Source organism: Neofelis nebulosa, chromosome 6, assembly GCF_028018385.1.
Source record: "Neofelis nebulosa isolate mNeoNeb1 chromosome 6, mNeoNeb1.pri, whole genome shotgun sequence".
NCBI classification, from domain to species: domain Eukaryota; kingdom Metazoa; phylum Chordata; class Mammalia; order Carnivora; family Felidae; genus Neofelis; species Neofelis nebulosa.
The window spans coordinates 153,556,372-153,617,413 of record NC_080787.1 but is presented as its reverse complement, the minus strand read 5'-3'; the positions used below and the strand labels follow the sequence as shown (position 1 = coordinate 153,617,413).

Sequence of the window (61,042 nt, the reverse complement as noted above, 5' to 3'; positions counted from 1 at the left end):
CCGCCTCCTCTCCGGACTGAGGTTAAAAGACAGCCCTGCCCGTGCGGCCCTAGACTCCGTGGCGTTATTACAAACCTCGACTGATCTGATCCAACAACCATAAATTGCTTGGCCTGACTCCCAGGGCTCAGCAACAAATACCTAATTTTACTGCTCGCTCAGAGTAACTGAAGGGGGTGAGGTTCAATAACTATAGAACGTATGAATGTATATATGTCACAATGTATGATTAAAAACCTTCCTGAAACCAGAGATAAATCTAAAATAAAATGGCAAAGGTAGAAATAGGAAAGTTAAAAGCACCTAATAAAGAGAAAGTAAATGTCTTAAAAAATCTAGGCTTGCAGCCAGTAGGGAGTTCCTGCAATTTACAAAAATGAGCCCAAGCGTCCTGGCAGCCAAGGCAATTAAAAAAAAAAAAAAAAAAAGACATTATATAATCATCACTACTTGATAAAAGGGGCCTTGTCAGTGTTTTCACAGAGAATCATTTTCCAGGTCCTAAAATGTAAAGGGGTGGGTGTTCATGCGGGTCCCCCAGTGGAGACCGGGGGCAGGCACGGCAGTCGCCGTCTGACGGACCTCCGCGTGTGTTTTATGGCGGTTTGATCACCGCGACCCTTGACAGAGCAGAGGGCCTGCAGTCCGAATGGGGTCTTGTGCACAGGTGGCTCGGGGAGCCAGCACGCCCAGGGCGCGGGCTTCGGGGACGGCTGGGTCATTTTCTGCTGCGGGAGCCTAGAGACTTCTCTTCCAGAGCCAGGGCCCAGGGCCTTCGGAGATCCTACCCTACCCCCGAAGGGGGCTGGATCAGGGTCCACTCCAATCTGGGTTATTCAGGGAGTCACAGCACACAAGCCATTTCACTGGTCAGCAAGTGACCGAGTCAGAGAGGAAGTACCAACAGACTTCACCACTTCCGGCCTCACGTCTAAATCAAACCCAGAGAGTCTCCTTCCTCCGGGGCCTCTTTCCAGGCCCACTTCTGGCCACTGGCCCCAACTGGAGTCCTCCCAGAAGCCCCTGCGCCCCCTTCCCGACCACGTGACCGTTTGTCCCCCCCGCCCCCCGCCCCTGGCCCACAGTGTGCTAATGTCCCCAAGCCTTGCGTCCCTGGGCGCTCACCGCTGCCTTGCTGAATCACTTCCTCTCCAGCTCACAGACCCACGAGGCCTGGCCTTCTCTTTCCAACGTCGGCATAAAATATATGCGATGTGGGCCTCATCATGGAGTGTGTCCCAATCGCCTCACCCCAGCTAAACCAGGAGTCTCCGTGCACGCATGCTCTGGTGAGATGACCAGGCAGGCGCCTCACTCTCCCGAGTCTGCTGGCCTCCAGACCCCCACCAGGCACCCCCGGAACCCAGAGCAGTGGGAGAGCACCATGCAGCACGGGTGTCCCGTGAGTGGCAGGGCAGGCCCCCAGCCTCAGGATCAGCACTACCGAGCGCTTGACCCCCCGCAAGCCTTCCACGTGCGTGACCTCATTTCGCGACCTCCTGACTTGTGGGCTTCCGGCTTGGTCTTTCCTGACCTCTGACCCAAAGGCACTAAGTCCTTCTCAGGTGCCCAGGGCCCAGCGCAGGGGCCTGACTTCAGGCAGTCCGGGGTGGAGCCCGGGTACGAGCAGTTTTAAAGGTTCCCCCTGTAACGGGGCGCTTGGGGGGCTCGGTAGGCTAAGCCACTGACCTCGGCTCAGGTCACGATCTCGCAGTACCTGGGTTCGAGCCCCGCGTCCGTCTCTGTGCTGACAGCTCAGAGCCCGGAGCCTGCTTCCGATTCTGTGTCTCCCCCTCTCTCTGCCCCTCCCCTGCTCGTGCTCTGTCTCTCTCTCTCTGTCTCCCAAAAATAAACAAACAGACAAAATTAAATAAATAAAATCTCCCCTGTGGTTTGACTCTGTGGTTGATATATGAGTCTAACTGAGCATTGCTTTCATTTTTGTTTATTTATTTATTTAATATTATTTTAGAGAGAGAGAGAGTGTGCGGGGAAGGGGCAGCAAGAGAGAGAGAGAATCCCACAGGCTCCACACCCAGTGCAGAGCCCGACGGGGGGTTCCATCCCAGGACCCCAAGATCATGACCTGAGCTGAAATCAAAAGCCAGACGCTCAACCGGCCGAGCCCCCAGGCGCCCCGTAACCAAGCATTGCTTCTAAAGCAGATTATTTCTGGGTCCTTGACGCTTCGTTCTCACTTAATTAGTTCATGGCATGTGAAGTGCGTTTTTTAAAGTTGGAGACAACTTCTAAAGAATTTCTGGGACTAAATATTCACTCATTATTTATTCGTTCATTGCAAATATTCATTAGATACTGTTATTACCGTGGTTCGCGTCATCTGACGTCATCTGACGTCGCAGGATTCCATTGCCCCTGGGATGCCGTAAAACAACACAAAGATAATAATAGTTCCACCCACATTTAGCCAACCATCCTAGGGAAACTCCACACCGTGGCGCACTGAGGCCCCAGGAGCACACACACCTTGGCCATTGGTACCTCCAGCCTGGGCCACTCCCTCACTATGAACGGCACCCCTTGCTCTTCCCCCCGCCAGCCTCCAGTGGCCCTGAACCCCCGCCCAGGTGGCCTGGAGCCCCTCGGAGGCTCCCCCTCCTCCTCGGCCACCCGCAGGCAGGCGGGCATCCCGAGGTCCGGCCCCTGCCAGGGACCACCCTGGTGCTCTGGTCCCCCTCCCACGCAGAGTCACCGGCCGCAGGCTCCTCCCCGACACTGCCGTCACCCCACCTGTCACCCCCCATCAGTCACCAGCCCTGTCCATTTTGCTTTCTGGAATTCTTCCAAACCCCTTCTCTCCCCGTGGTCTCTGTTGGCGGATGACCCCATCAACAGTCCCTCGAAGTATAAGGCTGACACAGTACTGTCCCTGTCCCTTCACCAGTAATGGCCGTTCTCTTCAGGATAAAACCCCAATGCCCCCACCTGGGGTGCGGGGCTCCCCATGACTTGTCCAACCTCACCTGACCGCCCCCCCGCCCCGCCCCAAGTATCAACATCCCTGTCTCTTACATCTCTGTGACTTTGCGGTCATTGCTGGCTTTATGAAAATTCCCGTCCCCCTCCTCTGCCTGGCTGACTATCTCAGCGCTCAAAGTTCAGCTTAGATGTCACTTCTTCCTTGTAAAACCGGCCTGCTCCCCGCAGGCAGCGACCTGCCTGCGTCAGGTGCCCTTTCAATGCATCCGGGAGCCTTCTGTCCTCTCCTTCACGCCGGCTGGCACCTGCAACGATCTGTCCCCTCCCATGTGGGGGTGAGAATGTGGGCAGATCACACAGCTGGAAGGTAATCTGGCGGTCGGGCCATTTCCCATCCGTCCCTCCTTCCCTCCCACGGGGCTTATCAGCCTGCAGGGCGCGGATGAGGACAGACTGCCCGGTGAGCGAGAAAGCCAAGTGGGTGGGTACCCTGCGGGCTCCCCGCTTTGCCGCTGCTGGAGCCCCAGCAGGAGCCCAGGCCACAACGCTTACACAGCGCCCCCTGGCGGGCAGGGTGGCCACCGTCGCCCTCACACGCTGGCAGAGGGGCATCCTGTCCCTGGAAGGTGCTGACACGTGCTCACCAGGCCACCCTGCGGCTCCCCCCGGCCCTCTGTGTAAGTGTGGCCAGGCACCTTCCCGACGGCCCGCGCCTCGTTCGGTGTAGAACAAAACCCTGCCTCCCAGCGAGGTGCTCCTTTGCCCTTTCCCCCAACTTCCTCACAGAAACAGAACAAAACAACGGAAGGCCTCCCTACCAGCCGCTTTGGAAGGGCCAGCCTTTATCGGGGAGTTCAAAGGCAAAGCGTGGAACAGACCTGCATCTGTGTTTCCCCTCGGGATGGTCTCCTATAGTACGAACCATTCCTCATTACAGAGCCAGTCTCTGTCCAGCTATCCCCCCGCAGGTGCTCAGAGACCCAAGTGGACAATTGAAGCTATGACCGTGAGGCCCATGGGGGATCTCTGGACAGCCAAGCACACATGCTGGGATCTGCTCACCCACTCGGCGAGCCCTGGGGGCCATCCACAAAATCCTGGGCGGTGATGCCCTTGAAGAAAAGCAGATTTGGGAACATTTCCAACACGCTAGGGGCCACGGATCTGATTCAACGCTCCAAATATGTGAGGAGCCCCAGGTGCCAGCATTTGAAGGTCTTTCCTGCCACCTGTCCCTCGCCGACCTCCCTCCATGACCTCTGTCCCACGGCGGTTTTAGAGAAGACAACCTCGATTTCTGCTGTCCCAGCAAGTATTTCCTGCCCCTGAACCGGATCCGTGAGGCTTCCATCGGTGACCCCAACAGGTCCCAAGCAGGAAAATGGCCCTGAACAATTCTTGTCACACCAGGAAATTCCCAGGTCAGCAAATTAGACCGTGTCTATGCACTCACTCGAGGACGGGGTCAGGACCGATGCTGGTGTAACTGAGGGGCAAAGTCGCTCTTTCTCGGGTGGAAGTGCCCGCTTCCGGGGGAGGTGATGTGATGAGGGACATCGGGAGGCGCTCAGCAGAGTGGAGCCCGGTTAGGTAAAGGGGAGCCAGCCTCCCACTGCAGCCTGGGGCTGGGACAGGTGCACAGGGAGGGAAGGCCGGACGTGCACGAGGCCAGAAAGCAGAGCAGATCACGTAGGGCCCCCAGACCAGGTTCGACTGGATTCTATTGTGAGCCACATGGGAACATGAAGAGTTTCCTGTGGCTTCTGTAATGAAGTCCATAAAAATACATTTGAGTGGCGAACACAGTGGGAATTCATCCTGTCACGGTCTGCAGGCTGGAAGCCTAAAATCAAGGTGTGGGCAGGGCCACGTTCCTCTGAAGGCCGTAGTGGAACATCCGTCCTGCCTCTTCCAGCTCCTGGTGTTCCTGTCGTCTCAGGTTATTCCCGGGCTCGTAGATGCATCACACAGCTCTCTGCCTCCGACCTCACGTGGCCAACTTCCGTGAGTCTGTCCTCTCGTGACATTCTCCTCCCTGTGACTGTCTTTGTGTCTTTCCTCCTCTTCTGATAAGGACACCGGGGCCCACCCTACCCCAGCATGACCTCATCCTAACTAATCACGGCTCAATGACCCTGGTTCCAGAGAAGCTCATGAACGTGGGGGGACACTCTTCCCCCCCGTACAGAACCCACAAGATAGAAGCGACGCCATATGACTTAACTGTAAAAGGCTCACTCTGGCTGCTGGTAGGAAGGCACAGTAAGTGCAGAGGTGAGACAAAGAGTCACAGGCCATTGCCTGGGCAAGAGGGACCCAGGCGGTCACGGTGGCAGGGAATGGAAAGAGGGTGAACTGGTGGGACCGGGGACGTGCTTTAAGGGCAGAGGCCACAAGATGTATTGAGGCAGAGAAAGAGCCAAGGAAAACTCGGGAGTCTGGCTTATCCAGTAAGTGGGAGAAGCAAATGGCCGCTTACTCAGACTGGGGAGCCTCGCAGAGGAGAAAATCAAGAGCCTGGTGTTGAGCACGTGACACGTGAAGCTCTCAGACATCCACGTGGCTCTGGTGGGCAACGGTGAGACGTCTGGGGCTGGAATGTGGGGGTGTCCTAGGGACAGAGAGACTGGGACATCAGCCTAGAGAGAGGATGTTAAAGCCATGGTGCAGAAGGAGACCAGCTGAGGGAGCGGTCCCGGAGCAGAGCAAAGCCCTACGGTCTCACTCCCTGCACCTTCCGTCTTCAGAGGCCAGGGTGAGGAGGAGGGACCAGAAGGGAAGTGACCGTGGGGACAAATGAGTGCCTCCAAGAGACTGACATGGCAGAGCCCAGTTAGTGGCAGGTCCCAAAGACGCTCAGCTCTCTTGTCAACTGCTGGGGTGTGTTGGGCAGATACAGTAGAGGACAGATCATTGATTTGGCAACATGACATTGCCTGTGCGAAGGCAGAGCCACTCAGTGGGAGTCTTGGGGATGAAGACTTGAACCAAGTGGCTTAGAAAGAGTAGAGAAGCGGAGACAGGAAGGATTCCCAGCCCTTCCCAGGAGGTTTCTTGGGAAATGAGGCAGTGGCTAGAGCCCAATATGGGAGGGGGTGAAGGATCATTGCAGGACTGTAATACTGGGGGGTTGGGAAGGACAGGGCATTAAGATTATTCTAGTTCACATCCCTCGTGTGGTAATGATGAAAAAAAACAAGAATAATCAGCAAGGTTAATGCCTCTAATGACTTGTCCTGGGTCAAAGAGTTGGTTAATTGAAGAAATGGGATAGAACTTGATTTCTTAACTCTTGGCTGTTTTTCCACTAAAAGGGTAAGTGAGGAGGGTAACTCCAAATGCTACTCGTCAACAGAGATATATGCCCTTAATTTTTTTTGGTACGTTTTACTGACTTGTAAAACAAAGACAATGTAAAATACAGGAAATGTACAATCACACAAGTACAGCTTGATAAAATTCTACGACCTGAAAACATCCATACGGCCAACACCCAGACCAGGAAACAGACACCTGCAACATTCTATCACTTCCTTCAAGGGCAATAATTGTCACACCATGGATTCTTTTCTCGTACTTAATTACATGTATTTCTCTCTTGATTAAGTTTTTGTTGCAGAAGTTTCATGTTTGTAAACGTCCTTCAAGAAGTACTGAGGAGATCATGGTAACCAGAAAAAGCCCATTCTCCATCCTTCAAATGAACCGGGTGCTGTGCTAGGTAGAGTTTTCAGTGAATGTTAACTGGCAAATGTCAAGGGCTTGGGTGTTGGTTGGGAAGATGTTTCGAAGGCAGGAAAGATTTCTAGGCTCCCAGAGACCATGCGGTTTCTCACACGTCTCTCCCTTGGGCCTGGAAAGGTGGTAGAGAAGAGTCTCTTTCCATCAACCACCTGGGGTGTGAGTTTGATGCTCACTTGGGGGAGGTGGGATTGAGGTATAAAAAAAAAAGTGAAAATTCTACTTATCGGTTCCCTGTTTCCTTGGACTCCACCAAAGTTCTAGATTTAAGCATCATAATGAACCTAACTTCCTCTGGATCCTGTCAGAGCAGGTAAGTGTGTCCCAGTGTGAGGACCGCTCACCCTTGAAGGTGAGGCGAGACTGTCATGAACAGCACACACCGGGGAGGCCCCGGAGCTGTGATCAGCGAGCCCCAGGGGTGTTGGCTCCCGCATGGGGAAGCCCCAGAGCTGTGACCAGGGAGGCCCCGGGGCTGTGACCAGCGGGCCCCCGAGGGCATTGGCGTCAGCCTGGGGCAGCGGTGTTAGTGGTCCCTGAGCAACGCAGCGGTGGCCCGTTTGCCTCCCGGCCAGTTCTCTAGCCACAAGATCCAAAGTCTGTGTGGTCAGCTCCTGGGAGGCCCCCAGGCTTCCTTAAGCCTTTCCGTGTCTGAGGAGGACAGGATCCCATGGGCACAAGTCAAGGGAGAACTGAGCCCACCGAGAAATCTGGAGAAGAACCTGCGAAGAAGCAGTTCGGGGAAATGCGCTCGCTCTCGGCGCTCACTTTGGACGAAGCCAACACGTTTCACCTGGTAAGTGTGCACCCCACCTTCTTCTGCTCATGTGCCCTTAGAGTCTCTTTTGTGAGAGGTGACTGTATGCCACCTTCCCCAGAGAGCAGACAGCTGGGAAACTCACCCAAATGTCTCTAATCGAAGGGGAAAATTGTACACTATTCAACAAATTCAGGATGCGTAGACGATTTCGGCCCAGATATCCTTCCTTGTGTCTGGATGGCCAGCCCTGTCTCTGCCCCTGACTCAAAATCATCACCAAACCCACCTTAATCTGGTGCTCGGGAAGACGGTCGGGGGAAAGACTCAATGACTCTTGGTTTCTACACCACTTCCCAGCACGTACGGCTGCAGGGTAACGATAAATAATTAACAACGAATAAACACATCAAACCCAGAAAGAAAAATGCCTTCTGGGCCACATACGATGAATTGCTTTTGTTCTTGGTTTGCTAATTAGGAAATCCGCAGTGTTTCCCTTCCCCTGGGACAGCTTAGCCAGGGCTCTGTTGTGCTGTGCAGTTTTATATATCATGTGAAGCAATTTATTGGTCCTGAAAGGGTATAACAGTGTCTGTAATTAAATAGTTGGCATCGAAACATTAAACATTCACCAACAGAGTAATAAGACGCTGAAGCCTGAGTGAGCTGAGTTCAAAGATCCTATGGGGAGGCACCTCATATACAAATGCAGGGCGGATTCTGCCCAGGGTGTGTCCCAAAGTCCACAGGTGTGGTGCTCGGGGCCTGGGGGACAGAACGAGGGTGTGGAGGCAGCACACAGCCAGGGAAGGACGGGGCCAACTGAGGTCTCAGGTGTAAACTTGACTTACAGAAACGATAAAGATTCAGGGGCGCCTGGGGGGCTCAGTCCGTTGGGCGTCGACTTCAGCTCAGGTCATGATCTCACGGTTCGTGAGTTCAAGCCCCGCGTCGGGTTCTGGGCTGACAGCTCGGAGCCCGGAGCCTGCTTCCAATTCTGTGTTTCCCTCTCTCTCTCCCCTTCCCCTGCTCATGCTCTGTCTCTGTTTCTCTCTCACAATGAATAAACCTCCATATATATATATATATATATAACGATTCATTTTGGAAACTCAACTGTTCTTATGTGGAAATGGTCTATTTTGAGGTCCCACCTGGGTGAAGTACAAGAAGGTCCCAGGACGGCCCCCAGAGGAGCCTGCCTGCCTCTTCTCGTCCGTCTGTCAGCTGCCCTGAGCCTCTCTGTGTCCTCAGGTGTGTGGCTGATGGGGCCACTGGGCTCTGAGCTGAGTGTGGTCTCCACAGAAAGAAGACAGTCCTCCGGAGGAGGGGGGGGACGTGCAGAGGAGCCCCAGGTCCATACCTGGATGGGGCTTGGTCCCTCAGGCCCTGCAGTGATGTGTGCCCCCCTTTGTGAGGAGAGCAGGCTCGCATCACGGAGGGACCAGCGAGGAAGCTTCCAGTTCTGCCCCGTCGACTGGGCTCTGCGGCTGCCGAAGGCTGACCGCACACCCACTTGGAAGCAGGGCCGGGCTCGGGGACGAGCGTACGGAAGTCACCCCGGGAGCCGGAGGGGGCCCCAGCGTGTGCCTCTGTCCCGGGACGCACCCCTCCCCGACGGCTCAGGGGGCCGTGTGCGCTCTGACCAGCGGGGCCACCGCACTCAGACCTGGTGGACTTAGGAGGACGAGCATCCCGCCCACCTGGGTTGTATCGCTTGACGACACGCTTTTGTGCGCGAGGCCGGAGCACATCCTGTGACACGTGGGCACAGGGAGAGCTCAACGGCACCCCATAGTGAGTGGGGGCGCTCCCCCGGAACACACCGAGCAGCCCGTGCTCTCCGAGACCCGATGGACGGATGCCAAGGCCTCGGGGCAGAGCACGGATCTCCTGGCACACAGACGGCTGGATGCAGAGGGAGCAGTTTTCCCCAAGGTAGGTGTGGAGGGTGTGGGCCCCAGAGGAGGAGAGCAAGGGAGGGCAGGCGAGGAGAGAAGGCGGGGCTCAGGGCCACCAAGTCGGGATGCCCTGAGGCCACAGCTAGGGCTTGGGTCGGACACCCGGCTCCTGACCCTACCAGGCGGGGTTGGGAAGTCTGGGCAGGGAGCGGCGTCGGGCTGAACAGCGGCTGAAGACTCATACGAAGGCCTTGAATGCCATGCTAAGAAGTGTGGCCTTCAGACGTAGATCTTATATCTCAAAGGCTTCCCAGTGGGGGAGAAAAAAAAACCTACTGCCTTTCCATACGCAGTTTGCAAAGTGGCAAATGTAGCTCCCCGGTCCCGGGACACTGGACATTTTCACGTCAAGTCAGTTCCGGTCCACTGGATGCAAGCCTCGGGCGGAATCGGGTGTGGCCTCACCCCCGGGGAACTGAAGGCTTTAATGATAAAACAAAACCTATCACCAGTATAAAAAGTTGTGCCCGGGCACTGATTTAGAATATTTAAAAACTGTTCTGATTTTAAGTTAATAACAACTTATCTAAAAAAAAAAGGGGGGGTGGTTGAGGGGGACGGTCAGCCACCAAGTGGCTTCGCCCACGTAGAATGACACAAGAGTCTACAGTCGCCGTTCGCTCCTAGTTGATAAAAACGGAGTGCCTTGCATGTCTGAACAACTCGCTTCTAAATCTGAAAATCGCTGCGCGAAGCAGTGTGAAGTTTCTGTCGTGTGCGTGACTCTTTGATCCACGACAGGGCGGTGTGTTTTTACTGTTCCGAGTATGGCCGGAGGCAAGGCCGTGGGGATAGTAAAAAAAGTTGATGACACCCTGTTTTCACCCAGGACACATGAGCACACAGGCTGCGTGTGGTAAATCTCCAGTAATTCCAAACGAAGGTGGGGCAGAGGCTTTCGAAATTAATCGTTGAGGTTCCGAAAGCCGAGACCGAAGGACGTAGACAGAAACCGGTTCTCTGCCTCGGTGGGGTCTGTGTTTGCTTTTGCAGCGTCTGATTTCAGGGTCACCCAAGAAGGGTCCCTCTCCTCGACCCCCAAATATTTCCTCTCTCAGTTCAAAGACGACAGAAATTCATGGCATTCAATCACATGGTTTCGTACTACAGCCGGGTCCGGTTCAAACGGAAGGGAGCTGGGGGTGGTTTGTCCCTCACACGGTGAATGAGCTCCAAACACAGTGTGCATAGACACAATGGGCTCCCTCCTGATTCTTCTTCAAGGTCCCGTTTTGGAAGGACCAACGTGGGCCGTCCCCTCCCACAAATTCCGGCTCCGGAATGAGTCTTCTGGGAGAAGCAGGGATCCCAGGGGCCATTCTGAGGGTTCATTGTTCCCACAGTGGGGGCAACAGTTGTGTTTGGCCCGCTTCCCTCCCAGCGGGCCCCGTGTGCCCAGGAATGTCATCAAGGTGTGGGAAAAGAAGCCCTTTCCCTCCACAAGCCAGGAGAGAGCGTGGCCAGGGCTGAACCAGGCTCCAAGAGATGATAAAACCCGGTAATTATAACAATGACCTAGTCACACGCTTGAAGTCGGCTTCTGAAGTTCAGGTTGCTGCTGCTTCTCAGACGCGGCCTCTGCCCTGATTACATCGGCCGGGTTTCTGCCGAGGAGGACGCGAGACCTGGGCCCGCTCTGCGATGTGTGTCCCTGGTTGCACGTGACCAGGTCGGCCCCGCCTTCGCTCGTTCCCGCTCCACACGCGGTGGTTCAACGGTGATGACGTTTTGATGCGTGTTGGTGTTTTCCGTGCACACGCGGGCTCGCTCTGCCCCTACGAGCGTTCCAGCCACGTTCACGGTAACGGACTCGCGCTCTCCTAGCAGAGATACAAGCACGTGGCCTTCACCTTCTGGGCGGGTGCCCCTCTCCCTTCGGACAGCGGCTTGGGGAGTAGCTCTGCGTGCTCCAGTTTCCTTCTGGAAGTTTTTATGTGGAGGCCGACCTTCCTCTTGGAGGGCCAGAGAGGGCTCTATCCACCAAGCCTCACTCGCCTGCAGGGTCTGTAGGTCTGTGGCCGTCCCCCTGTCAGGGACGTGCCCGCCTCACAGAGCCCCTCCCACGGGCCGCACCTGAAAAGCGTAGCCTCCCACGCGACAGGGCACGCGGAAATGCAAGCGGGAGATGGCGACTCTGTCAATATACACATATACGTCATAATTTCCGTGCAGTGACCTTGTGGAGTTCGCACGTTATTAGTAACTACTGCTACCTTGATACGTTCCTGGGCCAATCAGTGTGACTGCCCAGGGACGCTGAGAACCATGGTTCCCAATAAAGTGTTTTCAAGTTCAGCGAGAATGTTTACCGCCTTCTTTTCAGAATAAAGCCCGTGGGCCCTGAGAGCTCTTCGCCCAGGCTATTGCTCAGTTCAGAACTGCCAGGGTTAAGTTGACCGGTGTCTCGGCTCCTGCCCTGGCTGAATGGCAAATGCCCTTAAATAATTAGCAATTTCATGTCATAGTTTCACGTTATAATGTATATGTGTATTTGCGTATGATGTTTTTATCACATTACACGATACTTTGCTTGCCTCTTAAGTCTTAGTACAGTGAGCCCATCTTAATATCGCAATTATGTATTATGAGCATCAGTGAATATAAAGTGATGCCTTCGGGAAATAGCCAGGGCTCGCTGCCTGTGCGGGCTGCTCTGATCATAGAAGTTATTCGTGTCTTTCATTAATTTCATTATAATTGCGATCATTTCAGTTCCCACGAGGACCCCTTACGTGTCACCGTTCCGAGTGCAAACGTCCAAATAAACATATAGTTTATTACATGTTTTATATGATTTAAACCAATCAGTCGCTGATTTAAGCACTCGTAGTAAAGGTAGAAAGGCCTAGTGTGTATCTGGTAAAAGGTCAGGTATGGTGATGTCTATTTTAATTGTGAATAGAATTTGCCACTAAAGTTTGGGCTCAAGACTGAGAAGCTGAAGTTAGCCATAAATCTCTTGGATCCTGACCCAGATAAATGGGAGTTTATAAAAAGAGAGAGGAAATTTGGGGCGGAAATGAGCAACGGAGTAGGAATCATGGCTGACATGGATAGAAAATGTATGAAATGTGTATTCCCCTCATTACAGGAAAAACTATACCCCCCCCTGCTCTCCCCTGTCCCAACCCCACACTGGGCTGCTGGTTCATTCATTTGTTCCACAAACATACAGGGCACTCAATGCAGGAACAGGGATTAAAAAGAGAGCCCTGACCTCAAAAACTCCTATTTCGCTGGGTGAGGCGGGCGAATGGCCATTTCCACAGTCGTGCTGGCCCGCAGCACCCGGGAAGTGCAGGCAGCAGGGACCCCGGGGGCGGAGACAGGGACAGCCACCGCGGCAGACGCGGAGCGCAGACACGCAGTGGAGCGGATGGACAGGTCGCCTGCAGCCCCAGCAGATCCGCTCCCGGTGCAGAACGCAGGTGGGGGACCCCGCGCACAGTGGGCGTCGTCCCGGCTCGGCTCGCGGTGTGAGCCCGCCCTGTGTTCACAGCCAGGACAGCAGCGGGAGCGCGCGGACTGTGGTCAAATAACCCGCATCGTCTCCTTACCACACGGACGCAGGCGAGGCTGCCTCGGCGGTAAACAGTCTGACCCCCGCGTGACCCGCAGCCCCCCTCCAGGGGCCCTCGCTCCCCCTCTCCTCTGCAGGGCCTCTCCACCTCCATCCAGAACCTCCCGGGCCCTGACCCCTCTCGGACCATCGGAGCCTCCTCTTAACAAGGTCACAGAATATGTGATCTTTCAAAAAATCTCTGAAGGAACAGTGACACCTGGGACCCACCACCCAGTTTAGACAGATCACCGCGAGGAGGGGGCACGGCTAACCCTCTGCGGGACTTTGATGCTCCCTTCCCTCCTCCCTCCCCCTCCTTCCTCCCCTCCCCCCTCCCCTCTCCCTTCCCCTCCCCTCCTCCCTCACCTCCTCCTTCACCTCATGTCTCCTCCCTCATGTCTCCTCCCTTCCCCTCCTCTCTCCCCTCCTCTCTTCCCCTCCTCCCTCCCCTCCTCCTTCACCTCTCCATTCCCCTCCTCCCTTCCCTCCTCCCTCCCCTCCTCCCTTCTCCTCCTCCCTCTCTTCCTCCCTCCCCTCCTCCCTTCCCCTCCTCCCTTCCCTCCTCCCTCCCCTCCTCCCTTCCCCTCCTCCCTCCCTTCCTCCCTCCCCTCCTCCCTCCCCTCTCCCCTCTCCCTCCCCTCCTCCCTCCCCTCCTCCCTCCCCTCCTCCCTCCCCTCCTCCCTCCCCTCCTCCCTCCCCTCCTCCCTCCCCTCCTCCCTCCCCTCTCCCTCCCCTCCTCCCTCACCTCTCCCTCCACCTCCCCTCTCTGTTCCCCCCCCTCTACTCCTCCTTCATCAGCAGGAGGTCAACCTTTGGACACCATACAGAGGGGAACCACATGTGCATTTCACGGGTGCTCTTCCTATGTCCACGGACCACATGGCCACACCTGGAGCTGGAGCCCACCCGTGGCTCATCCTGCCGTGGCCATGAGCAGCGTGACCTCCTCACCGTCCTCCCTCCTAGAGATGAGGCTCAGACCAAGGGAGAAACTAGGCTATTATGAAAATCTCCGTGGACAGCTTCACTGTCAGCCGCAAGGAAACCACCTCTGAGATGAGAGGATGGTGTGACCGATGGCTGGGCCACCCTGCTCCAGAAGGGGGGGGGGGGGCATGTGGCTCCAGCGCCCGTGAGCACGCAAAGGGGCTGCGTCCGGTCCCCTCCAGCAGGTGGCCTCCGGCCCACACCTACACTCACGGGAACGGCCGCGCTCACCTTAAGATGAGCACTTCGTCCTCCACAGGCGTGGGAGGCGAGAGCCGAGCGACTGGGGACGTGCCCCGTGACGCCCCCCGGGCCGGACGGCGTGCCTGGGCACGGGAAGGGGCCTCTGCAGGCTCCCCCCACCCGGCCCTCACCGCCCGCGTCGCCTCCCCCGTCCTACGGAGGGCTTCCGAATTTGTCCCCCACCAGTTTCTAATCACGACGCCTGCCCCCTCCCACGTGCGTTTCTTCGTCAGACGGAACCATGTGCTGTCCGCGGCGTCTGTCTGTCCATCTGAAAGAGGCTGGACGAAAGACGCTTCAGTGGCTCCAGACCTTGTATTGAGCAGAAAAAACTCTTAATTACGCATTTGGTTTCTCAACGAACATTCACAGGCAAGTGGACACTCAGCTGACATGGGCCCAGTGGGTGTTGCACAAGCGTCCCAGTGAACAGCCGGAGTCTCATCAGACCCTACGCTTCACGTCTCCAGAGGATGATTGATCGGCTTTCTTGGTTCCAGGAAGCCCAGGTTTGCCTGCCGGCCTCAAGATGGCATTTCCTGGGTCTGTTGTCGTCCGCTGACCTGTGGAGCTGGAGAAGGCCGGGCCCGAGCCACCGCGTGCTGGTTCCCGACGGAGCCAGGCGCCCCCCAGAAGGCCACGCTGTCCTTTCCTGAGAGGTTTATTTCCCAGGCTGGGAAGGTGGAGGTTGCCAGGAATGGGACAGCATCCCATCAGGTTTGCCTGACTCAATATTTCCCATGCTGCTTTTGTGAAATGGTAACTAATGTGACACAAATTTTAGGAGGGTTCCATGATCCACTAAGTTTGGGAAAGATGGCATGTGTCCTGGAGCTGGGAAGAGACTAAACTTTTTTTAAAATTTATTTTGAGAGAGAGGGAGAGGGGGAGAGCACGGCCACAGGCAGGGTAGCGGGGAGAGAGGGAGTCCAAGTGGGCTCCATGCTGACGGCATAAGGCACGATCTCATGAACTCTGAGATCACGACCTGAGCCGAAGTCGGACGCTTAACTGACTGAGCCCCCCAGGGGCCCCAAGACAGAATCTTAAGCAGGCTCCACGCTCCGCACAGAGACCAGCACGGGCTCGATCCCCCGACCTGGGATCATGACCTGAGCTGATTCAAGAGTCAGACACTCAACTAACTGAGCCACCCAGGTGCCCCAAGAGAAGGGACATTTTTAACTGTGTTTGATCCAGCTTCCATAATTATTTTTGATCTTCCCCCTTACACACACACACACACACACACACACTACTATAACATGTTAATATCATTGAACATAGCTTGAAAACTGTGCTGTAAATTGCAAAGATTGAATTTCTGAACAGCCACGCTGGGGCTGTAGCTCCCGGGGGCCCCTCCTCGCCAAAGCAGTAACAACACCGACAAACGCGAGGTCATGTGTTGACACGGCTTGTGTTCACAGCGCTTCTGGACCCTCTTTCGGAGCCACTGTCCCAGCCCTCAGCAGCCTCAGATCAGAGCTTACCATATTCGTCTGCTGGCCTCAGAAAACAAGGAGCCTCCTTCGCCGTTCCCCGACTCTTCCCGATTTCAAATCTGCAGAAGCAGGTGGGTGACACGTTCGACCTCCTCCCTCTTCCCCGCCCACTTTCCCTCCAGCCAGACTGGCTTCACCTGTCAGAGTTACTCCTTGGGCATCATCAGAGCCTCTCAAACGCCACAGGATTTCCACCAAATAAGTTACGTCACGCTATAGGGTAAGTTACGCACGAACGATGCTAACATCATCAAAGAAATAAGTCAGAATTGCCTGGACGTGGCAGTTTTGATGAGCACTAAATCCTTGTTTTAGGATTTTGGAATAGCGACATCTCCCCCAAGAGGCTTTGGCTTTTTTACTTCCCCCCCCGCCACCTACCCACCCTAGATCATAATACAACATCATGCCTCATCATCAGCTTTGATTTTCTCCAAAACAATCTGATTTTCTGTCTTTGAAATTTCAGGAAAATGTCGAATATGCACTTTCTGGGCGTCTTGCAAAATGGGAGGCGCAATCTTCACATGATCATTGTTTCTGCAGAATGAATTTCTAAAAACTCAAATTTTTCCTATTTTCCTTGCAAGTTACCATGAACTTGAAGGAACACAGCCTCTGACCCCTGGGCATATGAGGCAGGTGCTGGTGGTCACCACAGGGGTCTGGCCTAAGTTCCCGAAGCTTCTCGGGCTGATAAGACCCTTGCTAATCCCGTAACACCCACGCATCACCTTTCTTTGGCATGTTCAGATTCATCTAACTGGAGAGAACCTGACATTTGCTTTTTCTAAAGAATGCCCATGTTTCAGGTCAACAGGATTCACTGAAGGTACAGGCCTACAGCAGAGTAACCCTCAGGTCACCGTTGTGACTGCCAACGTTTTAACGTGTCGCTAAGAGGAGGCAGTAGGCAGGTAACTCTGGAGCGACAGAACGCACAGGGAGGGGCCCGTCAGCTTCTGCAGGGGCAGCAGAGATGGGCGGCCCTGTGCAGGGGGCAGGTTATCTGGTCAATGATGTCAGGGAAGGCAGACAGGACAGCTGACCGTAGGATGCGGGCTCCTTTACGTAAAAGCTCCTCTAGGACACGACCTCCCTGTCCACCCTCTAACGCTTTTGTGATCGTCGGTTTTTAGAAAAGAAAACCTTATTTGATGGCAGGAGGCAGACCTTTGGGGGCCATCCCGAAGCCACCGGGGTTCCCTGTGGACGACCCCATGCCGGAAGCGGTGCAGAGCGTCCTGCTGGAGCGAGGGTGGGACAAATTTGACGAAGGAGGGCAGAACAGCGAAGACTGGAACCTGTATTGCGGGACTTCCTCCTGCCGGATGACTGAGGCGTCAGCGTGAAGCCGGGGCAAGGGCTGAACCACCACCCGGGCACCACCAGGCGGACCGGAAGGACCGCCTGGCCAGGCTCCTGGAACTGCAAGCCTGTGGAGCCGTCTCGCGGGACGGCGATCATCATTTCCAGTGACATTAAAGACTTAGTCTTTGATGATACATACATAGTACGGAAATATACCTGCCACCCTTTCCTCATGGGCAGAGGTAAACCTGACCTCCGCATCTGCATCTGTATCACGGGCTTTAAGCCTTTGACCATTTACATGTATCAGGAAGGGTTAACGCGCTTTGCCACGGAGAAGTTCGACCTGAGTAATCTGCAGAACAGTTATGCCCCCTTGACCAACCTCAGCATCAACAAGTCTGGGGCCTCGTATGAGAAAATCAAAGAAGTGATCGGTCGTGGCAACAAGTAGACCCTCAGCCGGTCCTTCTCTTACCTTCGCAGCTGGGACGTGGACGGCCTGCTTCTGTGGCAGAAAATCCACCATGTGGCTATTCTCACGGGGCTCGCCATCGCTCCCTCGGTCCCCTTCACGGCCAACTGCTTCGAGCTCTTTGGGTTTGATATTTTGATTGGTGACAACTTGAAACCGTGGCCGCTAGAGGTCAACTTCAGCCGTGCCCTGTCCGTGGATTGTTCGGCGGACGTGTCTGAAGAGAAAACCCATCCACGACACTGCTGAGCTGATTTACTTGCAGGGTCTGAGGCACGGGAGGGCAGAGGGTAGTGGCGGTCCCGGGGGAGCGGCGGGGTACCCCTCGCGGAGCTGGATGCCGGTGGGCTCAACCGCGTGGGCAGAACCCTTCCTCGTGAGTCCCTCTTTCCGGTCACGGGCAGACTATTTAAGGAGGAATCTGCAGTGAAGAAAGCCATAAAGATATGTCCCGAGAGTAAACGTGCCTCCCAGCCTAGAGAAATGACGAGTAGGAAGAAAGACCTTCTCCTTTCAACAAGAGAACCCCCCCCAAACCAAGCCAAAGTTAAAGGGCAGACACACGCCCCACAAAGCCTCATTCCGTTAGTGTCCCTCATCCAAGCGTGCGCCCACCGGACAAGCATCGCCCCGTGCGTCGCCTCGGACTAGAGCAAAGTGCCAGATCTCCAAGAGGGGAACTTTGTTCTCATTTTTCCTTTCAACGAAGCAACTTTTGGAGCTTCCAGGAATAGATTAAATGTCAGGAGAATAATCCAAGAGTTCCAGAAACGAACGAACAAACAACACTCCCACGTGGCAGAAAAAGAAACAAAGAGAAGGTGACACGGCTTTTGGAAAACCAAGGATTCCGTTGCCGGGGACAGCAATGGCTCAGCCCCTGCCCCTCTGCATTCAGCACGTTGACCACGTCGCCGGGGCCACCGATGTGGGCGTAAATAGAAATATAACAACCCTGACAAAGTAGAACACGTGCAAATGATGATTGAATTACATGACCTGACTGGTGTATTTGCTCCGATTTCTTGGGGAAATACCACACAGCCTCTTCCCTGTCCTTGGAAATGCTTTATCACAATTACACTGTGCATTTACCGAAACACGAAAACCAAAGATAATCAGCGTATCTTTTAAGGACTCTGAGGTGAAAACGGTACAAAAAAGGCTAAGGGTTAACTTTTTGTTTCTTAATACACCATTTTATGTTCAAAATTATTTTTGTCAACTTAATGATCAGTCATTGGTATGAGGCGAATTACAGGAAACCTTCCCCCAGGGTACCCACGTGACTGTTATGTATAGGTCTTGGGTCCTAAATCAGACATTGCACCACATTGCTCCCCACTGGGGTCATCCATCAGCCGTATTTGGAGAGTGTCCCCTCGTGGTTGGCCCCGTCACTGATAGATTACCATCCCAGCATGCGACCTCAGAACCTTCCAGATCTAGCCTTGTCACTCCTGCCACATCAGAAAGCACTGAAGAGTCCTAAGACACAAAAGCCGCAGCATTTACTTGAAAACATCATGCTGAGTGAGAAAAAAGCCAGACACAAAGCGCCACACGTAGTAAGATACGATTTACAGGAAGCATCCCGAGTTGGCAAGTCCAGACACACAACGTGATTGGTGGTTGCAGGGCCCGGGGTGGGGGCACGGGGGCGCTGACCGCGAGTGGGAGTGGGGTTCCTTCTGGAATGTTCTGGTGGTGGTTGCACAACATCATGTGCTAGATGTCACTGATGGTCAACTTTATGTTACGTTTATTTCACCGCAATAAAAAGGAGAAGTTCCAGCAAACCATACTTAAGATATGCAAGGATTAACTATTGAGGGTGGGGACACAGAGTGGGTGATACAGCCACCGAGGGACAAAGGAAGGAAGTGACTGCTCTCAGTGCCCACATACGATTCCTTATGGTGTTGGCACTCGCAGCGGCCTCTGAACACCTAACAGAATCCTACTGTTCAACTGAATGGTTCAGAAAAAAGGGGGAGAAGAAAGTTCCAGCAGTTAGCCCGGAGGCTGGACTGCGTATGTTGCTCATTGCTTGGTTTCAGGCATAAGCACATTTATTTACTCCCAGCCTTATTCCAGAAGAGATTTGAAGGAGTCACGTAAGACTGTAAGCACATCCAGATTGCCCTGGTCTTCTCTCTCAGCTTTCCACTTTATAGTATTTGGCAAACAAAGGAAAGGGCCTCTTCCGCACATATGGAGACGCACTCTAACGAGACCAAGCCATGTGGCTACCATCACCTGAAAGCCAGAGATTAGATCTCATACCCCCTTTCATCTTGAGCAACAACTCAGACGTGAAGGTGAACGTCCCAGAGACGTGCGCAGCACATAACGTTAAGGAACGATGATTTCATTTGAGCGTGTGAACCTCTGCAGCCCCGGGTCCGCTGTCCGGAAAACACGCACGATCCGGGCAGTATGCTCGTCAAGGCAAAATGCGGGCCAATTAAACTGAAATAATAGTGGGCTAACGTTAGACTTGCAAAGGCAACAGGAAGCCTATGTGTGCAGAGTTTGTATCAGGCACACGCTTGTGTAAGGGACACGGAGGGAAAACGGAGACACGGTATTCTGGGGGACAAGAGCCAAAGCCCCGAAGTCCAGAGACGTCTCCAGGAGATAGGAGGTAGTCCCTTAAAAAAATCCTTGGGTTTCCACCTCCGGGGAAATGGGATATGTGTACCTTTCCTTATTCCTTCACAAAGTACGATCAAAGGAGCTGGACCGCACCAGGGCACCGGGGCAAACACAGGAGTCATGGAGGGGAAAGAAGGCAGTCCCACTAGGGACCCCAAGCCAAACAGGGTGTTGAGTTTGGGGCTTGAGGGGGGGGGGGTGCCTCATACTCCAAACTGGGCACTATAGGAGCTGACAATGCCAATGGACACAAAGACCCAAGAGTCACTGCGAGCAAAGGACCAGGAGACGAGCAGCTAAAGGGGAATTTAACTAAAGGAGCCTGCGGGACGCTGGGCTCTTTGACTCCAAGAAATCTCTAGGGAGCTAGAAACGCCCCGCAGTTGGAGGTGAAGGTTCTTACTCCATTTCAAAACTGGATCCCATCTCCCTTTGACTCGAGGTTAGAAGAAGCCAGCAGCAGGGGACGCAGGAAGTCATGAGAATCTCCCGGAAGGAAGGGGGAAGTAGGAGAGAAGTGTGCTCCCGGGACACAGCGGTCACACTGGGCTGGAGTGCGGCCCCCACCTGCCCAGCCCTCCCGGTGCGGAGTGGCCCCTGAGCCGGAAGCTGCTGGGTAACGTGCAAACGGGTCACAGAAGCATGGTGGCCGGCAGGGCGAGGCAGACCCCGGGGGCAGGCCGTGCAGACTCAGCTCGGGCCGGCTGCCCTCGCGGGCGTGCGGGGAGCCTTGCGGACACGGGCAGACAGAGGGCAGAGCCCCGCGGCGGTCTCTTCAAAACCTGACCTTCCAGACTCTTCTTGTCTGCTGCGTAGACTCCCCATGTTCGCCCGTGAGCACTGTGCAGACTGTGGAGGAGCTTGTGTGGGGCCTCTTGGCTGCCCTGCAGGCGGACCCCACGAGGAAGGGACAGTGCGAGGTAAGCTGTGTCCCCACGACCCCCGGTGAGATGCTCACGTCCCCAGGCGGGGTACCCCGTGACCTCCCCGTGAGCGGTCACGGCCTTGCAGTAGGACACCAGGCGGGGTAGCCGAGGGGTGAGGGAGGGTTCCCGGCTTGCACCGCGGGGAGATGGCCTCAGGCCGGGGGGACGGGCTGCCGGGTTGTTCCTGCTGGACTCGGCCCGCGCCCGGCTGGGCTCACTCCTCCCCCAACCACCCTCGCCTCCCTGTGTGGCTCTCCCGGGTTCAATCTCTCACTTCCTTTCATCAGAAAGAAATTCCTTCTCTCTCTCTCTCGCCCTCTGTGTGGAAAACCCAAGGAAGACCCTGGCCTACCCCGACCGTCGATGACAAGACAGGCCTAGGTCGCGTGGATGTCATCATCCCGGGGGGTGAGGGGGTTAGGGGCGCCCCCGGGGAGCAGGGGGAGACTTTGCTGGAAGCAAGTGTGGGGTGCGGTGCTCAGAAGGGGACCTGGCAGACACGGGGGTTGCCTGCAGAGCAGATCGCCTGTGAAAACGGAAGGGCGGTCAGAGGGGGAGATGCAGGGAGACTGAGGCCGGGAGTGGCCCCTGAGGCCTCGACGCCTCCTGAGTCAGGTGGACAGCAGATGTTGGGTGGAATCTGCTTCAGGAGAAAGTTACGGAAGGGTCCCAGACACCCACGGGGACTCGGATCCCTCCGCGGTCAGGACCAGACTGAACAAAGAACACAGCCGAGCAGCGGCTCTCGGCACCAGTGAGGGCTGCCAAAGTGGTCACTGGCCTCCTGGAACTTTCTGGACCCTCTGCCTCATGTGCCCCCCCCCCACCATGTTCACCCACAGCTGCTCCCAGAGGACGGGCCCCAGGCTTCGGGACCCTCGTCCCCTCAGAGGAGGAGGAGCCCAGCAGACTCAGGAGCCCAGCTCAGGGCTGGGCCTCCCTGGCCGTTGGCATATTGTGAAGGGGGTGGGGGTGCCCATCGATCCAGCGGGGCCGTGCAGACCACATCAGTGCCTTAAACTGGGGCGGATGAGCATCCCTGAGACCCTCATAGTCACGTCACTTGTCTCTTCTGAGCTGGAAAACTGGGGTGGAGTCTGGCGGTGAGGGTCCCAGGGCACCTGCCTCTGGGCACCCCCGCGGGGGGTCTCCCGGCCCCTGGCTCTGCGGCACTGCCTCCTCGTGCAAACGCAGAAACCACCTAAACAAGCCTGGACCACCAGACGGCACCAATGCTGGACCCACGAGGGACACCGGTGCTTTCCGAGGGCAGACGGGGGTGAGGAGGGTTAGCTCCTGCGGTGGGAAAGAGCACACATCCCACGGTGGGCTGAGGGCTGCTGCAGCTGGCCTGGGGGTCTCTTGAGAAGAGACTCGGGGATCTGGACAGGAAGTCCAGCGGCCAGGGCAGTAAGTCCTGTCCCTGAGCGCACGGCGCCATCAGGCAGAAACCTGGCCACTAGAGGACAGAGAAGCCACAGAGCTGCTCACTAGAGGCAGGCGACTGGAGTGGGGATGGAGCCGAGGACCCTCCTGGTCTCATACGTCCACCACCCTTGATCGGAAACTTGTGCGGGAACACGGGCTGCGGGGAGAGCCCTGTTGAGTGCATCCCTTCGGGAGCCCCCCAGGAGGCAGCAAGGGCCCCAGGACGTCACATCCTCATCCCGGGACCTGTGAAGATGAACACAGCTGCAAAACCAGCAGCACGGGCCCTCCCCCCAGATTCAACGCTCCGTGCACCGCTGACCTTCCGGATTTTTTCCTCAAAACCCTTCTGCCCTAAAAGGAACCAAGGTTCCTGGACAGTAGCTGATGCCATCCCTTGAGGCAGGAGAAGTCAGGAGGGGTCTGTGCACTGGGTCGAATAGTGTCCCCCCAGAGTTCACGTCCACCTGGGACCCGCGAATGTGACCTTGTTTAGGGTCACATGTGGTCTTTGCAGAGGCTTAGGATGAAGTCACTGTGGAGTAGCACAGGCCCTAAATCTGATGGCCGGTGTCCCTGGAAGAGGAGGGAAATCGGGGCACAGACACAAACAGCGGAACGGCCACGAGGACACGACGCAGAGCCCCAGTCCCTGTGCTGTCACAGGCGGAGAGCGCCAGGAATCACCCGCAGCCCCAGAAGCGGTGAGGCCAGGGACAGCCTCCCCAGGGGCCTCCAGAGGGGGTGTGGCCCTGCTGCGACCTCAGTCGGGACTCCTGGCCTTCGGGGACTGTGGGGGACAGACTGACACGGTGTTCCTGCAGCAGGCTGCCGTGGTTTGTCACGTTTGTTACGGCAGCCACAGGGAGCGGGGACAGGCTGTTTGCCACACGCTGTTCCCGTGAGCATCACATACTGAATCTGTGAATCAATTTTTACTTCTTTGAGAAGATCTAACCTAATTAGAACCCACCTTCATTGTTTTAAAATTTTTTTTAGACTTATTTATTTTTGATAGACAGAGACAGAGAACAGTAGGGGAGAGGCAGAGAGAGAGGGAGACACAGAATCCGAAGCAGGCTCCAGGCTCCGAGCTGTCAGCACAGAGCCCGACGTGGGGCTCGAACCTGCAAACTGCGAGATCATGACCCAAGCTGAAATCGTACGCTTAACCAACTGAGCCACCCAGGCGCCCCTACAACCCACCTTTAAATGCTCAAGAAAAAGTGGTTTCAAAGTCACACTGACTCGGCTGAGCGTTACTGAAGAAAGTCCTCATGTTTGTGACCACAGCCTTCTGTGTTCACAGAGCCTCTGATTTTGCAGAACCAGCAATAATCAGGGTTATGGTGACCCCGTCACGTGATGGACTTGCTCACTTGTGCCAGAACTAATTCCCAAAACGTCCGGGGCACTAATGTCACAGTTGGGAGGCGGGGCAAAGATGCAGGAGGCCTGTGGTCCGCCCCGATTTGCTCCGGGCCCCTGGCGGGGGGGGGGGGGGGGCAACACGGGTAAGTAGGTGGTGGGAACGCAGTTTGGGAGGAGACCAGCGGACTGGAGGGCCTGCCCCTGCCAGGAGGGTGGATCATGGAAGGCTTTCCAGAAGCAAAGTGGCCGCACCAGCCTCCGGAGGACAACGGTGGCGGCTCGTATAAGATGGGGCGGGGGCTCGTCCCAGGGAGGGGGGCTTGGAGAAGGCTCTGGAGAGTGGGAGGGAGAGGCAGGCAGGGCAGGTGGGGCCAGAGCGGGATGAGCTGGGATGCCATGCTCGGAACACAGATATTTTTCTTCGGGAACACACAGAGCACTTCCAAAGCAAGACTCCGGTGAAAAGGGGGATGACTCCATCATGGATCTCCTCCCACCCACCCCCACAGCATTCCCGGGAAATCTATGTGTCACACGCACAGACAGGCTGAAGTAGGGAGCCTCCAATCTGCCTGGAGGTCTTCGGGTCCTCATTCAGAACCCGAGCCAAGCTGGCCCCCTTCTCGAGCCTGAACGCTCACTGTGCTTTTTCTAGGCGTTTTTCATGCTGCCTTTGTGACCAACTGCATCCTTTTATATGCTGCTTGCAAATGCGTGTATATTCACAAAATAATGTACTGCGTATCGCCAGACTCCACATCCAATAAGAGACTTGAGAAGGTGCTAGGAAGCCTTGAGGAGGTGCTAAGGAGCCTTGAAGAGGTGCTAAGAGCCTTGAGGAAGTGCTAAGGAGCTTTGAGGAAGTACTAACAGCCTTGAGGAGGTGCTAAGGAGTCTTGGGGGAGTGCTAAGAGCCTTGAGGAGGAGCTAAGAAGCCTTGAGGAGGTGCTAAGGAGTCTTGGGGAGGTGCTAAGTAGCCTTGAGGAGGTGCTAAGGAGACTTGAGGTGCTAAGTAGCCTTGAGGTGGTGCTAAGGAGCCTTGAGGAGGGTTAAGAGCCTTGAGGAGGTGCTAAGAGCCTTGAGCAGGTGCTAAGAACTCTTGGGGGAGTGCTAAGAGCCTGGAGGTGGCGCTAAGGAGCCTTGAGGAGGTGCTAAGGAGCCTTGAAGTGCTAAGGAGCCTTGAGGAAGTGGTAAGGAGCTTTGAGGAAGTGCTAAAGAGCCGTGAGGAGGTGCTAAGGAGCCTGGAGGAGGCGCTAAGGAGCCTTGAGGAGGTGCTAAGAGCCTTGAGGAGGTGCTAAGGAGCCTTGAGGAGGTGCAAAGGAGCTTTGAGGAAGTGCAAAGAAGCTTTGAGGAGGTGCTAAAAGCCTTGAGGAGGCACTAAGGAGCCTTGAGGAGGCACTAAGGAACCTTGAGGAGGTGCTAAGGAGCCTTGAGGATGTGCTAAGAGTCTTGAAGAGGTGCTAAGAGCCTTGAGGAGGTGCTAAGAAGTCTTGGGGGAGTGCTAAGAGCCTTGAGGAGGTGCTAAGGAGTCTTGGGGAGGTGCTAAGGAGCCTTGAGGAGGTGTTAAGAAGTCTTGGGGGAGTGCTAAGAGCCTTGAGGAGGCGCTAAGGAGCCTTGAGGAGGTGCTAAGTAGCCTTGAGGAGGTGCTAAGGAACCTTGAGGAAGTGCTACGAGCCCAACTGGAGTAAATTCCACCTTTTTGGAAGAAAGTGTGAAATGCATTGCACTGAGTCCTGATGACCAGTGTGCCCGGATGCGCACACACCAGCCCCACACCCCATCCTGTTCTGATTCCAGACCTCACACACGAGACTACCCAGGAGTTGGCAGGTACATGTCCTGAAAACCGCCAGTCAGGCCAGTCTTCTGGCTCCTGAACACAGTTTACCCACAAAAATTTCATTCGTTTCTCCTCGCTCGCCAGGAACAGAAGTTTCATTCTTTCTATTTGGTACAGCGGTGTTTCGTTTTGTCTGCTTTAGTGAAAATTCTCAGGATAAGCTGATTCAAAATAAGACAATCAGCAAGTTCATTTTTTTTTTTTTAAGCCAAACCTAAAGCAGCTTTTCCATAACGGATTACTTTTATCTGTTAATCTGAAAGTGACCATGATCAGAAAGGAAAAGTCCTCTGTCCCACATAGCTGAACTAGAGTGCTTTTATTTTCCTTCAGAGCTGAGACAGCACATTGTCCCTGGGTCACTTTATTATTTTTTTTAATGTTTATCTATTTATTTTGAGAGAGAGAGCACAAGCAGAGGAGGGGCAGAGAGAGAGGGAGAGAAAATCCCAACCAGGCTCTGAGCTGTCAGCACAGAGCCCAACGTGGGGCTTGAACCTACAAACCATGAGATCATGAGCCAAGCTGAAGTCAGATGCTTAACCGACTGAGCCACCCAGGCACTGTCCCCGGGTCACTTTAAACAGCATTACCAAAATATTGAGGGCTTCAGTAATGCGTGCACGATAGACTTTAGGACTGAAATAATTACGGGTACCAAAACATGATTTTTCATGTCGATCAAATGAAAGCACAAGTACATATTGAAACCGTGTACATAAACCCACATCTTGCGATCAGATTTTTCAAGAAGGTATTTCTCCCCTGTGACAGGGGGACTCTCCACATTAGTATAAAAACCAGCTAACTGCCAATGTCCTGCTCATGTTCAAGGCAGCCTACAAAACAGCAAAATAAACAAGAAATGGGTCATCGTTTTGACTTTGAGATTAAACGATCGTAAGTCTCAGGAGGTGGCTTGCTGTCCTTGGGTCGGGCTCCTCATGGGTTCACTTTGTAGTGACTAGAACCGTCTTCCTATCTGACCTGGCAAGGTCATGGGTGTTAGAGGTCACGGAGGGTCAGGCTGAGCCGCTGTAATCCCGGAGGAAGGGGAACCCTGGCGTAGGCGCAAGTTGAAACCACCTGCGGACGAAAAGAAGCCGGTATCTCTTCGTCAGTGGGCCCGAGGGGGCTGCCTGCTGAGCACCCGGCTTTATCTCTGTCCTCCCGGGCCTGTCATAGGGTAGAGCTGGCTCTTGAGATGAGCGAAGAGGGGTGGTCTTGCTTGGGTCCTGGAACTCATGCTTTCACGAGCCCCGTGTTCTCCAACCAGTGTTGATCTAACCACCTGTCCCGACCAGGAAGCCTGGGGACAAAGGGGTCTCTTCCTTGACAATCTCTGGATGACTTGGGTTGTCCTAAAGTTTTATCTGTTCCCCATCATCTCGGGCAGTGACTATACTATCAGTTTTTTATGTCTGTTTTAGCAAAGAAAACTATAATTGGGAAGTCACGCAGAGCGCTGGGTGTTGAAGGACGACCCGCTTCTGTCCAGGACCATGTTTCCAGCCTCATACCTGAGCTTCAGCCGCCCAGATGCACACTGGGTTTCCTGGTAGCCCGTGGAGTACACAACCTTGATGGTGCCACTGGGGTAGTCCCTCCTCTTGAAGCAGGACGTTTGAATTTCCCTCTGCCCGTTGCTGAACACAATGGTTCTGTCGCCGTTCCTGACGGGGAAGAGTAGCCTGGTAAGTCAGCCCACTCGGCGGCCGGAGCTGCCCCTGTGCAGCACGTCGGGGCTGCGTGGGCATGAGCGAGGTGTGGAATCCTCATTCCAGACCTTAGTGAGCGAGGGCAGAGAGCGTGAACGGCCAGAGCGGGGGAGGCGCACAGCGGGTTCAGGGTATTGACAGAAACTCGGTCGGCCTGAGAGCAGGTGCCCTGGAGAATGACAGGGTGGTGGGCCTGCTCACGCAGTCTGAGGTCCTGGGCTGGAAGTTTTACCTTGAAGGAGAAGGGCGGGGCCGCAGGGGACTGAGGGACCGTGATGGATAATCGTTCAAGAAGAGTGACCCAGAGCCCATGTAGACTGCCCTGTGAGGAAGCTGGGAAAAGTCCATCATGACGCCGGGCCACGGCAAGCCGGCCGGGTGCCGATGGCCCTGGGTTTTACCCTCTGCACATCGGGCGTCAGGGAGGAGCGTGCCCTCGGAGCACTTTCTCAGTGTGTCTCAGAGAAGTTGTCCTGCTATCGACTTGGGTTTCTAGACGGGGGCATTCACTGAAGACTCGAAGTATTTTTTTGGTTGCAACTCAAGATGACCAAGGTCAGGGAAGAGAACAAAAACCAGTGTTTTCATTCCTGTTCTCCATAGAGGGAACCAGATCAAGGTCATAGACAAAACCTCAGGGTCAGTGACGTTATTTTCGATTATTACCCTTACACAAATACTTAGACTTCTACAAAAAGTTGAATTAATCTGAAGAAATGCTTGACCGTACGCACCTGTCGTGAAACTGGCCTTTCCACACTGACAGCTGTCCCGTCAGGAAACACAGTCTCTTCGCGTCCATCACTCAGACGTTTCACTGTCCCATCCGGAAACACGGCTACCTTTGAGCCATCAGGGTGGTATTTTTCTGTGGAAAACATGTTTTAAAAATGGCTCTCCCTAGTCTCCCTGCTGTATCTCTCAGCTGCTCGAACATGTTTTATGGCGACCCATCCCATAAAGGATTAGTATTCAAGACTCGATTTTGTATCCTGCTCTATCGTTTTTATTTGAATATCTTGTTCCAGGCAGATTGACCATCTTTGGTCTCATTAGAACACAAAATCTGTATTCTCCCAGCTTTGCTCAGATTATCCCCCCAGCGACATTTTTCCTTTCCTTCCATGTGTTCTCTGGCTCCTTCAAGGTAGAAAGTCGTCATCGATCCCAGAGCAGCTTGGGCTTCTGAATGCCTTTGACCCTTAACTGTTGTCAGCCTTCACTTCTGGTTTTCCACAGTGACTCGGGGTGTCAGACCAGGAAATGTGGTGAAGATCCTGACTCCCTCCATAGTGGCCTCCATGGACAACACTGACTTACAACCTGATGCAAAAGTTAGAACACTTAGGGGTGTCTGGTGGGCTCAGTCCGTAGAGCACGCAACTCTCGATTTCAGGGTCATGAGTTCAAGCCCCACTTTGGGCGTGAAGCCAAAAAAGAGGGGCGCCTGGGTGTCTCAGTCGGTTAAGCGTCCGACTTCGGTTCAGGTCACGATCTCACGGTTCATGAGTTTGAGCCCCGCGTCGGGCTCCGTGCTGACGGCTCGGAGCCCGGAGCCTGCTTCGGATTCTGTGTCTCCCTCTCGCTCTGCCCCTCCCCCACTCACGCTCTGTCTCTCTCTCAAAAATAAATAAGCATTAAAAAAAAAAAAAGAAAAGATGTTGAATCCAATTTAATTGACCCATTTCTATTTGCGTTCTTAAAATATTCATTCGCTTCTTTTTGTTTTGTCAAACGTTGGCAGTTGCTGGCAGACAAGAGGCAGCCCAAATATATGTGAGAAAAATAAATGTGGTGACAAATCTGACAACCGAAGAAAAATTCTACCATTAAAATAGTTTTTAGCAAAAAACTATAAAAGCTTGTTTCCGTGTGGTAATTGATGGACCGCCCAGAAGAAATTGGGGGGCTCTTTGGAACAAGACTTTTTTTTTTTTAATTTTTTTTTTCAACGTTTATTTATTTTTGGGACAGAGAGAGACAGAGCATGAACGGGGGAGGGGCAGAGAGAGAGGGAGACACAGAATCGGAAACAGGCTCCAGGCTCTGAGCCATCAGCCCAGAGCCTGACGCGGGGCTCGAACTCACAGACCGCGAGATCGTGACCTGGCTGAAGTCGGACGCCCAACCGACTGCACCACCCAGGCGCCCCGGAACAAGACTTTTGAACACTGAATTCGCAGACTTCCCGGTACTCCTCAATGGACAAGTCTGCTGATTTGTACGGATTTACAAGAACGCGTGTGTAACGCACAAGCACATCTATAAAATGGCAGGAAAACGAGGCCTTCGGCTCTGCTCCCGAAATGCCGATCATGGGTAGCAGTTTTGAAGGTACGGGACGTGCCTCCGAGGACAATAATAGGGCCTAGAATTCCCACGGAGAGAGAATGAAATATGGATCGTCAAAATACCTTTCTCTTTTGGGAGACCTGAATTAACCATCAGTCACCTGAGGCGGCACGTGTGAACTAGCAGGTGTAATGTTCCCTTCTCAAAACCTTGCTGAAGGTCCCTGAGGACAGCAGTTGCTCTGGGGCCCGCCTCTCCGCTCACTTGTTGAGTCAGAGCCTAAAGGACAGGTCATGACAGTAAAGACCCAACGTGACCCAACGAGATACACATGAGCGTCGCTGGAAAGCACGTCGAGGAGAACATGAATGCCCCTGGACCGTCCGTGAGGATCTGTTTAACGATGACCTTGACTCTCTCAGCACCCGGCAGGTCAGACGCTCTGGAAACGGCCACTGCCACGTATCCAGTAATGCTAAATAAAATAACACGGAAACCCACGTAAACGAGCTCCCACACTCCAGGCAAAGGCCACGCACGCACGGCAGCGGCCGCCCAGAAGCAGACAGAAGGGGAGCCTGAGCACGTGGTCTCCGCATGCCGGGCTCGGCTCCTGGTGGCTCTGCTGGTGATCAGAGCTCATCCCTGCTTACAGACGACACACACAGAGGTCGCTCCCCGGACACAAGGATGAACTAGGAAACACCCACCCCGGGCAAGGGGAGCACACCAAGAAAACTGCCCTCTTCTGAGCTTCCCGAAGAATCTGAGTCCAGATCGCCCCCAGACTAGACACCAGCCTGGAGGAGCCCCTGGAACCTCTGGCAGGAGCAGGCACGGAGCTTTCTGGATTGGCAGCCCCAAGCCGGGCCCCGCCTGGGGATGGCCGCCCAAGGCAAGCGGACACGTGGAACCACAACCATGGAACCGGCCAGGGAGCCGCCGTGGGGAGCCAAAGCCAGCACAGCGGCATCACCGGGGCTCCGAGGCCACCAGCGTGACGTTACCAGAATCGGACCATAAAGTGGACGTGTGCGGAGTGGCTGAAGAATTACAAGAAGAAGCTGAAAACAGGAGAGAAGTGATATTAGCCAAAAAAAGACTAGGTTAATTTGAAAAATACCTAAATGAAGTGAAAAATATAATCTTTAAAACTAAAGCGAAAAATAAGTGCCTTGAAATAATTTCCAGATGTATGGTGTGTTTTAGTTTTCTTACCGCCATTCATTTTAATTTAGCTAAGTTGTTATCGAACCATAGCTCGTATCCCCACCTTTTCTTTGAAATCTGTTGTCTTGCTTGATGGCCCGCGATGGAGTCCTTCTCCCCCACAACGTTCCATATGTGCTTGAGAACACCGCTTATGGCGCATAAATGTACAAACGCCTTCAGATGAAGGTTTCTGGTGTTTTCAAATATTTCAAATATTTTGTTCTCTTCCTGGTTTTCAAATCAGCTCAAGTTATTAAGTAGTGACAGAAGTTGAGTGTCGGTTGAGTGTCCTGTTCCGAATGTGATGCAGACGCCTGTCAGCAATGTGGGGAAATTAAATCAACACCACTTAAGCAGAAGGGGAAAGGATCGCCCTGGGATTGATTTCTGCTGTCACTCAAGCAGGACATAACTATGTGTTGTTTCTGTCGTGCCTGGGGGCCCCTTCTCATATCTCCCCCACGAAACGCGGTGCTCCTTTGGCCCCGGGAGCTTTCCCTGCCCCAGCTGGGGACTCACGAGCAACAGACTGTACCTGACATGCCCAACCTGGGTGCATTCATCACATTTCCTGCAGAGAGAAAGGGCAACTGCCTGGATGTGAGAAAAGTAGACTCGGGTGTGAACTCAGGTCATTCGTGTGCTACTTGGTTAACAGGAGGGCTGACCCTGCAGGTGGTTTTGATTCTGGGAATTACAGACTCGGAGAAATGGAACCACCCCACACACCACGTGGGGAAGTCTTGGTTTTTGTAAAATTTCAGTGTGGTTGGTTTGAAAAGCAGAGGACAGCGCTAACCCATCTAGAACCGCTCTCACAGAACAATAAAACTGAAGCATCGGAACCGATGAAACACGTGTGTGGTTTAACGTCATGAAAGCAAAGTATTGAGCCTCTGGAATTAAATAACCCACGTCTCGCACATCGGACAAGGAGCCTGATCTTTCAACAGAGACGGCTGGTGGCTATTCACAAACTCGACCCTTGTCGCAGCCTCTGCTGAGGGCGTTTCTAGCATTTCACCCCCTCTCCGGACTTGCCAATCGGGCTGAAGGCAGTTTCAAAACTATTTGCAGGGGTCAGGGAGGATATTTAGCAATGCCGCCAAGTGTTCAGCCCAGCATGGGATCCATTTCCAAGTTGGCCCCAGATCAGGAAGTGGTATTTTTCCTGTGCTAAGAAGCCAGATTTAACCATTCCTGCTGCTAGAGGCCAGGCAGGAAACAACACAAAAGTACAAAACCCAAAGGGCAGAACGTTGTTCACAAATGCAGACGGCCAGGCAGAGAATGTCAGAGGCTGAGACTAGAGACAAAGCTGCAGAGACACAAGGGGCAGAAGGCCGCCCCCAAGTTCACAGGAAACTAGCTGCAAGAGATTCTCACATGTTGGAGTTAGCAGATCTCCTTGGCGTTAGAATTAATGTAACAACTCATTTAGGGGCGCCTGGGCGGCTCAGTGGGTTGAGCATCTGACTTTGGCTCAGGTCACGATCTTGCGGATTGTGGGTTCAAGCCCCGCGACAGGGTCTGTGCCGACAGCTCGGAGCTTGGAGCCTGCTTCGGATTCTGTGTCTCCCTCTCTGACCCTCCCCTGCACTGTCTCTCTCAAAAATAAACAAGCATGAATATTCACATATATAGAAATAACTCATTTAAAATGTAAACCGTCAGCCACTGCAGAGGCTCGAAGAAAATGTGCATTTGGAGTGAAGGCCTAGTCAGGGAGGGGCTCTGTGGAGCGAGCATAGGACAGGAGGGGGGGGGGCACCGGAAGTGGCTCGGGATTAACTCGGGGACCAGAGTGACCCAAAGACTTCCAGTCTTCGCCACGAGTAGCACCAAGCGTTGTCACCCACCCCTCACCGAGGAGGACCCAGAGATTGGTATCACACACAAATCCCATAGTCAGCACTCATACAAGTGCAGTGTGACGTGTATATAAATCACATTCCATCGCGGGGACTCGATGGACGTCCACGGAAGCCCTTTGTCTTTAAAGACTCAAGTAAAAAGCCAGCAACAAAACCGCCTGGTTATTCAGATCCTAGGTATTTTCCCAAAAAGAAGGAACATGGCAATACTTAGTCCACGGCAAAAGCATTCTGTGGTGACCTACATTGGTGACACGGTGAACATGCTTGCCTCCAGTCCCCTCCAAGGAGCCCCACTGGGCGACAGAATACGAAAGACAATCCGGCGTGTTCCAGATCTGCTTGCAGACCCACAGAACACCGCTGTTGTTGCCAAGCGTTCCGAGAACAGTTTGGGAAATCTCGTGGTTTCCAGAGCCGGATCACCAGCCCCCCCAGCGGCTAGGGTCAAGATCTGGGGGGCGGGGGAAGGAAACCAGACACGCAGCGCCCCCCCGCACTGTCAGCTCCAACAGGGCTGGTCGTCACAAGCCGCGGCGCCGCCCAGGGCACCCTGGGCACCCCGAGCCAGTGTGGTTCGGCCACCATTCTTGGCACTTGCCGCCCGCTGGCCCGCGGCTCCCTGACCAGTCCGTGGGTCGGTGCTCTCCCACGTGATACCGATGTTATCTCATCAACAGGGAGGTCAGCCTGCCCAGGGCCACTCAGTGAGGAGTCAAAGGTGGGCTGACCGTGGTCCCCTGGTCGGCATCTCTCTGAAATGACCCGCCACCCAACGGTGCCCCTGTTGGGTTAACTATACGCCCCCCCCCCTCCCACCGACGTCACTCCCACGAAGAGAACAGCAACACCCTCATGTGTATGTTCTGCCATTTTGTTTTATTTCACAATTTTGCTTAGACTCCTTAAAACAGAAGAAGGGGCACCCGGGTGGCTCAGTCAGTTGAGCGTCCAACTCCTGATGTCGGCTCAGGTCCTGGTCTCACGGTTGGTGAGATAGAGCCCCGAGTCAGGCTCTGCACTGGCAGAGCCTGTTTGGGATTCTCTCTCTCTTCCCGTCTCCCACTCATGTGCTCGCTCTCTCTCTCTCCGTCTCTCTCTCTCAACATAAATAAACATTTTTAAAAAATAGAAAAAGAAAACCAAGGAATGGAATCCAGAGGAAAAATACTCATTTTCTAGAACATTCAGGCTACTTTAGAAATAAGACTTGTATAGAGACTATAACCACTGTGTAGTTAAGCTAAATGACTCCATTTGCTGAACACAACATGTTTAAAAAATTTTAAAACTTATGTGCTTCTGCAGGGCGAGCATTCTTGGTACTAATCACACCCACAGAAGAGCGGCCGTGTAATGTAATGTAATGTAACGTAAGGAGGCATCCCACAGCCACGTCTCAGGGAGACACCCGTGAAAAGGTCCAATTTTCCGATCTAACCCTCAGCCTTTGTTGAGTCCACCTGGGCTCGGCCCACAGCAGCTTGGGGTGACACCAGCCCCGTCATCAGGAGGCAGCCTGCTCACTGCGGTAGGCCATCCCAAGTGCATGGTCTTCTGGAAGACACCGAAGCCCAGGATCAGGGCTCTGTTTGTTTCAACCAAGAGGGCAGGAGCTCCGGAAGACGGAAACAGTGGTGGTGACCACAGCGGACGGGGAGGACGCTGGGAATCCGACCTACTCTCCACTCTCTCAAAATTTCACTCCAGAGCAAATAAGCAAGGAAAGGACTTCAGCACATCCACTGATGAAGGGATAGACCCTAGGGATAGACCCAAGGCAAGAGGGACAAGGGGGCGGTGGCTACTTGGGAGAACGGGGTGCCTGGAGGCACCTGGGGACGAACAGGTGCACGAGGCTTCGAGGAGGAGAAAGCCAGCTGCCTCGTCTTGTGCCCACAGCCTTTGAGGTGTCCTAAGATTGAGTGACTGATGCATCCATACATACCTATTCGAGAAAATATTCTTCTCATACACCTACCTGCTGAGATGGGGAGATAAGGGATTTAAATGACATGGGGTTTTTTCCTCCCTGAAAGCCCCAGGTAACAACTCCAGTAAGAAAAACACACTGACGTGAATTCAAGTTGTCCCTGCAAGTTGCATTACCTGTTGTTCATTTACTGGAACGTTCTATCTGCTTATAAGAGCACGGCTCCACCTTCATATAGACCAGAGTTAACACACTGTCTCCCTCTCTCTCAGCCCCTCCCCTGTTCTCGCTCTCCCTCAAAATAAGTAAATAAGCTTAAACAAAAATTAAAAATGTTTTTCCTGTTGGAAAGTGTGTTGCTTTATTTCCTAGAAATAAACTGGCAGCCAAGGAGACTCGAATTGTCCCCTCGGAGAGAGGCTTGCCTGGCCTCCAGGTCCAAGCCCCTGGGGCTGTCTGCAAGCACGGGTACAGGTCACACGGGACCTTAGGGAACAGGGGACATCTGCAGTGGCCTACCTCAACTTCTGGGTACAGCCTTTCTTCCTCCTCTTCCTCCTGCTTGGTGGCAGGTGTCCACATGGGAAGCTCCTGGTTCTACGGGAAGATTCTGTGGAAAGAGAACACGAGGCCTCCGTGCACCCGGGCGATGGACGGACCTTGGGCCGCGTTGGGTGCTTCTGTGAAGGTTTATATCTCCAGGCCCCTCGTCTGTGTGATCTGGGCCCGGATGCTCAAGGGACAGCAGTGCACGTAAGGAAATAACGCACTGATAGGGAAGGTGCCCTCAGCTTGTGCACGTGTGACCTGAGGTGTGGAGGTGAGAGGATGTGCTTTGCAGCCAGAATAGCCCAACTCAAAATAAAACAAAACCCAGAGGAACCTCACGTGTGATGCTGGAAAGGGCGAAGCAGAATGTGGACTTTTCTGGGGAGGACGGGAGGTCAGTGGGACCCAGGTTTTCGTATTTTCCTACCGGTCGCCTGCTGTTACATCACAAGTTCACATCCCAAATTTCCTCCCGTGGAGAAAATTGTTCCATTTCATTGACATGTGTTGTTGAATAATAAGCAGGCCGCTAACCAGGGCTTGAAAATATTTTCGATTTATTTTCCTTCGATTCTACTAATTTTGATTAAAAAGTATAAATAAAAATGGTACAAAAGTTGGATTTGGGAGTTCGTAGGTGATGTAAAAATACCAGCCTCGTTCTGACCATGTGCTAAACGCAACCACCTTCAAAATCTAGGGGGAAAAAGAATGTTCTCTGTATTGGAAAGGCTGATGGTCCCTAGCAAGTAGGGGCATTTGGAACCAGGTTAGTTTTCTGTTCTCCCCAAGGAGACGGGCAGGCGTGACAGCTTCAGCCCTGGGGGGGGGCGGGGGGGGGGCCCAGGCGCTGGCCTCACCCCCACCCACCCGTGGCTCGGCAGTGCTCGGCCGGGGACAGGCGGGTGCACCAGTCTGCTCTGGGGTGAGAAACCCGTCCTCGGGCCCCTCGCAAGGCAGTGAGCAGCGTGAGGCTCAAAAAGCAAAGAAATTGGGTTTTGAAGGACAGTGTGTACACATCTTAAAAATATCATCCTAACACGGTTTCTGGGTCCCATTTAAGCCAACGGAGAGTATGTTCTCTTTTTTTCATGAGATTACTTTATAAATTGAGGGTCAGTCAACAAGTGACGCTTGATCTTGTAAGAAACATGCACTGTTTCATGGATGTAGCCCGTAAATGTTGGCAGGACGTCAGTCTCCTTCAAGCGTTCAGTTCGGGAGGTGAAGTCCGGAGGACTCTGTCTCTGCGTTCAAGCCGCTTCTGGCCCAGAGACGACGAACGGGAAGCAAACACAAGAAGAGACGGTAATCCGGCGATAAGGGGTTTGCTGGGCAGCGGAGGCTGTGGGGGAGCCCCAGCCGTGTCCGGGAGTCGGGGACGGGGTCCCCAAGAAGGTACCGGCCATCAGCTGAGACAATCCTTGGAGGTGGAGGCCGAGGCGGGAGGAGGGATTCTATTCTGCGTGAAGGCGGCAAAAAGGGTGGAGGCAGAAAGGGAGGGGGCTGGAAACTCAGTGAGGAGGGTGGGCGGGGGGGAGAGCAGAGCACTCGGGCGGGCAGGTGTGGCTGCAGGGGACCGGTCTGGCCTGCCACACGGAGAACGCGAATTTCCCAAGGGTCTGGAGCCGCGGGGTGACAGGCACCAGCCTCACACCCATGGAGGGACCCTCGAGGTGGTGAAGACATGATGTGCGTGGCCAACTGGGGGCCTGAGAGGGGAGCGCCTGAGTCAGACAGAGGGAGCGGGGCCCGCGGACCTGGAATGGGCCCTGAGCCGCAGGCCCAGGGGGATACAGGACTGTGCTGGGGAGGTCAGTAAGGAGCGCAGGCCTGAGGAAGGTAAGAAGTCATGCCTCAGCCTGTGGAGGGTGGGGCGCCCGTGGCCTCGAGGGCTGTGCTCTGCACAAGGCACCTTGTGGACGCGCCCACATCAAGGGCACGGGGCGCTTCCCACAGCGGGTTCCGGCAGGTGCCACGGAGGGGGAGGGTGCCATGATAATCTTCCGACGGCAACTCGCGGAAGGGGGCTTCTTCCCAGCTGGCCCGACGGCGCTCTGGGCTCCTGCTGGCGGGCCCGGCTGCGTGGACAGCCCTGGAGTCCAGGAGGAGGGGTGGAGGCGAGATCAGGGGGCGCCTACCGAAGTGGGCGGGGAAGCGGCCGGCAGGAGAGCCCCCCGGAGGGAAAAGGCAAAGGCTGACGCCGGCCCCCAGGGGACCAGGTGCGCGTCGTGGTCGGGGTTGGGGAGCGTTGGCAAGACACGCGGAGGGCCCAGCGAGGGAACCGGGAAAGACGCTCAGGAGCGAGGCCGTGCGTGGATGCGCGCGTCCGTGTGAGAGTTAGCGCGGGCGCACCTGCTACAAGCCCTCATCTTAGGTCGAGCGGCAAAATAGGGCGGACCACCGCTCGTGACGCGCTCACCGTTTCCATCAGCGGCCGGGCCGTCCTGGAGCCTGACGACATCCGCAGCTGCCACGGGGGGTCTCGGCCGCTCGGTTTCTGCAGACTTCGGGAGGACCGCCGCGTGGCCTGGGTGCAACGGCAGTCACAAAACCCGACCCTGTCGCTTCAGAGCAAAGGCTGCGTGCTGCAGAAAGCCATTTTCAACCCCCAGTGTTTCCCAGCTGCGTCGCAGGACTCGACCATAAGCACCGCCCTCAGCGCCGCGAGATAAGTCATTTTTTAAAATGCGGAAACGTCCCAAGCACAGCAGAGCCAATGACCATCCATCCAACCAGCTACTTCTCTAGCACTAAGACCAACCTGAAGAGATCCCATTTTCCAGTCTATGGCAATAGAATGACTGTAAATAAATGTAAATGTTTAGGGGCGCCTGTGTGGCTCAGTCAGGTGAGTGTCTGACTTTGTCTCAGGTCGTGGTCTCACAGTTCATGGGTTCGAGCCCCGCCTTGGGCTCTGTGCTGATGGCTCAGAGCCCAGAGCCCGCTTCAGATTCTGTGTCTCCCTCTCTCTCTGCCCCTCTCCCACTCGCTCTCTCTCTCTCTCTCTCTCACAAAAATAAATAAAACGTTGGGGCAACTGGGTGGCTCAGTCAGTTAAGCTTCCGACTTCGGCTCAGGTCATGATCTCACAGTTTGTGAGTTCGAGCCCCACGTCAGGCTCCGTGCTGACAGCTCAGAGCCTGGAGCCTGCTTCAGAGTCTGTGTCTCCATCTCTCTCTGCCCCTCCCCCACTTGTGCTCTGTCTCTCTCTATCAAGAATAAATAAAATGTAAAAAAAAATTTTTAAATAATAAATAAAACATTAAAAAATTTAAAAAGTAATAAATATAACCATTTCGAACATAAATGGAGTATTCTCGTTAGATCTAAGTGGAATGTTACTGGGCGCCTGGGTGGCGCAGTTGGTCAAGTGTCCGACTTCAGCTCAGGTCACGATCTCGTGGTCCGTGAGTTCGAGCCCCGCGTCAGGCTCTGGGCTGATGGCTCGGAGCCTGGAGCCTGTTTCCGATTCTGTGTCTCCCTCTCTCTCTGCCCCTCCCCCATTCATGCTGTGTCTCTCTCTGTCTCAAAAATAAATAAATGTTAAAAAAACAAAAAAAAACTAAGTGGAATGTTACTGAAACCTAAATTTTAAATATAACCGGTATAAATTCGCATTGTTTGCTAAGTGTCCCCTTTTCACCCACGAATGAGGTTGGGTTTTCCTCAGAGGGCACCCCCGTCGCGGGAGGCAAGGCACTTCCGTCTTGAAGACCTTCTGGAAGGAGTTTTGTCTCACACGACACTGTTTTCCTTGACTCGGTTCCTTCCATCTTCATACCTACTGGCTGAAAATAAATGTGGGGGTACTTTCTCATTAATCACAATCGTTTCACCCAGAAGCATCCACCAATACATCACGTCGACTGTCACAGGAGCTGGATCGCTGTAACTCTGTCCTTACATCTTATGAAGGAGAACTATAGGTGTACCTCATTTCTTGTTCCATAGCCCACGGTCTTGTGGGATTCCAGAAAGTTATGATTGAGCCTACAGAAAAGCTTGTCCATCACAGCAAAATAAATAGCTCACAGCTGAACTGAACAATGGATAATAATTTTTTCTACCCTTTGCATTATTCAAACATTGGCTCAGCCAAGAACGCATTCGCTCACACAATCCTTTAGGAAGAAATTATATTACACGAATGTCACTAACATGGGAACAGAGGACAAGGCTGCATCTCAAAGGACACCAGAGAGTCACCTGGGACTTCAGATCCTGTCTGCTCACATGACCCAAAAAGAGGTTCTCCCTACCTACAGGGAGCGCCTGGGTTAGCGGGGACTCCAGACCTTCCCTCCGGGAGTGAGATACTGTCTGCTCAGCACTCGCATTGGGAAAAAGCGTTGGGACGTTAGGTCGTCTTGAGTTGGGGCTCTTCTCGATCCAAATGAGCCCTGTTACCCAATGCCGGCTGAGGACACAGAGGAGCTTCCCAAGCATGAGGAAGACACAAAGCTGGGGTGGTCGCCAAGGCTCTGGGTGCCAGAATATTCTAAGGAGGAGCTCACCTGAACAAAGAAAATGCAACAGAGATCCAATAACATCCTGTACTGAGGCCCCAAAACAAAGCCCACGTGGAAAGCAGCACGACAAGCCATAGCAGTGACCCCAGGAAACACCATGGCTTTAAAGCCAAAGGACACGACAAGTGCGGCTACTTAAAACCCCTGCCTCGGGCTGCACGAAAGGAAAGAAAGCACATGGCCCTGGATGCCTGTGCTCAGCTCCCAGCCAGGCTGTCTGTGGTGACTGTGCTGAGGAGACCACCTGCTGGACCGGATCCCTCAGTTTGCAGAGATTGGATCCCTGAGTTTGCAGGGACTGGATCCCTGAGTTTGCAAGGACTGAATCCCGAGTTTGCAAGGACTGGATCCTTGAGTTTGTAGGGACTGGATCCCTTCCCTGAGTTTGTAAAGACTGGATCCTGAGTTTGCAAGGACTGGATCCTGAGTTTGCAAGGACTGGATCCCTGAGTTTGTAGGGACTGGATCTCTGAGTTTGCAAGGACTGGACCCTTGAGTTTGTAAGGACTGAATCCCTGAGTTCATAAAGACTGGATCCCTGAGTTTGCAAGGACTGGATCCCTGAGTTTCCAAAGACTGGATCCCTGAGTTTACAAGGACTGGGTCCTTGAGTTTGTAAGGACTGAATCCCTGAGTTCATAAAGACTGGATCCCTGAGTTTGCAAGGACTGGATCCCTGAGTTTCCAAAGACTGGATCCCTGAGTTTACAAGGACTGGGTCCTTGAGTTTGTAAGGACTGAATCCCTGAGTTCATAAAGACTGGATCCCTGAGTTTGCAAGGACTGGATCCAAGTGTGTAGGGACTGGATCTCTGAGTTTGCAAGGACTGGATCCCTGCATTCGCAAGGAGAGGATCCCCATGTTAGTAAGGACTGCTCATTCAGGGAGGCAGGTTTTCCCAGTGAGATGCTGGTGGGATACGTGGGTTTGGGTGCTGGGCCTCTGCTTCTTTCTTTTTTCTTTCTGCTTATTTCTAAAGGTCATAAACATTGAGGGTCACCTGGAAGAAGGGCCACGTTTAGAGGACTGTCCTTGTCCTATGACAGTAGCACTGTGACTTCTGCGGCCTGCGCGCTTCAGTATTATTTCTTCATCAGCTGACGGAGGCAACATTTTCCCCAGAGCAGATCGCGACACCTAAAAGGCAATTCATCACAAAGAAGATTCAGGGGAAGTGTTCACCTCTTGGAAGGCACAGCAACTCGAAGGTAAATTCCACGTGGAACCGACCATTCAACAACAATTGCGGTGGGCTAGGGAACAGTAAGGCTGCAGGTGGGGGCCTCAAGCTGGTTTCTCCCCACAGCGTGTTGCAGATTCTCGCAGAACACAGCCGTGTCACAAACTGGGGTCGCCTCTCACGGTTCTTCACTCTTTCAAAGTATCCCAGGTGCCCAAAGGCAACAAAATAACCACCACCCACGTCTGTCTCCTTGGATGGCGCGTCTTCCACTGGGAAAGTATTCAGCGAAGAAGAAAACGTGGCCCTGTTGTTAGCGTCGCCGCTGACAATTGATCGAGGACTTGAAACGCAGACTCTCAAGCTTCCCTGCTCTGAAGCAAACTCTGGAAAAGCACGGCCCTTCCGGCGGGACGCGGGACTTCATTTATCCACCGCTCGGCCCTCTGGCAGGAGGACGCCGACGGGAGGGGGCTGGACAGCCTTCCGTCCCGTTTCCAGGGCAGCTGATCGGTCCTGGGCTCACGAGTGTCACTGACGGCTCGATGCGCTGGCCCCACAACCGTGCCTGCCCGAGCAGGTGCCTGCACGGACCCAGAGTGAGGGTCCCACATCCGTCCTGCTTTCTTTCAGTCAGGCGTGCAAAGCACGCTTTGCAGGCGTGCTTTGCAGAGCACCATGCTGGGGGCGGCACTGCGCACGGTGGAAATTCCCCCAGCACATGAGCTCCAAATAAGAGAGGGAGAGAGAGTGCGTGTTACTGTGTCAGAGCTGAAACATCCTGACTCCGTGAACTGTAGACTTAAACATTCACAAGCAAGTACGCCCAGGCCCTGGGGCTCAGCAGCCCCACGACGCGGGGGGCATCAGCACCGGGATGCATCTCACAGGCTCACTGTCCGGTCACGGTCCCCAGGAGTGCGGGCTGCTGCCCTACCAGGTGTCATGAGATGCCTCTGGAGACCAGACAGGGGCCGGGTTCCCGTGTCCGTCATTCATTTACGGACGTGAGTTAACAGCCAGCGAGCCCCTCACCTCCCGGAGGGTGAGCGTTACCGCCAGCGCCAACGACGACGCGGCCACCTTTCCCGTGACATCACTTCTAAGTAAAACAAAAAACCTTCTGGTACCAGAGTGGCCGACTTCCTTCTTGTGCAGACGGCGGCTGCGAACGGCCCCCCGGCTGGCGGTCCCCGCAGCCCGTCCCGAAGCTCCAGGTTCTGTTGCCTGAGGGCGTCCATCTGGCTCCGGGCTGGCGGTGACCGCGACTCCTGGCTCCTGAACTCCTCGTGAAGCCGGGCCACCTACCGCTGGAGCCTCTGTGCCGTCGGAAGGAGAGACCGGGGAGGGAACGGGGCTCAGGCTTCGCTGTGGTGTTTGTGCAGGAGGGGGGGGGCTCTCCTACAAAACCCTCCAGCGCTTTCGGGCGTTAGCCTGGACCTTCTAGAAAAGAGGTCAGGGCCTCCGACAGCTAGGAGATGAATACAACTCTGACGCCTTTTTCCTTCTGATTAAGCAGTGTCCGTTGTGACTTATTCCGCAAAATATAACCAGATACAGGTGGTTAGCGAATTGCTGTTCTTTGTTTGCCAAAAGAGGCGGATAAAGCTTTCGTTTCTTTCTTAATCTCACCTGAGGGGGCAGCAGGCAAGACTTAGGAGCTGGTGCTCTGGGGGCTCCCGGGTGGCTCAGTCGGTTGAGCATCCGACCTCGGTTCAGGTCTCGATCTCACGTTCGTGGATTCGAGCCCCTGGTGGGGCTCTGTGCTGACAGCTCGGAGCCTGGAACCTGCTTCGGATTCTGCGTGTCTCCCTCTCTCTGCCCCTTCCCAGCTCGCACTCTGTCTCTCTCTCAAAATAAATAAACATAATTTAAAAAAAATTTTTTTAAAAAGGATGTTTTGAAAAGATTCAGAAAAGGTTATAATCCTGGCTTCACCGCTTCCTTGCTGTGTGACCTCAGACAAGTCACCTCACCTCTCTGGGCCTCAGTTTCCTCTTCTCCAAAATGATGACAGAATGGCCTCAGATGGCTATTCTGAGAGGTGAGGCCTGTGCTGGACTGGAGCCCCCGGAACAGAGAATGGGAAACAGAACAAATGCCAGCTGTTACTTCTGTAGCTACTTGGTTCAGTCTGTCCGCTGTAACGTCACACAGGTTTTTGTGGCTTACAAAACAGACTTCAGACAGAAAAGATGCTGTCTGTTGGGCATAACAAGGAAATCTTCGTGTGTGAGGATCCAAGTGTGCTCAGGAAGGAAGGTGTCGATCTGCCCAAGTTAGACACACCTGAGCAGAGAACCTTAGAATAAAGAAAATGAGGTAATTTAAAAAAAAAAAAAAGGCATTTTCCTCTCCTAGAGATTATCCCTGAAAAGTAATCAGAATCACACTGCAAATTAATGATTAAAAGAGAAAATAACACCATTTGGGAAGAAATTAGTGATTGCACTGTTCTCTCAGTTTGTTCTAGAAACAGTAGGAAAGTAATTGCATTTCCATTTTAAATTAAATTATTCCCCCTCCCCCTGGAATTATCCTAATAATGCCAAGTTTGTGAAGATTGTCACGGCAGGGCTCCGGGCAGAGGGGTGGGGCTGGCAGGGAGCCAGGGACCTGGGATTCGTGTGGGTCATCGGAGGCCGGGGGGCTTTCCCATAGGGAATCTGCACTCAGAATTTCGCAGGGGAGAGGCCAGCGGGGGGAGGGCGGTGAGCGGTCTCCAGCACAAAGAGGAGGAATGAAAGTGTGGTGACCAGACCATGTGTACGAGCCCCCCCCCCTCGCCCCCTGCGTCATGGGGAGCCAACCCCCTGCTCTGGGACATCCTGGGGGTGGGGCTTCGGGGCCAGGAGCTCCGCCCAGATGTTGTCCAGGGAAGAAGCAGGGGCGTCTTGCCAACTCCTGCTCGGGCACATCGCCTCTGCCTCGGAAACACTGCCCACCTACTTAGCACCTGCTCCCTGATGATCACCCGCCTCCCAAAGTGGTCTTGTGTAATCCCGAAATTAGCCTTGGAGGGAAGCGGTCATCTCCACCCCAGCAATCGCAGACAAGGCCCCGCAGGCCAGTCACCAGCCCAAGGTCACAGACTGACAGCGGGGACTCTGAACTCAGAGGGAGAGGTCGAGTCCAGAGAGGGCATTCCTCCCCCATTTCCTTCAAGGCACGCATCACTTTCTAATGTGGTCTGTGAATTACTTGTTTACTGTGTTCACCCACACCCTGCCTGCCCTCGACAGGACAAGCGCCCGAGAACAGGGAGGGACCCCCAGGAACCTACAACAGCGTCCGGCACCCGGCAAGGGTCAGCGAGTATCCGCCAGTTCTCCCAGTGTTAGCGCACCTGGGAAGACGGACGGCTGGCCTTGGGCGAGGGGTGGGAGGAACCAGAGAAGGGACATCACAGAAGGTGCTGGAAGCCCACCAGGGGCACAGAAGTGAGCCGGCTCGGGGGCAAAGCGGCACATCTCGCTCCCGCCTCGGGCCCGGCACTGGGGTCTGGTAGAGACTGCAGTCATTGCCCGTGGGGAACCACACGGGGAACCACATCCAGCTCCGGCTGAGACGGCTTTGCTCACCGTGGTCACGGGACCCCTGCCAACCCCTCCGTTTGCGGGCAGCCGGGGGCTGGGACTTGGAAAGAGCTTTACCCTGGTGCACGGCCCGATCTGGATCCTTCTTGAAGAGAACCTTGGAAATACCACCTAACCCTCTTAGCCAGTGTTTCCAGCTAAATCGAGGACGTCCTCTGTCCCCCACCACGTGGTGGCCTGCGGCACCCCTCCTGGGGCCCGGCTGAGACTGTGTTGAGTGTCAGCTCCCCGTGTCTGTGTCCCCACGTGTCTGTGTCCCCACGGGCCTCTCAGTTCATCACCATCTGACACGTGGGGAGTCAGATAGCCCGAGACTTGGGGCTGCGCCCGCCCGGTGCTGCTTGGGGGCCGTAACAAAGATACCCCTTGTCTCTATTATTCACTTGGGGTGCTAACACCTCTCGCCAATCCATGAGGATCCAGGGCGGTGGGGCGTCTCACGCACCCAGGACCGGCCTGGCACGCAGAAAATACAGTCACCCCAGCTCCCGCGGCCAATACCTCTGAATTCCGGGGAGCACAGCAAAACCCTGTGTCGTATTCAAACAGATATTCTGTCACCTCTGCAGAAATTCGCAGAAGCCACGGCGTTTTAAAGCCAGCCTACCAGCTTCTCCTCGGAGTCCTGCTTTGATGGCTGTTTCGGAGATAAGTGAGGTTGCCGAGGACGACACGGCCCTGCACTGTGTGGTCACAGCCGCTGGACAAGTGGGCACGGGAGGGGACCCGGAGGGGCTCGAAGGAAGCAGGGGATAGAGAAGCGGAAGGTCTGCGACTCTGGGGGGAAGATTTAAGTCTCGGGAACTTCCTCATGCTCGTTTGACCAAGTTCTTACAGCCTCGTGCCTTCCCTGGGATTCAGGAACTTAGCTGAGAAACCGAAGTTCCTTAAACTCCCCATTCTACCTCTCGTCTACGGAGACACCAGGCTGCGGAAGGAGAGCCATACGCCCCTCCTAGAGGGAAGGCGCGTGTCAACCTCCAGGTTAAAGCATCACCAGAAAGGTCTTGCGAGAGGAGGCAGGGAAATCCGAGTGCCGGTGTCAGGGGCAGGATGGGGACACAGGCAGGTGAGACCGAGGAAGAGCCCCATTCATGCCCAGCACGTCCTCGGCCCCGCCGTCCTCCCCGGAGAGCCCGGCCCTGCCATCCTCGGGGTGGCCGGTCTCCAGCTGCTCCGTGGGCTCCTGGGACGTCAGCATCCCACTGGGGAAGAAGGAGGCTTCGGGAGCCGGCCCGGGGCCCCGCCCTTCACTGTGAGGTGAGCTGGGAGACACCTGTTGGTCACGGGCCTCTGTCCCCACAGTTACAAAACTACCTCCGGGAAGGACCCGCTCAGTGTCAGAGCCACAGACAGAGGGGCCCAGTGGGCCACAGGTGGCCTCTCCTTGGCTGATAGAAACCACTTTAATTCTAGAACATGAGCCAGCCACGCTGTGGCAGACGAGGAGGCCCCCCAGAATAACTTGAGAAGGTCAAAGCCTTTCTGGCACACAGACAACTTGGGCAGGGGGTCGGGTGGTGGGGGGGGACTGAGAAAGACACCTCAGATTATAACGGGACACATCTGTGCGTGCGCAGAAATGTACTGGGTCACAATCTTCAAATGGCATGAACTCAAGGATGGACGGTGTAACCACGGCAACAGAAGACTCGCGGGTTGAAAGCCCCCCTCTCTGGATGAAACACAATCACACGGACCAAGGACCAACAGATGTCTCTGCCATTCTGTCCCCAGGTGGATTGGACCGAGGTCTCACCAGGGAGCTGGCCTGATTCCTTCCATCTCCTGCGACCCTGAAGGGGGCACTGGTTTCCCGTCTCTTTGAAAGAGGAAACTCGCACGGTCCTTGACCCCAAACCCTTCAGCCCCTCAGTCTAAGGAAGACCCCCTCAGTCCCCCAACTGAACTTTGTCACCTCGCCAGTGCACGGCGTTCCAGGGTATGATCCTGTCCCTCCAGGGCGGCCCCCACAGCTGCCCCTGGGCCCCCTGCCCCATCAGAGCAGCCAGGAAACCACGGACTGGTTCTAAACCGACTCACTGTCTTTTTTTTTATTTTTTTTTAAATTTTTTTTTTTCAACATTTTTTATTTATTTTTGGGACAGAGAGAGACAGAGCATGAACGGGGAGGGGCAGAGAGAGAGGGAGACACAGAATCGGAAACAGGCTCCAGGCTCCGAGCCATCAGCCCAGAGCCCGACGCGGGGCTCGAACTCACAGACCGCGAGATCGTGACCTGGCTGAAGTCGGACGCTTAACCGACTGCGCCACCCAGGCGCCCCCCGACTCACTGTCTTAAAGGGGCCCCACACAGCCCTCAACCCACGTCATAAGCCTAGGTTGTAATTCCATCTTTACAAATATGTGATCTGAATATAGTAGGCTCTTGGTTGGTGGGAATTGGACATGGTAAAGGTCGATCTCCCAACTGACCAGAAAAAGTGTATTTATTTATTTTTCAGATGTTTATTTACTTACTTTGAGAGAGAGAGAGAGAGAGAGAGAGAGAGAATCCCAAGCAGTCTCCACGCTGTCAGCACAGAGCCCAACGAGGGGCTTGATCCCATGAACTGTGAGATCACGACCTGAGCCGAAATCAAGAGTCAGACGCTCAGTCGACTGAGCTCCCCCGGAGCCCCCAGAAAAGCGTATTTCATATCAAGTTCTCTATAGACAATATACAGTAAGACCTCACTTCTCTCAGCACATATGCAGGAAGACATATCAGCTGCCATCTGATGCCAGAACAGAGCATCTGCTGGAAGAGATATTCGTGAGGAGGACTCAAAATGCCATCGCTTCACAAAATGCCCCTGCATCTAAATTGTCCGCGTGACTCGGTGGCAGTGCAGATGGCCAGGAAGCCGGAGAATCAACGCTCGGTGTTAAATGTTCACCATCCTCTCTCACCGACGGCCCGGCGTCCGGAGCGATCGCACATTTCCAGAGTGTGCAGGTGCCCCACGGACGTGCACCGGGGCCCTCTGGGGCCCGACGCTGCTGCTGCCCAGCCCTGTTCTCCTGGCCCCGGCCCTTGTCGGCCGGGGTGGCCAGGCGCCCGGGGCTCTGCTCAGTATTCGCGCTGCCCGTGGAGCAGCCCCGTGGTCGCTGGGACCCCGGCCCGGCCAGGTGTCCCCTGCAGGACAGCTCTGGCCACGTGAAGCTGCACGTACAGAGGAGCTCCTGGCCGTGTTCTGGATGCAGCCACAGCCCAGTACGTGCGGGCGCTCTGTCCAGACTGGAAGAGCCCAGAACTCGACGGTGCGCTGTCCAAACTGAGTCCACATCCTTCTCGCGCACAGAGGCCTTTGCGGTACCTTGAGGTGTCCGATTTGGTGCCGAAGTGCCTGAATCTGCCGCGACACCGGTCAGGTGACTAGCTCAGCCCACGACGGGCACGTGAGAGGCGGGAAACACCGACAGCTTGAATGAATGGAGCGAATCTTGCAGGTGGTTGGTTCCACGTTATGCGAACACGAGGCGGTGGGAGGCCCCTTCCCGCCGGAAACCCGACTTCGTGATGCCCTCGAGGCTGCGGTCGCCTCACATTTCCCCCAGGTCAGAGGCAGAGTCCCTGACAGCCTTTCTTTATTTTCTGATCTCAGTTTAAGGATATGTGGCTTTGAAATTAGAATCGTTGGGGCGCCCGGGGGGCTCAGTCGGTTAAGTGTCTGACTTCGGCTCAGGTCATGATCTCACGGTTCGTGGGTTGGAGCCCCACGTCCGGCTCTGTGCTGACGGCTCGGAGCCCAGAGCCTGCTGCGGATTCTGTGTCTCCCTCTCTCTCTACCCCTTCCCCTCTCGCGCTCTGTTTCCCTCTGTCTCAAAAATAATACATGAACGTTAAAAAAAAAAAAACATGAGATCTCACCATTTGCAGCTACGTGGATGGAGCGAGAGGGTATTATGCTGAGTGAAATAAGTCAGTCAGAGAAAGACAGATATCGTATGATTTTACTCATGTGTGGAATTTAAGAGACAAAACAGATGAGCAAAGGGGGAAAAAGGGAGAGAGAGAGAGAGAGAGAGAGAGAGAAACCAAGAATCAGACTCTTAACTACAGAGAACACAGTGCTGGTTACTAGAGGGAAATAGGGGGTGGGGATTAAGGAGGGGACTAGTTGTGGTGAAATAAATTAAACTAAAATAAAATAATTTTTTAAAGTATGGATTTTTTTTTTTTAAAAGAAAGGACAATGCTCTATTTCTTAAAGGGACATTTATAAAACTGTTCCATTCTAAGTACCCTCTGACCTCCTGCTCTGACCCCATCCAAAGGGCATCTCTTAGGTCAAACTTCACCTCCTGAGACTTCATGGAACATTCTAGAGGTTTCCTTTTCCTGCTCAGAAGGGTTTCCTGGGGGCCCAATCAGGACCTGACCCAGTCGCGAAGCCCCGGGTTGGTGGCAGGCTGATACTAAGGGGCTTTCCGTGAGGGTCCCTGTCCCTTCCAGGCCTGCTCAGTGTCGTTTATGGGGATCGGGGTTCCCGGCTGACGGGATGGGGCACTCTGTCACCCTTGCCCCACTGCTGCCTCTGTGGGGTGACTCTGCTGACCAGAGGCTCTGCCGGCCTCCACCACCCCAGTGGGCACCCGGGCCTCCTCCCCACCTCTCGTCCGCACTGCCGGGGTCAGCCTGGCTCACTTCCAGGGAATCAGACTCTTAACTACAGAGTTAAGTTAACTCCAGCCTCCTTGGCCACGAACCCCCAGACCTGGGGCCAGGAGACCACGTGCCCCACCCAGCGGCTGCCTTGTTCCTCTTCTGTGGCTTTTTCTGATGGTCAGGATGTACTCACCCCCTCAGGGGTGGTTCCGGAACTCAGGTTGTCGTAAGTGTTGCAACTGACCCCCCTCAGTAAGCACTGACCCCCCTCGGTGCACGGGTCAGACAACGGGCAGTTGTCAGTGTTTCGTGAAGTTTCTCCTACTGGACCCCATGCCCCGGGTCTCCCCGAGATACACTGAGGTGCTGAGTGAGATGATGAGTACCCCCCGAAGGGTTCTTGGTGGGGCATGGTGATTTGTTTGGGAGATGAGCCTGGGCTGAGCTCTCCACTCTCTGCACGAGGAGAGCTGTTTCTGTCCACCTGACCCCACCGGAGACAGGACCACCCTCTGGCGTGTCCACGAGGGCCTGACCTCAGCCGGTGCCATGTGAGCCACCTTGAGGTTTTCCTGTACTTTAAGGGTCTTTGGGGTTCTTCCCCCATTGTCTGCACCTGCTGGGGTGGGAGAGGACCCCGCGTCACGCTCTCCTCTGCCCCGGGTTCTATTCACATCCTGAGGCTGTATGCGCTCGGACCCGCCCATCCGCCCAGGAAGGTGACCTGGGACCCCTCCTCGTGGTGGTACCCCAGCTCCGCTGGTTCTCTGCTCAGCTGCAGAGGTGTCTTCCCGGGGGGGGGGGGGCGGGCAGGGGGGCGGGTCTCAGCTGCTCTCTCCGGGCCGGCCAGGCCGCTGTCTTCCCTGATACTGCCCTGGATTCGCGTCCTGGGGCAAACGCCGCTGAGGCCACTGGTCGAGGCTGGCCCTCCTGGGCGTCAGGACCCCGGTCCTTCTCTCACAGATGGGAAACGTGGTGTGTGAATTACCAAAGGGAAATCCAGACCGTGATTCCCTCCACCGCAGTTTACGTACACACCTTGCCTGAGGTAGCTAAGCCAGAACGAGGGGCCGACCGTTTGACCGTCAGAGCGTCACCAGGAAGGGCACGGGCCCCTGTGCTGGGCTGTCGGCCACTTTCCTCCTCCGTTTCCACAGATGCCGGGAGATTCCAGTGAGATACTTACGACCACCTGAGTTCCAGAAACACCCCAGAACCGTCGTGTAAACGTTGCAATTTGTGCAGATTAGGGAATACGAGTCCCAGGATGGAGCCCCAGATAGATTTTAAACCATTTCTTACTTAACAGGGTTCCCATCCCTGTGCCGTGCCACGACAACACAAAGTTTTCCCAGTGTTTTCCCGGTGTTCCCTCAGCCGGGCCGTGGCGTCGAACTGACACGGCTCATTTTTGTGCGCTCGACACCGCAGGTGCCCTTTGGTTTTAGGAGCAGAGACCAAGGCCCTGAGAGGCCCTCTGCGCGGGGCTTTGTGAAGGGTGAGCTCGGGAAGGCACGGCCTCCGGGCTCAGCGGTGAGGCAACGACGCAGAAACACGGGTCAGACCCACTGTCGGGAGCGCGTCCGCCGTGCCGCAGAGATTCGGTTGCCGGAGCGGAGCCGGGGGAACAAATACGCCTTTCTCGACAGCTTTGCTTTTTTCCAGAGAGAAGCGTCCAATGACCGTTAGCCACCGCAATGCTCTGTCCTAGTTTGTGAGGCTCTGCTTTTGCAGAAGATCCGTGGGATGCGGAGGAAGCCTGCGTGCTTCCGTGTCCCGAGCGCGCGGCCGGGCAGGGGTGGGGGCTGACCGCACTTGGCCAGATGCCCCGCTTAGGTGAGCGGCAGCCCCGCGACTTCCCACAGGGGCCCAGAGGGGGCTCCTCAGACCTGAAGCTTCCTGAATGGAGAGAAACACGAGCTCCCTGGGGACAGCGTGAGGCCAGGACTGAGCGGGGGCTCAGGAGCAGGCCACCCCACTCTGAGGCGGAATCTTGTTTCTTTTCAGTCCCGCATCCTGTAGATGCAGCCGCCTGTGGGTTTCTGCCACCTCCAAACCACAGTGACGGATTCCTATTTTTGTTGGACTGTTATTGGTTTGTGAAATCGCATAGCCTTTTAATGCACAACTCAGTCTTTCACGTCCAAAATGGCCCATAGTCAGCAGGAGTGTTCCTCCTGGTTCCAAGTGCCACAGCCCATGGGGAAGTGAGGGTTCCGATGTGGAGCAGACATGCTGTAGAGGAGCAGAGGCATCACGGGGAAGGACAAGGGGCAGGGGGCAGGGGATGGGGACAGAAACAAAGGACAGGGACAGGGGATGGGGACAGGGGACAGAGATGGGGATAGGGACAAGGACAGGGGATGGGGACAGGGGACGGGGACAGGGGACAGGGGACAGGGACAGGGGACAGGGATGGGAATGGGGACAGGGACAGGGGACAGGGACAGGGGGTGGGGACAGGGGACGGGGACAGGGGACAGAGATGGGATGGGGACAAGGACAGGGGATGGGGACAGGGGACGGGGACAGGGGACAGGGATGGGGATGGGGACAAGGACAGGGGATGGGGACAGGGGATGGGGACAGGGGACAGGGATGGGGATGGGGACAGGGACAGGGGACAGGGACAGGGGATGGGGACAGGGGATGGGGACAGGGGACAGAGATGGGGATGGGGACAAGGACAGGGGATGGGGACAGGGGATGGGGACAGGGGACAGGGACAGGGGATGGGGACAGGGGACGGGGACAGGGGACAGAGATGGGGATAGGGACAGGGGATGGGGACAGGAACAGGGGATGGGGACAGGGGACGGGGACAGGGGACAGGGGACAGGGATGGGGATGGGGACAGGGACAGGGGATGGGGACAGGGACAGGGGACAGGGATGGGGATGGGGACAGGGATGGGGATGGGGACAGGGGACAGGGACAGGGGACAGGGATGGGGATGGGGACAGAGACAGGGGATGGGGACAGGGGACAGGGACAGGGGACAAGGATGGGGATGGGGACAGGGACAGGGGATGGGGACAGGGGACAGGGACAGGGGACAGAGATGGAGATGGGGACAGGGGATGGGGACAGGGATGGGGATGGGTATGGGGACAGGGGACAGGGACAGGGGACAGAGATGGAGATGGGGACAGGGGATGGGGACAGAGATGGGGATGGGGACAGGGGACGGGGACAGGGGACAGGGATGGGGATGGGGACAGGGACAGGGGATGGGGACAGGGACAGGGGACAGGGATGGGGATGGGGACAGGGATGGGGACAGGGACAGGGGACAGAGATGGAGATGGGGACAGGGGATGGGGACAGGGATGGGGATGGGGACAGGGGACAGGGACAGAGGACAGGGACAGGGGACAGGGATGGGAATGGGGACAGGGACAGGGGACAGGGATGGGGATGGGGAACAGGGGAGAGGGATGGGGATGGGGACAGGGACAGGGGATGGGGACAGGGACAGGGGACAGGGATGGGGATGGGGACAGGGATGGGGACAGGGGTCGGGGACAGGGGACAGGGATGGGGATGGGGACAGGGGATGGGGACAGGGATGGGGATGGGGACAGGGACAAGGAATGGGACAGGGGACAGGGACAGGGGACAAGGATGGGGATGGGGACAGGGACAGGGGACAGGGACAGGGGACAGAGATGGAGATGGGGACAGGGGATGGGGACAGGGATGGGGATGGGGATGGGGACAGGGGACAGGGACAGAGGACAGGGACAGGGGACAGGGATGGGAATGGGGACAGGGACAGGGGACAGGGATGGGGATGGGGAACAGGGGAGAGGGATGGGGATGGAGATGGGGACGGGGGATGGGGACAGGGGACAGGGGATAGGGACAGGGACAGGATTTCCCAACTTAGTAGAAAACAGGATCCAAAATTTTGTGTTTGTCGTGAGGAAACGATAAGACGAACCGAAAGAGAGGACCTTTCTGCAAACGACGCCCTGAGTCCCGCAGACAGGTGGGTGTAGGAGAGACAGGACAGGGGAGGAGCTGGCGTCTTTAGGAGCACTCCTAAAGTGAAAGGAAGAGAGACAGCAGAGAAGTGCCAGGAGTTGATGGATCCCCGTCCCCGATTACACGTGAAGGAAGAGGGAGAGAACGAAAACCAGCAAAGGACGTTGCTGGGCCCTGGGCAAGGAACACCTTCTGCGTCTTCAACCACTGAAGTGTGTCTGTCCAGCTTCCCGACTGCAAGACTCGTGTGGGTCACGTGGGAGAAGGCTCTCGTCCTTAGCGGGCACTGGGGCTGAGGCGCCACGGCGTCCAGAATCCTCCATATGGTGACTCACACGTGCCACACGGACCTGTGCGCGCGCACACGCGTGCAGACAGCGAGCAGCCCAGGCGCGAACGGGGGTGGAATCCGGGCAAGGGTCCGTGGGCACTGGCTGCTTTCTCATCCCTGATCTACTCTGTGGGTTTGAAATTTTTCAAAATAAAAGGTTGGAGGGGAAAAAAGCATCGACACCGGCTTTGTAAACACCCAAAGAGCAACAACTAAGATCTTTTAAAAAAGGGAAAGGGTTCCATGTGGGCGGGACAGGGCAACGGGGAAAGCACTGCTGATTTGTATCACGAATCCCACGGTTGCGTGCAGTTATAATTTGATAAAGAGAAAACTTTTAAAAAACTACAGTAGATCAGACTTCAGATTCCTTTATTATGGTTAAAAAATAATTATTTTTAAAATCGGTTTTGACAGTGTACCTCCGAAAGAAAGAACTAGAAGAACGTCAGCACGAAGGGTATCCGTACGTTCACTTGGACCGCACGGAGCCTATTACGAAACAGCCTATTATGTCAGTTTTTTCCTATGAGGTTTTGAACCATAACATTTTTAAATAAGGTGTAATTACTTCACCATTGCTACCACGTCCATGCAAAAGCAATACATGCCTTCAAAAATATTCCTACAACGAACAGAAGGGTCATACTTGTCCCGATAGCAAAGCAGGGGCGCGTCATCGATGGTGACCTTGTGTCTGCATTCGTGTTCTCTGGTTCCTGTCTCCTTGATACGTGGCCTGGATTCAGCCACAGCGGAGACAGTGTGGCCCAGACAAAGAAATCCCTAGCAGAGATGTCCTCTTCCACGAAAGAATTATTTGACCTGGAGCGAGTCACATGATGTAGGATTTGAACTCCGTTTTTATCGCCCCTTTTAAGGACTAAATCCTCAGACGTGGCACCAATCTGTGACACAATGGTGGGGTCCGTGGCGAGACATAGTCCAACACCCGTTATACTTCGACACACCAGCCGGCCGTGGTCCCAGGACTCGCCTGCTGACCAGCACCAGGGGACCCCCCAGGCAGAATCCAATACCAAATATCCCATTAAGGACAAGTAGCTAAAAGTGCATTTTATGATACTTTCCAGCAAAATCTGATCGTTGCTTTAGCTAAAAATCTTCATGTAAGACACAGAGGCTTGTTGCATTGTGTGAAGTCACAGCAAACATTCCATCACCTGGTGATGACCTAATCTGAGCTCTGTTAACCAGAACTTTCTAACTAGTTGCAAAAAAAACACAAAAAAAGACCTAACGTTGGTCTTAAGATACTGAAAACCATGGCTCCTCTGAGTGATCAATGAAAGAAAACACAGTATGTTTCTATTATGTCCTTTATTTTCTAACTCCTTGCATATGAACGGATCAGCAATGTCACGGGCCCGGTGCTGAGCAGGTCACTGAGGGCCGAGGGCAGACCGAGACCCGGTCCCTGGTCCCTGGGACCCTCGGGCACAGCTGGGCCGCGAGAGTCTCAGCTACAAAGGGACAATGAGTGGACCGCACGGGGCTGACAGAGTGTTTCTCTGCGGGGAGACCGCCGAGGGGCGCTCCTGCAGGATGAGGGACAGGGGACGTGTCCTGCGGGACGGCCAAGCAGGGGAGCTGTGCAGACCGCCCCCACGGGATGGGCCATGCCTCCCGGAGCGTGCGGGACGAGGCTGAATGTACGGGGTGGACTCAGACCCAGCCCCAGCGACATTCACTCAGCCTTGGTTGGACTTGACATGATGAACAGGAGGAACCGTCCAAGTTTGCCCGACAAAACTCGTGGCTGCCAAGGGACATGGGGACATATGGAAGGCGGACAAGACAAGACAGCGGGTTCTCCCGGAGCTCCCGGAGAAGTGCGGGCCCGCCAGCACCCTGGTCTCAGTCCTGAGAGACGCAGGGTGGACTTCTGGCCTCCGACTCCGTGAGACTCACGGGCGTTGGTTTAAGCCGCTAAGTCCATGTGACCTGTCCCAGCAGCCACAAGAAACAAATGGAAAAATCCAGAGGACACGGTGTAAAATGTGCATGCCTCGGCCCTGCCCACAGAAGCTCTGATTTGGTTCTTCCTGGACATTTGAGCCTCTGACAGGTGCCCCGACCTACCGCGAGCGTGTTCCAAGACCGGCACTTAGGGCAAACGTGGCTGTTAGAAAGCAATCGAAACGAAGACGATCAAGTCTATGGCCCCGCGCGGGGTAGAGCACGGGTCACGGAGATCATGAGGCTCTGAGAAGGGAGGAGGGAGGCCATGCTCTGCGTCCCAGCCGGAGGAAGGAGCGAGAGTGTCTTCCTGCAGACGCGGGAAAGGGAACGGGGCAGGTGCCGCCGGAAGGCAGGAGTCACGTCTCACGTGTGGCTGCAATGTGGTCGACCAGATGCCCGGAGGCAGGAGGCCTTGAGGACTGTGGGTCCCCAGCTGAGACTCGGAGGGTCACCGCACTCGCAGACCACGAGCAACTGTGCAAAACGGAGGGTCCCCGGGGAGACACCAGATCCGGGTGTTGGAGGCTCAAGGAGAGAAGAGGCAGGGCGGGGGCAGGGCCCTGCTCCCAGGACCACAGACCAGGGACAAGAGGAGAGAGACGGGTGGGCCGAGAAGACAGCGCGGGAACAAGAGAACCAGAGGGGCACAGACTCCCAGGCCCAAGCCCTGTGGGACGTGTGTCATCAGCAGTGTCGGCTGTGGCTGGGATTTCTGGCGCACGCAGGAAAAAGACATTAATTGGGGGAACTTGGCCCAGGTCGAGGCAGCAGGCCTCCAGGGGTTCAGTTTCCCCGTCTGCAAAATGAAAAGCTGGGTTAATCGCGAAGATCTCACTTGCTCCAAAAAGTTCTGTGATTCTCTGATTGAGTAGAAAGATGATATGTAGCTGGTGATGCCCACTGAGAAAACAGTTTGAAAATAGACCAGTGACTGTGCTAAGGTCATCCCTGGGAGAGAACAACGGTCCTCAGACACTGCGGGGGGATGTCTGCTGAACTGTGACCAAGATGTCTTGGTTTTGGGCATAATTTTAAATGCTCCCTTGCCTCCCCCGTTCCACAAACGCCTCTGGTAGCGGAGGCCAGCCCGTCTTGAATGGGGTCCTCTGTGAACATGAGCCGCTCTTCTCTCCTTTCTGTGGGTTGATCCTGCCTCCGCTGGAAGTCCCCTCGCTGCCTGCTGAGGGTCAGGTCAAAAGGCCCCGTTTCTCCCTAGGTTCCCCCAAACTGCAAGAACTCAAATGGGAATGCGGTTTCAGTTTCTGGTTGACAGTAGCTAAATGCAGAAGAGCACTTGGCTGATAAAACGTGATCCCTTACGGACTCCCTCGCCCCAAGCCCTATGGGCACGAGCACTCATCACAGGAGGACGGCCGGTCTGGCAGCATGGCTGGGGACCTGTCAGGCTTCATGACCACGAGCCTGAGAGGCAGGAAAACGAGCGCCTCCCCCTAAAACTCACATCCCGGTAGCCGCCGCGCCCGGCGCAAGGACACAGGGAGAGAATTATGCCTCGGCCACAATTCTACGTCCTAGCAGCTTCCACAGAGTGACGGCTGACGGCGTGCAGACTTAGCGGAGAAGCATTGCTGCGGTGCCCCTGACACTAAACTGCTAATGTGCTAAATGTTCCAACAGCGATGAGGCGAGCAGCCGTTCTCAACCGCGGATGACAAGGAGGGAACGGCCACGCTGTAAGCCGCGCGCAGGGCCCCGACTCCCCAAAACTGTAGCCCGCACCTGTCTCTGCGCGCCGGGATCATCCACGATTTCCCGTTTTACCTCACAGCCGCCTGTATTTTCGATGACAGAACAGCCCGGAAATAATCTTCGTAGGAGGAAAATGCCTAGAAATTTACAGATTGAGTTATCAGGGTGCGACCGCGCACGTGAGAAGCACCGTCTTGGGAAGACGCCATCCCAGACTAAGGGAGGGCCTGCTTCCAACATGCTGCCGATGCTCACACGGGCTTCGCGCCCTCCTGGGAGGAGAGACACGGGACGTTGGGGTGATTACGATTTTGCCACGGGCCTCACAGCCGTGAGAATGTAAGGAACCTTTCCAATAGGTCTTGCAGCCATAGAAAAGGCATTGTCCCGTTTCAGCGTCAGGGAAAAGAACAGAAAGGAGGAGAAGAAACGCAGACAGAGCCAGCCAGCCGGCGGGGGGGAGCGGTGGGGGCAGCCATCAAGCTCCCCGGGGTCCCCGACCTGGCCCTGGGAGGTCGGGGTCGGGGGACGGGGAACAAGCACAAACAGCTGCTGTGTGTGACACCACATGTGTTTAAAAAGACACACCTGCCGCCGTGGGGGGGACGGGCAGGGGAGAGGGAAAACGGTGATGGGCACTGAGGAGGCCACTTGTTGGGAGGAACCCTGGGTGTCGTACGTAATCGATGAATCACAGGCACCTACTCCCAAGCCAAGAGCGTACTGTATGCACTGTGCATCAGCCAACTTGACAATAACTTATGTTTAAAAAATCGAGATTAAAAACATTTGAGAAAAAGACATGCGTGCCTCTGCTCTGGTGTTGCAGCTCATTTCTTTTCCCTTTCTGCTGTGCTTTTGCATGTTTTCCATGCTTATGCCTGGAGAACATACCAGATGTGCAATCAGATAACATTCAAGATTATTCTGTAAAGATGCTTCCAGGCTCACCAACAGGATGGGACCATAGTTGGTGTGCCATAGACTTATCGGACGCACTCATGAATAGCTACTTAAAAATTATCAGCTTCACAAAAATCTATAAAAGAAATGCCATTTCTTGCTATGTTCAACCCATTTCCGCAGTAGCAAAGAAGCGGAAAAGAGTATCTCTGAGAACCTGGTCCCATTCGCCTGGATGCCCTCGGTTTTGCCGCCGTGAACACCGACCTCTTGCGGGTCCACTTAGCAAATGGAAGAGTTAGAGGCTTTCCATCATTCTGAACGTGAAGCTGTTTAACTTGTACCCAAAAAATGGCGACAAAGAATGCTGTTGGGCTTTTGTTTGCTTGTTTTTGCTGCAAAGAGCCTCCTGTACACTTTCCCATTGGAGCTTGAGTGTGAGAAGTCAAACTTTTGTTTTTCTAGGGTTCAAATTTTTCTATAACAAGAACCTACGTTCCGCGTGGTTTCTTCTGCGTGAAACACCGACTACATCAGCCATCCGCTCTTTCGATGGTGTTCACCTCGTAGGGATATTCTGAGGTTGCTGAAATGTTTTCACCCAAACCGTAAGCTGAGACGTGCGCTCAGGACCGTCACAGGACCTGGCCCCAGTGCTGTGACTTCCACCCTCGGAGACTTCACTTCCAGCTCGTTTTTGCCAACAATACCATTTTTCTTGGAAACGACCACGGCTCCTTTCCCCTAAGGCTCCCCCTCCCCGGGCCAGGGGTGAAAACAAGAAAAGGAAATGAAATGTAGTGAACTTCTGAGAGTCTCTAAGACAGCCACGAAAGGGGCGCCGGGGTGGCTCAGTCGGTTAAGCGTCCAACGCTTGATTTCAGCTCAGGTCATGATCTCGTGGCTCGTGGGTCCCCCAGCCCCACGTCGGGCTCTGCGCTGACGGCCCGGAGCCCGCTTGGGATTCTCTCTCTCTGCCCTTTCCCTCTCATGCTTGCTCTTTCTCTCTCTTTCTCGAAATAGACAGACAGACAGCCGCTGATGGGGGTTGGAAATCCCCCTGCTGTAGATGTATCATCACAACCAACCCACCCAAGCCGTGGGTCCATCTCCCCAGCTGTACGGTCCCTGCCCTGAGCCTCACCTCAGCATTGCTGACTGTAATGTTTCTCCTCCTTCCCTGACCCCACTTCCCCCATCCCATTCCAGTTGTAAACCTATTATTTAATTTTATCATGTGTTCCTTACAAGTCTGGGTGTATTCCTTGCCCCCCTCCCTGCCCCGTTGGAATACGAGTCCTTAAAGTTAGGAAGTATTATTAGCATTATAAGTATTTGCATCCCCGGCACAAAAGGAACAACACTTAATATGTTCTAAATGTTTTGTTTTTTTTTTTAATAAATAAGTGTGTAGTAAAGTTTTTAACTTTGTCCAAAAAGAGGTGTGACCTTTGGCCCCAGCTGCTGGGAGGTCATCTCGGAGCCCTTGGAAGGTCATGCTTGGTGGAGGCAACTTTCCGCGGGGGCCTTGGGCCAGCAGGGTAGAAACACTGTGATGAGGGGTGGGGGCCTGGGGCCACACACGTCAGCTGGCCCTCCAGAGGGGCGGGAGCCTGAGATGGGCCACGTGGACAGCCGTTCCTGTGTCACGAATCTCAGTAAGGACCCTGGACGTCAAGGCTGGGGGGTCCCCTAGTTGACCATGCCCGGCGGGTGTTGGCACACGTGGGGACTGGGAAAGCCACCCCATCCTGACCACGGGGAGAACAAAGGAAGCTTCATACTGACTCCTTTCCCGGAATCTGCCCCGGGCACCCTCGCCCTCCCTCAACGCATTCCCAATCTGTGACCTTTCTCTGGAACAAAACAGAACAATGTCCAGGGAGGTCTCGGGTCCTTCCAGAGATTTATCAAAACCGGAGTGGTCTTGGAGACCCCTGACTTAAAGTTGGGGTCTGACAGGAGGTGGTCTTGTGGGGACCGCCCTGTCGCTCCAAACCCCACCGCTGGCTAACTCCGCAGCAAGCGATGGGAAAGTCTGATTCAGAGTGCTCATTCAGGCTTTACGGAGTCTGCCACCTGGTGAGACAAAAAGGACACAAAAAAGGAAAACCGGAGAGGAAAAATCGCATTAAGTATGAGTGTGGATTTCAAGCCGTGATTCAGTTTTCATTTAAATTTAGGAACAGGTGCGTAAATAAAGCATTCATCACAAAAACAGGTGAGAACAGAGAAGCTTCCTAAGCAGGAGGAGCATTGAAGAAAGAATAATGGTTGAAGAAAAAGTTCCTGAGGTTACTGCGATTTCAAGAGACAAGATCCCTAAGGGAGAAGCTCAGATATCATAACTTGAAAAGCCAGGAAGAAAAGAACAATTCAGTTTTTTAGAAATAAGGAAGATAAATGTATACTGAGAGGAAGAAGCAGAAGTTTAAATTCGGTTATTTTTAGTTCCTGTATCTAAAAAGGAAAATGGGTAGTTATTAATGTTTGTGTTACCTATTGAGCTAGACTATCTCTGATTTAGCAAGTTGGGGGTTGAAGCTGAAATCTGCAATTAAGGGGTAGCTTTTAGGGTCTGTCAAAGTTTTCAGTGTGTGGAGAGAAACACATTCAAGTAGCTTCCATCCCCGAAGACTTAGCCGCCAGCTTTCCTGGGCGGCGGCGTGTGCCGATGGCATCCGTAGAGGGGAGGCACGTGGCCTGTGGGCACCACTGCCCCGGAACGTGTTGGATCACACCCTCCCGTGCTCCTGAGGAGCCACTCCCAGTGAGAAGGCATCGCTGTGGCCGTGGCAGTTCTGACTGTTGGGGGGGGCGGGGGGGGAACTCTCCAAATGCACCTGCTTGGGAAACAGGTGGGCGAACCCGCATGAAGCAGAGGTGGGGGACGCATGGGCCGGAAAGGAAAACTCTGAGAC

General features: G+C 54.7%; 1 protein-coding gene and 2 long non-coding RNA genes across 3 annotated transcripts; 2 read left to right on the top strand and 1 right to left on the bottom strand.

The window, feature by feature from the left end:
• The first annotated feature begins 8,875 nt into the window (after window positions 1-8,875).
• Window positions 8,876-19,093, top strand: TTLL2 (tubulin tyrosine ligase like 2). Its single transcript, XM_058735901.1, is given in 10 exon segments — window positions 8,876-9,379; window positions 14,567-14,911; window positions 15,625-15,770; window positions 16,512-16,616; window positions 16,839-17,040; window positions 17,043-17,700; window positions 17,702-17,781; window positions 17,784-18,010; window positions 18,012-18,057; window positions 18,060-19,093. Coding segments are annotated over 6 exon segments (1,446 nt in total). The 5' UTR covers window positions 8,876-9,379; window positions 14,567-14,911; window positions 15,625-15,770; window positions 16,512-16,616; window positions 16,839-16,856; the 3' UTR covers window positions 18,311-19,093.
• Window positions 19,094-20,558: 1,465 nt separating this feature from the next.
• LOC131515189 (uncharacterized) lies at window positions 20,559-29,048 on the top strand. The gene is made up of 3 exons (XR_009263501.1): window positions 20,559-21,063; window positions 27,139-27,406; window positions 28,578-29,048. It is a non-coding gene; the product is annotated as an uncharacterized LOC131515189 (long non-coding RNA).
• Window positions 29,049-39,811: 10,763 nt separating this feature from the next.
• Window positions 39,812-45,781, bottom strand: LOC131515188 (uncharacterized). Its single transcript, XR_009263500.1, has 3 exons — window positions 45,203-45,781; window positions 43,124-43,301; window positions 39,812-40,956 (listed from the first exon to the last, which is right to left on the bottom strand). It is a non-coding gene; the product is annotated as an uncharacterized LOC131515188 (long non-coding RNA).
• Between the last annotated feature and the right edge of the window lie 15,261 nt (window positions 45,782-61,042).